Source organism: Squalius cephalus, assembly GCF_949319135.1.
Source record: "Squalius cephalus genome assembly, chromosome: 2".
Classification (NCBI taxonomy): domain Eukaryota; kingdom Metazoa; phylum Chordata; class Actinopteri; order Cypriniformes; family Leuciscidae; genus Squalius; species Squalius cephalus.
The window spans coordinates 23003210-23075298 of NC_137123.1; the positions used below are offsets into that span (position 1 = coordinate 23003210).

A 72089-nucleotide genomic window follows, 5' to 3' on the forward strand; every position below is an offset into this window, starting at 1 on the left:
ACCTGTATAAATCTGCTATGGGTAATTGATATGTGCTATTTGTGCAGCAGCAGCACACTGAGTCATACTCACAGCAGTGTTTTGGCATATGTATTGGTCGTAGAAAGTACCTGTGTACTTGCTCTGAAGCAACATTCCACCAACACCAAATACATAAACATTGTCATATCATCACCATGCTGAACATCTTCAGAGAGTTGTCATAATAGAAATGTCATTGTTGCTTTTATGAGTCATCCAAAGGCATATCAGGAATGTCTCATGATCAGGCTTTACAGAGCACGTATCACCTTCTCAAAATCACTAATAGAGAAAGAAATGGCTTTACTTTCTCCATTAATCGTATATGGAAGTGTTTATGCGAACACATTGGAAATGAAATTTGAATTAATTTTATTGGGGGAAAATGACTTCAGTCAAGGATGTTGAAGTACATATTTACACATGAATAATGTACAGTTTTACTAAGTGATGGCACAGAGTACTGTTGAGTGTTAAAAGATGTAAAAACTATTTTGCAGCCATAATTTTTCAATTTGCCATAATTGGTCAAAAACAGGCAATGCAACATGTAGGCAGGCTACTGTGATCATGTACCACGAAACAAAGCTATTCTTTTTTACAGTTGTTAATCAAGTTTGTCAGCAAAATCCCAACTGAACTCTCATTGGTCCATTCTTCAGAAGAAGAAAAAAACGGTCTCCCTTTAAATGCCCTCTCACCTGTCTGCTGTGTTCTGTTAGAGGTGACCATTTAACGGATGACAGGAACCTTCCTTGAAAAACTTGCTATACGGAATAACCTGGATTGATTTTTTTGACCCAATATTTAAAAAGTAAGTAGAAAACGTTTTCAGTTGTTCTCTGTATCCAGAGTGAAATAAAATATAAAATGGTATACAAAATGCAAACATTGTTATGTAATGTTGCATGAAGAAATGCTTGATTTTGAACTTCGGCTCATCATACTTCTATGCTTCATTTTTTAGGCGTATTGCTAAAAGAAGATCACAATGGAGTGGAGGATTATTGTAGCTGTTCTGTGTCTAATTGGTAAGGATCTAGTAGTGATACTTGTTCCAAATTATTCTGTATCATTGCACATGAATTACAAAATAATTTTCACAACAATCCAGCTGTAAAATATATTTACTCTCAAAATCCACTGCAGTCAAATAGGCTTGGTTGGTGATGATCATCATTAATGTAACTGTCTTGAAAGAGACAAGGAATTTAAAAAAAATTTTTTATTTATTTTTATATATATGGATTGCTATCTTACCAGTATACATTTGTCAGCCTAACTAACCCCATGCTAAACTATGATGTTAAATCTTCAGCAATCTTCTCTCAGCTTCTCTCATTTCCCCTAATTTCAACTAATTTCACCTTAAATAGGAATCCTACATGTGCCAGGAAATGCTGCTCAAATGAACAGCACCAACATCACCATTGCTTATCGATTCACTCTAAGCTTCAGCATCAACGGCACTTTCCTGGATGTCTACTTAAACAGCACCAATAATGTAACCGTAGACCTGAAAAACAACATCACCACTCAGGTAATATTTTTGGCCAGTGAGGAATGGTTAAAATTACACTGTATTTTTTTTCCAGCAGTGGGTTCAGCTAAAGGTGTACCAACCCGATCTCACAGCAATTCATACGTATTTTGCGAGGTGGCTAATTCATACAAATTCATACGACCTCACTCATATGAATTCGTATTTGCTAAATCTTACATATTTTACGAGTTGCCCAATTTGTATGAGTTCGTACGAATGACCTACAATACCCCTGACCCCACCCCTAAACCTACCCAAAACTGGGGTTTAGACTAATCGTACAAGTGAGGTCAGACGAATTTGTACGAATTAGCCACCTTTTACTCACTTGTACGAATTGGTCGTGAGAAAATAAAAAAAAATTGGTAGAGAATAAAACAGATATAATGTGTAATTATATCCACCTTATTTTTAACATAAGAGCGGGTGTGGCCGTATCTATGTGTATGTTCATGATTGAATTTGCTAAAATGCCTACTTTGCCTATTTTTCAAGTCTCGCAGACAAAGTTATTTGCAGCATTAGAAAACGATACAGGATTTGATCATTTGTCAAGTAGTATAATAAAAAGAAATTAAATAATTAAATATATGTAGAGCTGGAGAAATGTCTTAATCTGTTTGTTAATGTTTTGTAGGTTGAGCAACTTTACAAGAACAATTATACAAACTTTGAACGCTTCAAAATTTCGCAATTCAGGTAAAAGCATAAAACTGTAAAAATCAAGATAAATTATTTGAGCTTATTGTTTGAATGGTTGGTTAGTTACTTTGTAAGTCAACTGACCATTTGTTCACCCAGTTCATTCATTTAATATTTTCCTGTGTTCTCTCCCAGGAATGGCTCTATTGTGACAGAGGGAGAACTTCAGTTTAACAACAGTGGCTCTAAGCCGAATGTGTCAGACCTGATACAAATCTTGTATAGTGGACATTTCACCTTCACAATCATTCAGAATGCCACCAGGATTGATGAGGTCACACCACAGAACCAGTCGACCACTGGTCAGTGTGTGTTTACAGATTTAACTTAACTAAAGAACTTTGTTGTTAAATAAGGCTTCAAGGCCACATTAATTTTGTTTTTTGACACTTTTGTTGAACTTTGTCCCATTTTAATTTTACCCAAAGCAGCAACACCTGCAACAACTCCAGTGACGAATCAAACTGCAACTCCAGTGACGAATCAAACTGCAACTCCAGCTACAACAGTCTCTGCACCTGCTAAAGTTGCAAAGATTAATTTAGTCTTCAGTATTGTTCAAGAATTCAAGGAAATCTACTCCAATCTCAATGATGCTGAGACCAAAATTCTGTCAAATAACATCACCACTGAGGTAATATTTTCTCCTATGAGGCATGGATGTTGATTGAAATAGCAGTAGACTCTGGTAATGTTGTGTATTGGCAATATTAAAAATATATACCACTGATGATATATGCTTTAACATGCTGAATAGTTTGCTAAATACTTGTTTTTTGTCTGTTTTAAAACTACATTTCTTGTAGAGAAATTTGATCTGAAAAACAGAAATGCTTGTATGCAAGTAATATGATATTTATATGATTATTTATCTATGTGTTACAGTGTTCCCGAGTTTACAAGAGTCGTTTTTCAAAATTCTACCGCATGTTTATTCGGAAGTTCAGGTAACAGTACATTTATTTGTTATTCACCCTGTTATTAACATAGATGGATATATCCATGATTTGTTTGATCAGTGATTGCTTTCCCGACTGGTTTAGTTTATCAGTTTGTTAGTCAAGTGACCATTTGATTGTTCTATTTGGTCTTTCAGTTGTTTGTTAGTTAGTTATTTATCTGACTGTGTTTCAACATGGTTGATCTCCACAGCAAGGGCTCCATTGTGACTGATTCTGTCCTCGAGTTTGACACCACGAATGGCACTAGTCCTAATGTGACAGACGTGAAAGACACCCTTGTTAAGGCTATCAAGAATGGAAATTTCAGCTTCACAATTAATAGCTCATCCATCAGTGCTACTGATATCACAGAAACCAATGGTCAGTGTATTTACAGATTTATTTTTTTCCTGTTAGATACTTGTCTGTTACATTGTGAACCCTTTAAAGGAAGGACAAAGACATAATCATTCTTGTTTGATGATAAATACACACACACACACACACACACACACACACACACACACACACACACACACACACACACACACACACACACACACACACACACACACACACACACACACACACACACACACACACACACACACACACACACACACACACACACACACACACACACAATCTTGTAGGAGAAGCAAAATGCTGTCTTTTTGGTGGGGATTTATTGTATATTGGTAAGCCTATACAAAGTATTATTGAATTGTGACCCATTTTTCTTTAATTCTGCCCAAAAATGGAACAAAACTGACGACCACTGCTAATACTTTATTTATTCCTATGTTTTTGTGCAATGATTTATACACAATTTCTCTACAAATGTGACGGCTTTAGCAGCTCGAATAATATTCCTTGATAAATAATAAATAAATCATACAGAACATCAACCCTTAGAGAAATATTAGTAACATGAGAATGAAAGGAGAATGAATAGTGTGGGCTATTGTGTTTACAGTCAGCAAACGAAAACTGAATGAATGAATGAATGAATGAATGAATGGCACAATATGTAACTTTTTTGCTTTAAAAATAGCAAAAGTCACTATATCTATTTTTTTTTTTTTTAGTTGTGTACTTACATTATCCCGACTGTTTCCAACAACTTTCAAACCAGGAGAAATTTTAATTTAATTCGAAGACACGGCACGTTTCTTTATTTCCGTTTTGTCGCCGTCAATGGCGTCATATCCGCGTTCTCCCTGGTTTCCGCTCGTATTGCCATAGTAACCAGAGCCCTCTGATAGTAACCAAGGCGACAGACGTGGACCACTGTGTAGTTCGCAATATCTATTTGCTTTCGTTCAAACATTATGGACCATGGCAAGCAGACTTTGGATAAAAAAGAACTAAAACGAGAATCAATATCAGCGCAGTGTTTTCGAGATGCCGAGAGCTCCCATAGACAGTATATAAACGAGAGCTCCACGTCCGAGACTTCGACCGCTCCTACATGTTCTTTATTAAACAGGTGAGCACATTTACATAAAACTAATCAATGTTATATAGTTCAACAATGATAAAATGTTAGAATATGATCTGTATGTTATTCTAATGTTGATCTAGCTTACTGCTAGTCTCATACAGACAAACTAACACATAAATTTAAACACATTCAAATGCAGTTTAGTGTGATAGTGTAATGTTAGACCAAGTGAAACAGCGCTGCGTTACCTCTCAAGTTTAATTTGTCTAATAAACTGACCTGTGAGTTGTAATTCTGCACTCGCGTGTAGTTCGGTAGAATGAAATGTCCATATTCCTTTTATATCCGCAGGACTCGCGTCTCGTGTGGAGCTGATAGCTGTCTCTTAGCAATCCCGACCTGCTTCATATCACAGTCATGATAAAAACATCGATGTATTTACTCATCCATAAACATTATTAGATCGGTCGGCTTGACGTTGATGACAAGATCCATAATTCTTAGCAAATGTTGCGTCATCAAACCACGCCTTTGTTATTGTAAAGAGGTTAACGACCCCTAGCGGTGAAAAATTCCATACTGTACGTTGAATGAATGAATGAATGAATGAATGATGAAGGATTGGAAGTCCATAAAGGGATTTTAAGGTGTTTCCAAAGACTTTGTTTACTGGCCTAAATTAATCAATAATTAATGTGCATTTCCTTTATTTATTTTATTTTTTACAGCTAACAGGTCTCCAGTCCTGGCTAGTATGCTCACAGCTTTGTGGATGACCCTAGCGTCACTTCTTTTGTCAGCTGTGATGCACTAATCACAAAAATCATGCTATTAAAACATGACTGTGACTGACATCTCGGATATTTTTGGTCAAGTTATGATCTAGCTGTGACATTTACTGGTCTTTCTTGCCACATTATAGAGTCTGGTGATACAAAAGGTATGTGTGAGTTATAATTTTTTGTTCTGTGCTTTACAAAAAAGCACATTTTTTCTCTGTACACTGAGCTGGAGAAATAATGAGGATCGGTTTATTGAAGCCAAATCTGAACATTCCTCTATGCTGCAAAAATGGCACAGGTGCCAATGTATTAGTTAGATGCTGAAGATCTATATACATGTATATTTTGTAACCAGGGTACACATGTGCAATCTATATATTTAATCTTTGAGTAATATAAATGAAAAAAAATGTTCTGATAAATCTGAACATTCCTCTATGGCACAAGTGAAATGTATATTTAAAGGTAATAATGTGATTCGGAACTGACATTTTTTTTTTGACTTTTTATTGACTTTTTATTTTTCTTCTTTTCAATAAAATATATCTTCCAATGTATTAATTAGATGCTGAGTATCTTACAACAAAGGTACACATGAGCAATCTATATATTTAATCTTTGAGTAATAGAAATTAAAAAAAGGTCTGATAAATGATCTGTATCATGTTGTATGAAAGTATGTTTAATAAAATGAAGGGTGAATCCTGTTTTTAATTTCATTTCATTGCTTCAAGTATACTTTATGAACAAATTTAAGGTTATTCAACTTCAACTTTGACTTGTGACAACAAGATAAGCTGGGATCCAGGCTGTTCTCATATCATCGAAATTACTTTTATTAAACATCAGATCACCCACAATATTGTATAACAAATACATTAAAACAGGACATTTACTGTCCTGTAAATCTTGTATATTTATTTACAAAGATTTAAAACTCCTTAAATCTGAATACAAGGACTTAAATCTCCCCTAATTTTTACAAGCCCTACTGATCGGTTGTCACAGTATAAAAAATATATTTTGGATATTCGAGTGGAAAAATGTGTTACTATTAGGCTAATATGCTAGGCTGGAAATCCAGACCTAAATCTGAATGAGTAATGGTCTGGCATGGACTAATGAAAATCGTCCAGCTCGAGGGGCGGCACCAAGCATGCATTTGAAAATCTCACTGCACGCAATTGGATAACACTACGACCAATCACAACAAGCCCCATACCAGCAGAGCTAACTGATAGATTAGACTCTTGCTGTATCTGGTCAGCAAAACAGCAAAAACGCCCTTCTTGCAAATGAACGATTCAAGCGCCGTCTTCTGTTCCTCTTTTAGATAAAAAGCCAAGTCTAACTCGTTCATTGTAGTGGCCAAACTCTGGATTCCAGGGTACTAATATGCACTCCCCTCGTGCGAATAAAGAGACAATCATTCAAAAGCCAGTTGGAGTCATTTTGAACTCATAGAGGAACATGCCTCTTATGATGTTTATTTTACTATTAAAAAATCTCTATTTTAAGTAATTAAATTTTCTTACTGTACATAACATTTGAAATATCTTTCCAACATGGTTTGAGTAGGCTCGACAATTCCCACCAAGCTACATACAACAAGTGGTTTGGAGAATGGATGGATATGGTATGAAATGTTATGGTTTTTGACATTTTGCAGTCATGGTGATTGCCCTGTGACCTCTAATACGCTACCAGCCATTATTATTCTCAGTTCATTTGAATTGCAGTGTTTGCCAACTTAGGGAATTTGTCGCTAGATTAGCAACTTTTCAGATATAGGCAGTGCAAGTAGTTGGCGAACATAAATCTCCAAGGTGAGTTCAATGTAAGAAAGTTACATACATCCTGTAAACAAGCTGCTGCATCGATTTATTGTGCAGACTTTTTACACAGCATTTTAATTGGTGTCAATAAATCTACTCTTACGTTCACCCTTTACTCCACTACTGTATAGTTGCTGCTACTTGTTAAAATAATAAGAGATAAACATTTCAAACAGTAATACATTGTTGTCACATGATGTCAATATTTTGCATGTTTAATTCTCCCTTCACATGCTATTATAATTAGTGTAATTGTGATTAGCCGACTTGGAAATTGCACATGAACCACTTCTCAAAACATAATGAGGTAACACTTTAGGTTAGAGTCTCTAACCAATTCTCAACATTAACTAGTTGCTTATTAGCATGCATATTATTAGGATATTGGCTGTTATATTAGTACTTATAAAACACATATTAATGCCTTATTCTGCATGACCATATTCTACATCCCTTAATCCCACCCGATACCTAAACTTAACAACTAACTTACTAACTATTAATAAGCAGTAAGTAAGAGTTTATTGAGGCAACAAAGTTAGTTAATAGTGAGAATTAATCTGGCCCTAATCTAAAACGTGACCCATTATGATTGTGAACTTCTGTTTGGGAACCAAGTTACCAGGTTGGGGAGACCCATAACCTTTGTGGACAAGAGGACCGTTTCAGTAGTAAATGCAGGCAATATTATTATTTATTTATTATTTATGCACCCTCTTATTTTCAAATCTTTTATTTATTTATGCCCACACGCATTTTTTTCTTTTTGTTGATGCTTGATCAAAATGTTAATTGTTAGTTCTAATATTGTTATTACTTTTTAGTGTTGTTCTACAAACCTAAATTAATTTTGTGGAAAAGTTTTTTCTCAATTTAATTCAGTTCATTTAACAAATATATGTTGAGTGTTCTGCTGTGGCCTCATCTCGGAGACTGGTCAACTAAATTTCAAATAAGTTTGAAATTTATTGAGAGTGATGGTTACGGCAATGATCCCTGGTTCTTTGTCACTAGTTGTATTGATGTACAGCTGTATTATGTAAACAGAATTGTTCATTTATTATAATCATGAAAAATTTATTATAATCACGCAAATTTATATATTTTTTTGGTCATTTAATCTCTCCACAATGGGTGGGTCACCAGGTAGCCAATTATTTTTCACTTTTTTAATCTTGATAACTAATACATTATTTGACAGCTCTAAGATTTAAAATGTGAAGACGGTTTAATGATAGCAAAATGTAACAATAATATTTCCTTTATTTGTTTCAGAAATGTATTTTATTTCTTAGTACAGGTATTGACTAGTAGACTAGGTATTGTACAGGTAATAATGTTTAATCCTTAAACATTATTACATAAACATGTTTAATTATGTAAACTCTAGTACACTTCTGATGGGAAGAGTTCAGTAGGCAACTTGCGCACATTTAAAAAACATTGATTCTTATTCTTATGTTTATTTAGAAAGAATTATAATTCACGTCATTGATTTTTATACTGACAGTACTGACGCTGCTGTATGAGAACAGTTTTGCTTTGTAGATGAAATGAACTTTTTAATAATTGGTTATCTTTTCATTGGAAGTGAATCAGCACTGAACTGACTTCAGGTGAACAAAGCTGTTATCACTGTAAAGCTGCTTTGAAACAATTTGTATTGTATAAAGCATTATATAAATAAAGGTGACTTGACTTGACTTATCAACATAAAATCATAAACATGATAGCACACCTAAATCACTCAGACATCTATTTGATGTATGCGTTTTTAAGAAATGCAAACTGGGAACATTTTAGAGAAAGTTATAAATCAGAATGTGTCAATCTGCTATTTTCAAGATGTTTATCAGATGTTTGTATATAATGTAAATGAAATGCTTTTCAAATCATGCAACATCTGGGGAATCGGGTCAAAGACTTTTGAAACAAAGGTAAAGGGTAAATGTGTGGAATCTGAGGAATGAGGAGGGTGGAGGACACAAGCAAAGAGATGCAGGGTTGAGACTACAGAAAGGGTTGGAGTCAGATCGTTTGAGACTCGTACAGGGAAATGTTAAAGGTTTTCAGCGTGGAGATCGGGAAATATGAGAACATGTTTATGAAATTCATTCAGAGTTTTAAATCCATTGCTTTAGACTTGAAATGGAACATGCAAAAAAACGAATGACTTTGACCCCATTCAGTTTCCAAGACAAGGACAGTGTCATACATTTCTTTAAGAAAAATATTTTAAGTAAATACATTCTAGATCACTTTCTAAATAGTAGATTATTATGTATGACTTTAAAAAAACACCCAAATGTCTTCATTCAAAAGAAGCCACAATTATGCCTGTTCATTGTAGTTCATTTACTGGGTTTCTGTTCAGAAGGGAGGTGCGCACTAGCAGGTTAAACTGCCTTTCCGAAACAAGGTTAAATAAAGTGATACAGTGATATGCATCTCAATGGGACCATGCTTAACACATTAGCAACTGCCCTTTCTGTATAACTATCCCAGCCAGAGGCCACATCTGTTACAGAGGTCTGCTATCACAGTCAAGTGAAACCCTGGTGTCAAGAGACTTTTCCTTTTCTGGACAATCCTCATGTCTGACACCTCACATTTATCATTTGCTAAGAGTTGAACATTTTAGCAGTGATAAAATGAACACTACGATTTTCCAGTTTCAAATGTGATTAAAAAAAGAAGAAGAAAAAAAGCATTTACAATACTGTACAACAACTGTTTAATGTGACATTTTTAAAATAATTGATTAGGCGGAACCTAAAAAATTTCCGGTATAATTATAAGAGGCTTGTGACCGTTGACGTCAAGTTGACGTTAAAGTTTTGGCATGAGGAAAGCATTCTGCTGCCTGTTTACCAAAAGTCACAAGGAAAAACAAAGTAAAATTAAAGATGCAAAACTAACAACAGCCATACAACCAAATAAAGACTGTAATCCATATAAAAAATTGTTGTAGAATTTATAATGACAGCTTATAATGTGTGAAATTATAGGAGCATCAATAGATTATAAGAGCATACGAGATTTTAAGAGATGTTTGCGGTTAGAAAATGTTTGCTCTAGTTTGTTTTGGAACAAACAATATGAGTTATGAGAAGCTGCATTTCATGGGAAAGCCAGTTACATAGTTTCCCTATGTTTGTTCAAGAACTTGAAATACAACATGATTAGCAACAAAACACACCTTTTTTATCACACCCTTTGTTTCTAAAGATCCTCCCAGACTGAAAAATACACACACACACACACACACACACACACACACACACACACACACACACACACACACACACACACACACACACACACACACACACACACACACACACACACACACACACACACACCCATATGAAAAAAACCTGCATGCTTCATATACAGCAACCATATATCTTCCTTACTTAAATCGGCCAGAATTACCTTGTGTTTCATGTAAGGCCAATACATGTCCTATACAAAACCAGACCGATTATGGCCCATTTAAAAACTAAATAGCACACATACAACTTTTAGGGGATTTTTGCGTTATATATGAATACCGTAAAAAAAGTCTTATGAATTTTACATGACAAAAGTATGCAAATGTGTATGGTATTAGTAGAAAATAACTGATATTCATATATAAATAATTTAAAGTTCTTATATTGAATCATATGCTAGTCAAATTAAAGTCATATAGAATTTATACATATTTGTTTATGTGTTTCATACAGATTTCATGTTTTGATGACCAACATCTGATAAATTATTTTAGTGAAAAACTTCAAACTTAGATATAACTGTAAATTTCAGACAAAATTAATTGTTGGAGTTTTAGTCAATTATTCCAGTATGTTCAACTCAAACTATCAAGTAAATGATATTCAGAGATTTTATTAAGTTAATAAAGTTAAAGGTGGGGTATGTGATTCTCTTTTTTGTCCATTTTTTCAAAATCACTTGAAATCCTATTACAGCCACTGAGTAGAAGCACTGAAATGAAAATTAAGCAATTTAATCAACTGTGGAACGGGCAGGACTCGAAAAACTCCAGCCAATCATATCCAAGACCACCTAGAATCATTGGACAGTAAGTTCGTCAATCAAATGGTCGTACCATACCAGGCCACATTATTTTTTTGTGTGTTTGTAATTGACCGCCCTCGAACGGTCCTCGTCCAATCCTAGCTCAGCAACTGTAACTAAGGAGAAGGAAGGACCCCCGTCAAACATTGCGATTTCAGCAAGATGGTGATGCGCCTTTGGCACCTGCAAGTCTGACACCAGGTACCCCAAAAGTTTAGAGGGAGGGATCGTTTTTTTTTGCCTTTCCAAAGCCCAAGACCCAAGCGGAAAGATGCAGACAATGGGTTAAGCAGTGTGGGAGACCTCACTCACAGCTAAATGCCTCGAAGATTAATAAGCATACATATGTCTGCTCTAAGGTAAGTAAAGCTAGCGAGCTAACTTAGCATATCAATTATCAACAAGTAGTTTAAGTACTCTTACTCTTAAAACACTTTGCAGTTTTAATGATGTCCTGTATGAATAAAATGACGGAGTATGTTTTTATTTCCCTTTCAAGGGAACTCGCACTGCGTCAAACGCTGCGGGAACACCCCTGCGTGATTGCGTCATGAAGCACTCGTGAAATCAGTCCAATGGCGTGACGAGACGTCATAGGCGGGTGACGTCATTAACCAGGAAACTATAAAGCACCCCTGAACCAAACAATGTCAGCTTCTGTCTTCACAAGCGCTCTATGTGAAATCGTTCTGTCTATTTGATGTGTGTTTGTCTCTCAATATATATATATATAAAAATGAGCAAGCAGCAGTTTAAGCAGTGTGTTACTCCCTGCCCTCGTTTTCTCACGGGTGGGGATACACACAAGCTTTGTGTGATGTGTTTGGGACCGGAGCATGCTCAGGCAGCTCTCGAGGGGGCTGCCTGCGAGCATTGTGAGAAGCTGGCAATGAAAACTCTCCGGTCCCGCCGAGCACTCTTTGAGGAGGGTGCTTCGGCGAGCGTTCCTCAGGGCTCGGGTCCGAGGCACGCCGAGGCACGGCGGAGGCGTGCGTCCTGGGGTTCGCAGATGGATCTAACGGCGGGGCTAGAGACGGGAGATCCCCTATCTCTTCCTTTACCCGTTGGATCTGACACTTCAGTTCGCGAGTCGGAAGCACGCGCGGCGGTATGAATGTGAACATATGTTGTCTGTGAATTTTTTATATAATCTTTCGTGTGAAGAATGCTACAATTTAGCGGGTAGAAGTTTGATACGGTTAGACTTTGTGTGAGAGCACTTTGTGGACTACAACTCTTCGCTGCTTTCGACGCGTTTGAAACGTCACCACCATTCGCACACAGACACTAGCTCACGGATCCCGCTAAACATGACTGTGTCTTTGGTGCACTTCACCGCCTTCTTTCAGGGAGAGGACAAAATCGTTGAGGTTGGCGAAAACCACGGGTAAGTCAACTTTATGGGGTGACGTCACATAGGCGACATGTAGTCTTTCTTGTTATGTCTTTTCCACAACTGCTAGCCAAAGAATCATACCATATACTGTCAAACTCGTAACATGAAAGATTATATAAAAAATTCACAGACAACATATGTTCACATTCATGGCACAATTCAAACGGGACCAGAAAATAATTATTTTCTCCCATTCACTTGCATTGACTATTTTTCAACCTAGAGGTCCAGCGGGGTTTTACGGAAGGGGCGGGACTTACCAGCTCTATGCGGCGATGCCTCAGGTGGAAGAGACGCTTGCGAGCTATCTCTCCCCTGAGTCTGCATCGTCGCTGAAAGCCCCGCAGCTGCCCACTAAGCCAGTAAAAACAACATCGGTTTTAGTGGGTAGGGCATACTCGGCAGCAGGTCAGGCGGCCGCCAGTTTACATACTATGGCGGTCTTACAGGCATATCAGGCGGACCTGCTGAAAGACATAGATGATGAGTGTGAAGAAGTAGGGAGAGAAACGATAGCGGAGATCAGGAGGGCAGCTGATTTGTCTCTTCGGGCCACCAGGGAGGCGGCAAAATCTATCGGCCGCTCTATGGCAGCCCTGGTGGCCTTTTTGGCGACTCAGAAAACTCGGTCGTCGATAGGTTTCAAGAAGCAAAAAAGCAGGCAGCGGCTTTCCAAAAATTTCTCCCCCGAAAAATTTATGTCTCTGGGGCTGCTGGGCGGGAGCAGCCCCAGTCGAGTACGCCCTCCTCTCATAGAGCCGAGCAAAAAGTGAGCGTGGCTGTCCGTGCTCCCCCACAGAGAGACTGGGGGTCGGGACAGCGCACTCAGCCGAGGTCTTCCCGAGGTAGAGCAGATCTGAGGACTGTGATTATCTCCAGGAAGGCCTCGGCGAAGAAGTCCTGACGCCAAGGACCCCTTGGTGTCATCAGGGGGCCGTGTTGCCAACCCTGCCACCTCTGGTGCTTCAGGGCGCAGCGGCCCTCAGCGAGTTCAAATGTCCATGTCCGCCCGGAAACGTAGCGGCGTGGGGAAGCTCGCACCCTCCGAGGAGGGTTCGAAGTGGGTCAGTTTGGTTGCTTCCTGCCGGTGCGCCGTTTCAGGACACCAAGCTGGCCACTCAAATAACATCAGAGGCCAGCCTCGAGAGGCTGGTTCCCTTAGTAGATTATCTGGCAGCATGGAAACTTCTGCCAAATGTCTCAGATTGGGTCCTGCGTACAGTAAAAAAAGGGTACAGAATTCAGTTCGGGTCACGCCCGCCCAGGTTCAACGGGGTAGTACACACGGTAGTAAACTCCGAGCAGGCTCTGGTGATGGAAGGAGAAGTACAGACCCTTTTGCAAAAAGAGGCTATAGAGAGGGTTCCTCCCCACAGCAGGGAGTCAGGGTTTTACAGCCCGTACTTCATAGTTCCAAAGAAGGGTGGAGGGTTGCGGCCCATTTTAGATCTACGCCAGCTAAATCGAGCAGTCAAAAAATTAAAATTCAAAATGCTCACGTTAAAGCAGATCGTGTGTCAGATCAGGTCCGAGGACTGGTGTGTCACAATAGACCTAAAAGACGCATACTTTCACATCTCCATCCTTCCGCAACACAGGAAGTTCCTCAGGTTCGCTTTCGGGGGCGAAGCGTACCAGTATCGGGTTCTTCCGTTTGGCCTAGCACTGTCACCCCGCACGTTCACAAAGTGTGTGGATGCAGCTCTGGATCCCTTGAGACTCCAGGGCATCCGCGTGCTGAATTATATAGACGACTGGCTCATCCTGGCACAGTCAGAACATCAGGCGGCTCAGTATCGAGATGCTGTGCTAGCTCATATGAAGACGTTGGGGTTAAGGCTAAATGTAAAGAAAAGCGTGTTAGTTCCACAACAGAATACCACTTTTCTGGGCGTAGTATGGGACACAAAGACCATGAGAGCCCGTTTGGCGCCCGCCAGGGTAAAATCGATCCTGGAAGCCGTGCGCAGGATAAGACTAGGCCAGTCACTCACTGTAGTACAGTTTCAGAGACTTTTGGGTTTGATGGCAGCAGCGTCCAACGTGATTCCTTTTGGCCTGCTGTACATGAGACCCTTACAGTGGTGGCTCAAGACCAGGGGGTTCTCCCCGAGGGGAAATCCGTTTCGCATGATCAAGGTCACGCGGCGATGCCTACGTGCCTTAGTTATGTGGAAAGATCCTTGGTTCTTGTCCCAGGGTCCGGTGCTGGGAGCTCCTTGTCGTCGCTTAACGTTAACGACGGATGCTTCCCTCACTGGTTGGGGGGCGACCATGAGTGGCCGCTCAGCTCAGGGTCTGTGGAGCGGCCATCAGCTTGGCCGTATTTCTGGCACTCAGACACTTTTTCCCAGACCTCACGGGCCACCATGTGTTGGTTCGCACGGACAATACAGCGGTGGTCTCTTACATAAAACGCCAGGGGGGATTACGATCTCACCGACTTTGGAAGTTGGCACATCGAGTTCTGGTTTGGACCCAGGGGAAGTTGCTATCAGTTCGGGCACTTTATATTCCGGGGTATATGAACAAGACGGCAGACTCTCTGTCGAGACAGGGAGTGGTGCCGGGGGAATGGAGACTCCACCCCGAGGTGGTGGAGCTCCATTGGAGCCGATTCGGGCAAGCTCAGGTGGATCTGTTTGCGTCTCGAGAGACAACGCACTGTCCCCTGTATTATTCCCTAACGCACCCAGCCCCCCTGGGGTTGGATGCCATGGTACAGACATGGCCGAGGCTATGTCTGTATGCCTTTCCCCCTCTGGCAATACTACCAGGAGTTTTGGAGAGAGTACGCCGGGACGGGGTTCGGCTGTTATTGATAGCCCCATTCTGGCCGGGCCGAGTGTGGCTGTCAGACATTGTGTCCCTCCTCGAGGGTCCTCCGTGGGAAATTCCGGTCAGGAGGGACCTTCTCTCCCAGGCGTCAGGGTCGGTGTTGCACCCGCGTCCGGAGCTGTGGAAACTGTGGGCCTGGCCTCTGAGGGGGTTCAGCTCATAGATTCAGGTCTTTCTACTGAAGTAGTGGAGACCATGTTGCACTCCAGAGCGCCTTCTACGAGGAGGCTTTATGCCCTAAAATGGAGAGTTTTCGTTGCATGGTGTACAGGCCAGTCGGTGAATCCAGTTGACTGCCCAGTTGGTTCAGTGCTAGATTTTCTTCAAGAAAAGTTTTCTTCGGGGTTGTCCCCCTCCACCTTAAAAGTATATGTGTCAGCTATATCTGTCTATCACGTTCCTCTAGAGGGTGCATCAGTGGGGAGACACCCATGGGTAACTCGCTTCCTCCGTGGTACTTTGAGGTTAAGGCCTGTGGCACGCTCAAGGGTGCCGACTTGGGATTTGGCCATTGTATTAGAAGGCCTAGCCCTGGCCCCCTTTGAGCCTATTGGAGAGGTGCCAGAGAAATTTCTCACATTAAAAACTCTGCTCCTTCTATCTATCTCTTCTATTAAAAGAATCGGGGATTTACAAGCACTGTCGGTTGCTCCCTCGTATCTTGAGTTTGCGCCTGGTATGGTGAAAGCATTCTTGTTTCCAAGAGAAGGATACGTGCCTAAGGTCCCCACTAATGTGGTGGGTCCGATAATGTTGCAGGCCTTTTCTCCGCCTCCATTCCAAAACCAGGACCAGGAGAAATTAAACTTACTTTGCCCAGTTAGGGCTTTAAACGCATATGTCCACAGAGCTGCCCTGTGGCGCAAGTCTAGTCAACTGTTTGTATGCTTTGGGTCCCCGAATAAAGGGAAGCCCGCATCTAAGCAGACTTTGAGTAAGTGGATAGTCAAGGCTATATCACTTGCATATGAGTCGGCCGGTCATCCCTCACCACTAAAGATCCGAGCCCACTCGACTAGGAGTATGGCTGCTTCTATGGCCCTATTGTCAGGGGTTTCGCTTCAGGAGGTATGTGATGTGGCAGGGTGGTCCTCTCCGCACACTTTTGTAAAGTTTTATAACCTGGATGTGGGTTCTACTCCGGGTTCTCGGGTGCTTCTAGTATAATGTGCATGACGATTTCACATATACAGGCACTTGAAGACTATGGCGACGTGGGTATTCAGTTCCCGCAGCGCTTGACGCAGCGCGAGTTCCCTTGAAAGGGAACGTCTCAGGTTACGTATGTAACCATGGTTCCCTGAGAGGGAACGAGACGCTGCGTCGCTTTGCCATACTCTCGGCATGCCTGTGACCAACTTGTTCGACCTATCAGAAGCTGACATTTTTTGGTTCAGGGGTGCTTTATAGTTTCCTGGTCAATGACGTCACCCGCCTATGATGTCTCGTCACGCCATTGGACTGATTTCACGAGTGCTTCATGACGCAATCACGCAGGGGTGTTCCCGCAGCGCTTGACGCAGCGTCTCGTTCCCTCTCAGGGAACCATGGTTACATACGTAACCTGAGACGGTTTCCACTGTTCGATCGCGCCCGTGCCCCTCTCTCTCTCTCTCTCTCTCTCTCTCTCTCTCTCTCTCTCTCTCTCTCTCTCTCTGACACACACACACACACACACACACACACACACACACACACATTGCAATCTTGACATCGGAGCCTGTTCATTATGCTGCGTTCACACCAAACGCGAATAGAGCGTCAAATTCGCGTGTATCGCGTCTAGTTCGACGCTTGAACATTTTGAATCCATTCGCGCGTCCAAAGCGAATAGGACGCGAGCGAGCGAGTGCAGTATGAAATGTTTAAAGACACGTAGAACATATGCGATGATGAAAGGTTTAACTTGAGAGGTGGGGAAACTGCAGGTTCGTTACTTGTTTAGGCTGGTCGTCATCCTTAGCTTAGCTAACCTGTCATACATCTGATAGAACAGGTAGAAACTGAATCTTTGTAACCTAAACTAGATTGCAGCCCTTTCTGTCGTGCCCTGGAGGATATGTCTGCTGCATTACTCCAAAACCAACCACTTATACCAACCCAGCCATGGCTATGTCGAGAAGGGTCTGGCTACAGACCTGCACTTGCACTCTCAGACCTGCACGCTCAGACACCAGGGCTGCGTTCAGCCCCGACAAAACGTTGCACAACGTTTTTTAAACAGAAACGGTGATGCGTTGAACACACTGTTCTGATGACACAAGAGTTGCAACTATGGCAGCTGAGAAGGCCATTCTTTGTGTTCTTTGTGAAGAATTTTCGGAGCCTTATGAAGTCGGTATAAATATGTTTTTAATACTACAAAATATGCCCGATGTTACAGTTACTGCACTTGCCGCCCAGAACAAAAGAGAACATCCCAAAAGAGTGAAGGGATTGCTGAAACTGAAATGGAAGCACACATCTTACCTAATTCAGACTAAAACACATCTATTTAGCCTCACATACTGACTTTATTTGTAGTTCATACTGTTTTAATACCCTGTATTTTCTTTCTCATTTTTAGGAAAAGCACTTAATTACCATTGTTTATTTCTATACCAAATGTCATACACTTGCAATGAAGCTAAAAATATAAACAACCACATCATTATGTTGATATCCTATATTTTTACAATAAAACTTACACAAACATGTCTTCTAATATCCTCAGTTGTTGCATCGAACACATTTGTAAATTACTTTCCTTGAACCCATTGTGCGAGTTCACTTTAATACCGCGTGCTTTATATACATGTTGCTGCTGATTGGACTGCAGTTCTGTTTTAGTTTTAGTTTTAGTATAGATTATACAAAAATTTGTCAGATACTTGCGAACACAACAGAATTAAAAAGAAATTGACATATTTCTCACATCACAAAAATGTAAATATAAAAAAAATATATATATATAAATTATATATACATAACAACCCACATAAACATATACATACATATACAGTTCATAGAAAAAAAAAAAAAAAAAAAATACAGATAAAAATATTTAACCACAAAATACATAAATAGTAAATTCATCTTACACAAACAATATATAAAGGGTAAATTAATAGCCATAATATCAAGGAAGCTTACCAAATATATTTTTATACGATTCTATAAATCTATTACTTTTCTTATTATCTATCAGGGTAAGAGAATTGAAAAGTGATTTAAATTCCACTAAAAATAGAGAAAATGATGGTTGAGACCCTAAGAATTTCTGTTTATGGATGAAAAATTTCCCCAGTAAAATAAAAAAGTTAACCACAAGGATTAGAGACTGATCCTTACTATTATCATAGTAACATATTACATCCTTGAGAGAGAAGTTATAAATTATCATGGGGGGATGGAATATGAAAAACTTTAAATCAGACCAGAACTTCTTTGTAGAATCACAATGAAAGAAAAGATGAATAAAAGTTTCATCAGCGCGTCCACAGAAGGAACAGGAGCTATCAACATCCACATATTTGGATATTATAGAATTTACGGGATAAATTTTATGTAAGATTTTAAAATGAATTTCTTTTACCTTGTTGGAAATGCAAAATTTATGCGGTAAAAGCCATGCTTTTTTCCAATTTATATCATCCAGCTGTGAATTCCAGGAAAATTTTCCTCTTGGAACAATCTTGTTTTTACTTTGCAAAATGTGACGAATATATTTATTGTTACATTTTTTATCAAGTAATTTAATGCCGTTCAAAGACAATGTAGGTTGAGCATATGAGGTATTTACTTTATTAAAAAGAACATGACTTCTAATTAGAAGGATCAAACCAGAAGGGATGGCTTTAGTGACCGCGTTGTATTCCTTAAAAGGAATGGGAAAACTGTGCTTTATCATGAAGTTCTCATATGACAGTATGGAGCCATGTTCATCAAACAACGACAAGATATTTACGATATTTCTTTGGAACCACTTTGGATAGAAGAGAGAGGAATTTCTAATAGTTATATCAATATTATTCCATAAGAAAGTTCTGTGAGGAGAAAAATTGTGGACAAAACATAGTTTCCATGCAAGAAGTGACTGCTGATGAAACTTAGATAATGCAACAGGAAGTTTGTTTGGATAGTAATTACATATCAAGACAAAAGAGAGGCCACCAATTTTTTCAAAAATGTAGTTAGGGATAAAAAACCATACAGAATTAGGGTTTGCCAGGCATCTTTTAAGCCAGTTAATTTTAAAAGTATTAACAGTATCAATGAAATTTAAAACTTCAAGACCTCCTTCCGCTCTGCTATTAGATAGCACAGCTTTTTTAAGTTTGTGAGTTTTGTTTCTCCAAATAAAATCAAGGAATAACTTATTAATGTCATTGGCCATGGAATCATTAACAAAAAGAGAAAGTGAAGGGTAAACAAAACGAGACAGACCCTCGGCTTTTGATAAAAGCACTCTACCATATATCGTTAAGTCTCTTTGAAGCCAGAGGTTAAATATATTCTTAGTTTTTTTAATCCTCTCATTAAAGTTCAAATGTTGTCTGGCTGAAAGATTCCTGGATATATAAATACCTAAATATTTCACTACATTCTTTACAGGAACACTTCCTATCGAGGTATCTTCACAATCATGCACAGGCAATAATTCACATTTAGATTAAGCTTTAAACCTGAGGCTGCAGCAAACTGTTCGACTAGTTCAATAGCTTTTGGTAGCTGATCTTTATCTTTAAGGAAAAGTGTTGTGTCATCCGCCAGTAGTGAAATTTTAATTTCCCTATCAAATATGGAGATGCCTTTAAAATCAGAATTGCATACAATGTTCCTGGATAACAACTCAACAACTAAAATAAAAAGAATGGGCGAAATAGGGCAACCTTGTCTAACACCCCGCTTTATATCAAATCTAGGAGATGTGTTGAAATGTACTATTACAGAGCTATTAATTCCTTTATAAAACATATCAATCATCTCTACAAATGCCGTTCCAAAACCAAACAACTTGAGACATTTTATAAGAAAACCATGTTCAATGGTATCGAAGGCTTTATAAAAGTCTAAAAAAAGGATGAAAGCTTTAGAGTGTATTGAGTCTGCATAGTCCAATAGATCTAATACAAGTCTAACATTGTTACTAATATGCCGTCCCTTAATAAAACCTGACTGGGGTTCAGCAACAATATTATCAAGTCCGGTCTTTAATCTGCTTGCAAAAACTAAAGCCAAGATTTTATAATCAATAGTCAATAAAGTAATGGGCCTCCAATTATCTATTAGTAAAACATCTTTATCAGGTTTTGGTATTAAGGAGATAACCCCCTGTTTCATCGTTGTGCTCATTTCTCTCTGACTGATGCATTCTTTATACATGTAAAATAAATTATTTTGAATAAGGTCCCAAAAATGAATATAAAATTCAACTGAAAGGCCATCAATACCGGGTGCTTTCCCTTTTTTCATTGAAAAAAGTGCTGTTTTAATTTCATCCAAAGTAATCTCTGAGTCACAAAGTGTTTTAAAGTCATCCTTAATAGCAGGCACATCCTTCATTAATTTAGAAATGAAATTTTCACATTTGCAATCATCAAATTTGGAAGTGTAAAGGGCACTGTAAAATGAAGAGACAAATTTGGAAATCTCTGTTGTATCTGAACAGTGAGTTCCATTAATATCAAGAACATCCAGTGATTTCCTCCTTCCATTTCTTTTTTCCAGAGCAAAAAAGTAACTGGAGTTGGTTTCTCCCTCTTCCAGCCATTTAGCTCTAGATCTTATAAATGCGCCTTTAGCTAAATCTCTATACATTTGATCTATTTTTAGTTGCATCTCCTTTAACTCCATTTCTTCCTCAGAAGATAAAGTACTTTTAGTTAAAAGGATGTTAATTCTATTAAATAATTCTGATTCTTTTTGATTTCTAAGGAATTTAAGTTCTTTACTTCTCTTAATAGCAACACATCTAGCCATATATTTAAAGTATTCCCATTTTTGCTTGAATTTGCAATTTGTATTATCATTAAATATTTCTTCAATAATTTTTTTAATACTACCATTGAAGTTGACGTCCTGGAGAAGAGAGTTATTGAATTTCCAGTAACCTCTTAAGTTTGCAGTTTCCTGTGAATCACCCAATTTCAGAATAATTTGTTTATGATCTGATAAAGGGGCAGAAGAATGAGACACGTTTTTAAGAAGATGAAGAGCATTTGTTGAAATTAAAAAAAGATCAATTCTAGATTTACACGACAAACTTCTGTTAGACCAAGTAAAATTCAACATATCAGGATTTAAAAAGCGCCATGCATCAGTCAGAGACAAGTCACAACAAAAATTTAAAATCAGATTATTACTTTGTGAAGGTTGGCAAATTTTGGGAGGATACCTGTCTTTTGCATCATCAGCACATTCATTAAAGTCACCTCCTAAAATTAAAAGGGAATTTGAATACTTCTGCAAGAGTTCATTTAATTTTGAGACTATGTGGGAGAAAAGCCCTTTGTTCCGAGAGCGTGAGTTGTGACCATAAACATTGCACACAATAAGGATTGCATTATCCTGCCTAATAACAATAGTTAACCATCTGCCATCATCAGAAGATACCACCTCTAGAATATCTCCTCTAAATCTATGTAGAGAGACCCCCGCTGAGTGATTAGTGCCAAATTCCATTTCCCCATTGCCCTTTCCAAAACGTAATATCCGATTCACTGGAATGTGTTTCTTGAAGTAGAATCAAGTCAGCCTCACTTCTTTTACAAAAAAAAAACAGCTTTCCTTTTAACCGAGTCCCGTATACCCCTGACATTCAATGACATCACAGTAAGAGAATTTAACTTAACATCCATCAAATAAATTAGAAAAAGAAACAGAAAAAAAGACACAAACTAAAACAAACTCTCAACTAACAAGTAACAAGAAATGTAAGAAGTGTTTAAGTAACCGTAGAAGAAGGATTGAAACACAACCATTAACATTATGGTGAACAAATAGCGACTAAGTAAATGTAGGCTATATTAAGGCACCATATGTTTGATTTGGTATAATAAGAAACAAAATTATAAATTGCCTTTAACATAGCCATGTATATACTACTTATATCAACTTAGTTTAATTATACATATAAACTTAAGGTATTACTTTTAAATGTACTAACTCCTTTAGGAGAACATATTGTATAAGGTTCATTAGAGAATTTTAGAACCAAACATTAGGACCAAAAAATCACAAAAAAAAAAACAAAAAAAACAAAACATATTGGCCACTAGCCCATATTTGGGTGAGAACCTTTAATTCGTCTCAGGACAAAAACAAAATACTAATTTCCTTTCCTTATGTTATTTTCTATCCTTTTTTTTTTTTACATACCGACGTTAATGTTTCTTGAACCGAAGGAAGACCCATCATTAGTTCTACAGGTCTGCAGCTCCGATGACAGTATGACCGTTAGAATCACTCTGGGATCACAGGGGATGAGAAGTCATCATACAGATTTCCGTCCATCAAATGTCAGTTCAGAAAGTAGTTAATCAGTGTCTGCGTAGTTGATCTTTTTCCCATCAATTAGAGCGAGTGGGCCAAGGAAAGAAGCTTTTTTCCCCTCCTCTCTTGCTTTTTTAACCAGGGGCCAGAGCTTCTCTCTGGCAATTCTGTCCTCTGGAGACAAAGCCTCAGTAAGCCGCAGTTTTTTGTCACGTAGGAACCTGCTCCCTTTGGCGCTCTTCCAAACAGCATCACGGATGCGGCGGAGTGCAAACAGAATAATGACAGATCTATGGGAACCATCCTGTTTTTTAGGGCCAACACGATGGGCAATGTCGATCCCCTCCTCCAGGTATTCCTGTAGCCCAGGAGCAACCTTTCCAATTACAGTAATCACCACCCTTCTCACATCCTCGTTGGCCTCCTCTTTTAGCCCGTGCAGCTTTAGCGCCCATCTCCAGCTATAACGCTTGCAGTCGGTGACTCCTTCTCTCAGGATTCGGTTTTCTTTTTTCAGATTTTCAATCTCTTGCTTCGTGTTTTTCAGTATTTCTTTATGTTGCTCAACGTCCACCACAAGTTGTTGAACAGTACATGAGAGTTTCTCGATTTGCTTAGAGGTTTCAGTTGTTGTCAGTTTGATGACCGAAATTTTATGGAATGAGTTGTCAATTTTTTTCCCTAGTTCACCACAACTTTTTGCTAAATCTTGAATAGCAGCCAAAATGTCTGCATGGCCATTCTCTTCGCTGTCACCGTTACCATTACTGTGCTCGCGCTTCTTCTTCTTTGTGACAGGTTTCTTAGAGATATGAGGTGAGGTGGAAAGAATGTCACCTGGGTTAACGTCGAGTTTATTCGATACATCTTCTTTACCTGAGTCTTCCATAGAAACTTCTGTGGTACTGACGTTAGAGTTGTCTTCCATTGTTTTCACCCTCTGGCGTGCGTTCCTGTGTTGACAAAACTTTAGACTAGCTTACCGCCAGTTATGACTTTTCCCTTTTGCTGGTTCTTTTTTTTTTTTTTTTAATTATGTAGGCTATATGGTGAGCATATTTTCTCAACACTGCTGCCCCGTAGCACCAAAAATGGTTTCACCTTACTTTCAAGCCATCATTACACCAGTTTCAAGTCAAAGTAATTAGGTTGTGTTGTCAAAAACCTCCAGTTTTCTGACAGAAGAGTTCAAAACAGCCTCCTCAGACCAGCGCCATCTTGGCCCTCCGTGTACCGGTAAATTCTCTTGAACTTGAACGTGCCCCAGCGCTTCCTCTGCAAGTGACGTCACTTGCAATCAACGCATAGTGTGGTTCGTGTCGGATTGAGAACAGCTCCCAGTGTCGTTCAAAAATCGTTTCTGTAAGTATATACATATAAATAAATATATATCGTCGCCGGAAACCTCGTAGGCTATGTCCAAATTTTGTCAATTTATATTTTTTCACAAATCGATGCTATTGGTCAGTCCCCACGTGGTTCTGTTATTTTTACAAATTATTAACCAATCTAAAGTGTTGAAAATAGCTTGAGAGCAAATCTCTTAACTCCATTGGACACTTCAACTGTCTGAGAATCCTCGTAACTCCACCTCTTCTTCACTTCTTTAAGTCGCAACGATTGAGAAATCCTCGTCGAGCAACACGTAAAGCAAGCATTAACTCTAATTTTATCTGTGTTAAACTATGATATGAGTTATTGATGTATTTTAAATGTCTACTTATTACTAGGCTTATTATACGTGTGCATTGAAGTTTTAAAATGTATATAATACTTGAATTGAATTAATGTTTTGGATACCAGCATTAAATTATTGTTTTTATTATTATTTTACTGTGCATGTAAAATACCCCAAGTAGCAAGGTTTTAATTTATGGGAGAAAAAAGGGATAAGTTAATGGCGCCAAGTAAGCCTATCTTTGGATAACTCTGTATGTTTTTTAGACAATAACGAGTGAAAATAGTTAGGTTCGATACATTTGAGTAGGCATGTTTTGTTAAAAATCGATAACTGTAATGCTTCGGTGCAGAAGGAAGCCCGTGAGCCACGAAGGCAAGTTTGCATGTAGATTAGGCTAATTGCTGCCTATTAGACAGCCTAGACACCTCATCATTTTTTGTTGTGCTTCACTTATAGCTCTTAAACCTTTAAAATGGAGTTTAGGAATATGTATGTAACCACAGTCGTTAGCTTTGGTTAAAGGAGAACTCCGGTCAATTTTAACATTGAGCTCATTTTTTTGTACATTTGGAGTGCTGTCAATACAGAGAACAACGACAAAAATCGGTGTTGCCTACACCGAGTTATTATATTTTTAAAATTTGCATCCTGTTGACTTCAATGGGGCAAGTTTTAAACCTGCTTTTAGCCTCTTAACATCCTTGATGTGTCATTACAAGTGCACAGAAAATGTGAGTGATTCCTTCTGAGTGAACACGAGTGAGTCTGACTGCAGTAGATGTGAAAGATATGTATCAAAATGATGTTATTTAAGCCTGTGCAAATACCTGTGTTTACATCCTGTTTTCGGTTGAAGTCCAAAGTAGTCGATTGCCAAGTTCACGCGCATAGGTTTAGTTACCTATGATCACGCGCGTGAACTCGGCAATGGACTACTTTGGACTCCATGAGTTAAAACTTGAACTCTGAGTTGACTTACCCTGAGATGGGAAACTCTGAGTTTTCGGTTACAGAACAGCTGAAATGAGTTAGTTCAATCAACTCTGAGTTGACCTACTCTGAGTTTAGCGCGTGCACCACAACTATAAAAAGCCATTATCAATGGAGCGCAGATATTATGAGTCACCATGGCAACAGCGCCAGGCACAAAGAGGTCTTCATATTTCTCACCAGCAGAGAATATGGAGAGTACGAACATTATTATTATTTTTTAAATATCGGCTGCAGCAGCGAAGGACAGAGTTAGCTAGGGAGAAAATAGTTGCTCGAGTCAATGCGCAAGTTTACATTTTAATTACTGTTATACAGTGATGGGTGTAATTAATTACCAAGTAATCTAAATACTGTAATTGAATTAAAGGGATTACTCTTAATTCTTCTGTAATTTAAAGTTAAATCTGATGTAATTGCATTAGACTATAGAACAATTCTGTATATTTAACATACATTTTTAAAAGGTATATTTTTAATGTAACCTTCTCCCTCTACACACTTTGGTCAATTCAAGAATAATTCATGCAATTGTATATTGTTTATTTGAAAGCATTAAAAGTGCAGTTTCTTGTCTCTCCTTGTATTGTTCAAGTGGTTGAGGTTGATATGGGATTTAGTAATTAGCAATAATTAGACCAATACTTTATAAAGATAGTCATTATTACATTAATCTAATTACACTGTTGAAGATGTCATTTGTAGTTAGTAATACAAGTAACTTACCCAACTGTTATAATATCTGAGGTGAAACTGGAAGAACAGTGTGTTATTCAACCTAATTTTAATTTTCATGTAGGGGTAATCCTGCAGGTATTAGAAGAACATGGCAGCAGCTGAAAATTAAATATAAAAACATAATTCAATCAGGTAAGGCATGAGCATATCATGGGTGCAGGCTACCTTACTTTACAAACATTTGACATATTAAATAACTAAATAGCATCCAGTGTCTAGCAGTGCAGCAGCATTTACGGCTGAGGGAATTCCTGGAGGGACTTCAGAGCCAGTCACTCCTGAAGATCCAAGGGCCTTCATAAAATGTAAGAGGTTTATATATGTGTTATTTTTTATATAGGCTATTTTTGATATTTCCATTTATTTTACTTTGGGTTGAGTTTTTTGTTGGTCCCAATAGATTCTGATGAGGAGAGGCCTACAGAGGTAATGTTAATATTATGTGTCTACACATCAAACAATCTACACATTCAGATTATTTCACATTTTATGTGGAGTAGCCTATAGAATCTAAGTTTAAATCTAAGTATAAACAGGTATTCTTATCTCTCCCTCCGCCCCCAGAGTGTGGAAGAACAGCAGGAGGACGGTCCATCAACTTCTGTTGCACAGATGAACACAGTTCAGTGATTTTCAGTAAATGCCACAGTTTAATTCTGTAGAATTTGTTTAGAACTACATTATGTAACTCTAATCTACTACTGTATTTTCAGTTGCCAGTTAAGGAGTTATATAGACTTCGTCTTATTAATTAAAAAACAAACAAAAAAAAAAAAACAGTAAAAATAGCAATCTTTTATTTATTAATAAAAGATTAATTTTATTAATAAAAATGTACTGAAAGAATGAATGAGGTGTTTAAACACCACTTCCTCTTTAAAAAAGGGGAGGAGACTGAAAGAAACTCTAGGTTTACCGAAGAAAACCTGCTCCCGACCAGGTTAGGTTCACAGAGTAAGTTACCATGGTAACTGACTCTGAGTATAAGTTACCTCTCTTTCAGAAACGGGCTTGACTTACTCTGCTTTCTCAGGTTTAACATACCTCCCATTCTGAAACAGAAAACTCAGAGTTTCCCTCATTTCAGGGTTAACATACTCAGAGTTTTCACTTAACCTCCTTTCTGAAACAGGCCCCTGGTCTCTGAGCGTGCAGGTCTGTAGTAACAATAACTAGGGGGCGTGGCTTTTGCGAACGGTCAAATTGAAAAGGTTTAACTTTTTAAAAAGGCAATAGATGATCGCCGGAGGCATATTTCAGCAATTGTTGAGCCGGCCGATGGTCTTATGATACAATTTAAATACCCAGATGGGAGAATCCTGAAGAGGAGATTCAATGTCTCGCTCTCACGCATCTGAGTTTTCGCTCGTGCATGATTGCGCGTCTATGTTCTTCGAATGGGTGGAGTCAGGGCCAGCGTTGGAAGAAAGAAGGTAGGACCAGAGAATGTCTAATAAGGGGAGAAGTTTCACTCTCAGTAAACTTCCGGCTTCTGAACTGGTTGCAGTTCCACTCTGGCTCCATATGAGGGCGCTCACAGGACGAGTGCAGAATGAATGGAGGTCTATGGCGCTATACACATCAAAATCCACTTTTCTCAGGATATAATTTTTTGTCTAGTAATTTGAATGTTGTATTTGAAAGGAGATGCAAAGAAATTACACATTGCTGGGTGTTAGATTTTTTAGAGTCACTTATTTGCACTTATTACACATCGTACGACCAGAGATACTGCTTTACGGCAATCCTTCACTCGCTCTGGTGCGTTCGCGCTCTGCACTTTCTTTTCACTCGAGGCATCAACAACACAGCTGACACAGGTAAATACACGTGCTAGAAGAGTTTTTGTTTTGTTTGTTTCTGGTCCCGCTTCGGATGCCACAATGCCATCAAGCGGCATCTCTGGTCATAATCAGTCCTTCACTGACCAATCAGCGTTCATTAGCAGAATGCTAGCGTGTTATGGGCAACAACAACTCAACTTGTAAGAAATCGAAAGGACATAAGTACTCGTTCATTCAACTTTCGACCTATAACCCATGTTGAACTTGCAAAACCTACAATCAAATCTGAGATTTCTTAACGGCAATCGGATGAAAGAGACAAATTAGCCGTCTAGCCCCATAGACTCCCATTCATATTGCACTCATGGGCGATCGCCCCCAGTGGAACTCTGGTGGAACTACAACCAAAATTCAGTACAATAGGACTTAATAGGGAGTGGGAAGGCTCTCCGTAGACGGGCTCTGGTAGGACCATTTGAGTTGTGCATTTTCATAATCTGCCGGCCGTTTTGAAAATCCCATACCCTACCTTTAATTATTACTGTGATATTTACTAAGCCACTGAATTATTTTTTACAGTGATAAGCATAAGAATCACTTCGACATTTAGGAAAGTTTTATGTTTGTAGGTTAAGGATAGAACTGTTATACCATAGTAGTACTGTGATAAAGTTTAGAGAAATTGTCACAAATGAAAATGAAATCGGGTGATGCAGGATTTAAAATGAAAACTAGTGATATGTGAAATATGCAACTGTATCTTGTAGAATACACTCTAATAAATAATTTTGTAATTAAAATGTGTGTGTGTAGTTTAAATGTTGTGTTTCATCTAAGGCTGTGATTATACAGTATATAACCATGATTGACTACATGCATAGGGCTCGACTTAGGACAAGATAAGAACAAGCATGAGTGAAGTGCCTTATACTGATTGGTAAAGTGCACTGTGTTTTATACACGTCCATGCTGGACATTCATATTAAATTAGCATTATTTTCCTATGTTTTTACATCATGAAAATCTATATGGCTTTAGTTGTATGTAGGACATCACATATATGACATAATATGATTAAAAATACATTAATATTATGCAATTTATATATGTGGTTTTTGCAGCAAATATGTCCCTTACAATATTCTGTTGGAACATATAAGAATGTAGAATTGATAATAATCCAAGATATTTTAAATGAACAAAGATATTTGTTTGACTGTCTTTCTACCCTCTTTTCCTACCACAATGACCATTTGGCGTTCCTAAAGGCACAGAGGTTTCTGATAGTGATCTAGCAAAATGTTAGTACTTTGGGGGTTGATGAATTGTCACACCTTTAGTACAGTGGTTGAAGTGTAATTATCTGATTGGTCAGTTTGAATGTCTCACAGTTGGGTTTTAGTCACATGGTCAAAGAAAGGATAAAAGAAGATTGAAACTGTTGCTCTGGCTCTTTGATGCTCTGGCTCTCTTCTTCTCTGGGTCCCTTTCTTGGGGGCTCTCTTCTTATTCTTGGGGCTCTCTCCTTTTGCCTCCTCTTCTCTCTCTCTCTCTCTCTCTCAGGTATCATTTTACATGCTGGATTAATGGTATAAGTTATCATCATCTTATACATCTATTTTGTAACTATTTTAAGTGTAACTATAACCATATTTTGTCATTAAACATTTTCAATTACAACTAATGTGCTAACTAGTTTTGATTTGGTATTGACTTTGAAGTGCTACATATTGCAATACAATATCGTCACTCTCTATAGCAACGCTCTCCCACAAATATTAAGCTATTGTAACTGCGCTTATTAAAGAGTGGCAGTGGGTGGTATAGACAAGAAATGTGCAGTTTTCTACCATCTTGCTAATAATGTTTCTTTAGTCATTCGGCAGTTCTTGCAGCTTGCACCACTGCAGGAATTCCACCCTTATAAGAATCACAGGTGTTTTTAGCAAACCTTTTCCATATGGGCACACACATAGATGGTGCAGGTTGATGGGTCCTTAACGCAAGCTGATGATATTTACAGCATTAACATACTTGGCATAAGCTGGTTCATGTCGCATCTGCAGCCAATGAGCTTGCTGCTCAACATTTAAATGGCTAGTTAATATTCACTAGCAGTTTGCAGCATGCTTTCAGAGTTTGTCTAAAACCCTCCAACTTCCCCAGCTCCACCTGTATAAATCTGCTATGGGTAATTGATATGTGCTATTTGTGCAGCGGCAGTGTCTTACATAGTCACAGCAGTGTTTTGGCATATGTATTGGTCGTAGAAAGTACCTGTGTACTTGCTCTGAAGCAACATTCCACCAACACCAAATACATAAACATTGTCATATCCATCACCATGCTGAAAATCTTCAGAGAGTTGTCATAATAGAAATGTCATTGTTGCTTTTATGAGTCATCCAAAGGCATATCAGGAATGTCTCATACATATCTTGTTGGGAGAGTAAGAATTACAATTAGAGAGCTCTCTAATTGAATCTTTACTAGTAAAAATATGAATTAAAGATATGTATAATTGCAGAGCTCTGTAATTGAATTAAAGAGCTCTGCAATTGCATTCTTACTAGTAACAACTGAATTAGAGAGCTCTCCAATTGGAATTGTTACTAGTAATAATTGGATTAGAGAGCTCTCTATTTAAATTGTTACTAGTAAGAATTGAATTAAAGAGCTCTGCAATTGCATTCTTACTAGTAACAATTCAATTGTAGAGCTCTCTAATTGTAATTCTTACTAGTAACAATTCAGTTATACTATGGCAAGCCGTTTTAGCTTAAATTGTACCCAGCGTTACTCGTCGTAATTGCATTTTTACTAGTAAGAATTCAATTAGAGAGCTCTCTAATTCAACTAGTAAGAATTACAATTACAGAGCTCTCTAATTCAATTATTACTAGTAAGAATTACAATTACAGAGCTCTCTAATTCAGTTCTTACTAGTAACAATTCAAATTAGAGAGCTCTACAAATGATTTTTTACTAGTCATAATGTCTCCATTGACTTCCATTCATTTTTAATTATGGAGCTGTACAATTGAACTGTTACTAGTAAGAATTACAATTAGAGAGCTCTACAATTGAATTGTTACTAGTAAGAATGCAATTGCAGAGCTCTTTAATTCAATTCTTACTAGTAACAATTTAAATAGAGAGCTCTCTAATCCTATTATTACTAGTAACAATTCCAATTGGAGAGCTCTCTAATTCAGTTGTTACTTGTAAGAATGCAATTGCAGAGCTCTTTAATTCAGTTACAGAGCTCTGCAATTATACATATCTTTAATTCGTATTTTTACTAGTAAAAATTCAATTAGAGAGCTTTGTAATTGCATTCTTACTAGTAATAATTTAATTAGAGAGCTCTCTAATTGTAATTGTTACTAGTAATAATTGAATTAGAGAGCTCTCTAATTGTAATTCTTACTAGTAACAATTCAAATGTAGAGCTCTCTAATTGTAATTCTTACTAGTAACAATTCAGTTGTAGAGCTCTCTAACTGTAATTCTTACTAGTAACAATTCAATTGTAGAGCTCTGTAATTAAAAATGAATGGAACTCAATGGAGACATATGACTAGTAAAAATTCATTTGTAGAGCTCTCTAATTGGAATTGTTACTAGTAAGAATTGAATTAGAGAGCTCTGTAATTGTAATTCTTACTAGTAATAATTGAATTAGAGAGCTCTGTAATTGTAATTCTTACTAGTAATAATTGAATTAGAGAGCTCTCTAATTGTAATTGCTACTAGTAAGAATTGAATTGTAGAGCTCTCTAATTGAATTCTTACTAGTAAAAATGCATTTACGACGAGTAACGCTGGGTACAATTTAAGCTAAAACGGCTTGCCATATTTATCTACCGTGAGACACAAAAGCCGTTTTCTCCTATAGACCCATAATACACTAAAACACAACATAAATTCTCAAAAGACATCAATTTTATTAGCTTGATGTAATCCAAATCTTTAGAATCCATACGTTTGCAAGAAACAGATCCAAATTCAGCCCTTTATCCAGTGATCTTCATCTTCATTTCTCAGCAGAGACCGTAAACGTCAAATCCCGCGCTCGTGGTGAATTCAAATTCAAAAATTGCGCCCGAAGCGTTACGACATGTTTTACGGCAGTGATATCAAACGCTTATTGGCTCTCGCATGCTTCGTCACAGATTGCGACATGCCGTGTTTAAGTTGGTGGTGTAGGCTACTACATTTGAAATGGAGAAGCGCGCGCGCCTTCACAGAGAGAACAGCGAACCGAAATCGGATTAACATTTTCATGGATTAATAACTTAAATTCTGCTCTGTAACGTTACCTCATACAAAACTATTATATACTGCCAGAGAGGACTGCGACACATCGTCATGTGAACGACTTTTGGTACCGGTTTTGACATTTTCTCAATAAATACATTATTGTGATTAACTTATACGTGTCTGTCTGTTGTCTTTCTTTATAACTTAATTGTAGCCTAATGTAGTTTTAAGAAATTGTTAGGTTTAGGGGTAGGGGTAGGATTGGTGGCTCAAACTATCTTTTAATGCTATATTGTTAATAAAACTGTCATTTCCCTATACATATATGTCCATTAACAGTTACGTTTTATCCTTTTAATATAGGGTATGTTTAGGTGTGGGAGTAACGTTAGGGTTAAGGGATCTTACATTTCTAATCTATAAAATGGTAAAAGGGAAATTATACAGATATCTTTATGATATGAAATATTCGTAAATAGTTTACGTTTTTTAGCTGAAAAAACATAATAATGTTACGTTTAAAGTAAACGTTGCAGATACGTCCATATTATACGTTTCAGCATGTATCCAAAAGTACGTTTTCTATCTTTGAATATTACGTATTAATAACTACGTATTAACAATGAGACCAGGCTGCAGGCTCAGCTTCCTCCTACTTTCACTCACTCCTACGAGAAGCCTACGAGCAGTCAATGAGCAGTTCCATTCTCATACACAGTTCCATGCTGGTGGAATGCTCTCACCACCCTCATCTGGAATGCAGAATGCCTGACAACATTCAAAAGACTACTGAAAACCCATCTCTTCCGTGAGCACTTAACCTCACAATTAAAAAAAAAAAAAAACAATTCTTTCCTTTTCCTTTAATCCTCCCTTATCAGGCTTATGCTACTCTGAACAATGCATGAACTTCGTATTTTGAGCACTTCTTGCGTTGTTTTTGCCTCTTCACGATGACTTGCTTAATTTAGTCCTAAATTGTAAGTCGCTTTGGACAAAAGCGTCTGCTTAATGACTAAATGTAAATGTAGAGTATTGACCAATGTGCTGTACAATAACAAAATTCACCATATAAAAAACAGCAAAAGGCACAGACAAAAACACCAAGAAACAAACAATACAGCAATGAACAACTCAGACTAGAAAAGAAGATGCGCCTTCAAACGTCATTTAAACATATTTAAAGTTGGGCCCAGTCTGTGAAGCGGTAGATTATTCCAACACTTCAGTGCAACTACTGTGAATGCCTGATCAAGCTTTACAGAGCACGTATCACCTTCTCAAAATCACTAAAAGAGAAAGAAATGGCTTTACTTTCTCCATTAATCGTATATGGAAGTGTTTTTTGCGAACACATTGGATATGAATTTTGAATGAATTTTATGGGGGAAAATGTTACTTCAGAAAGATTAACTTCAGTCAAGGATGTTGAAGTACATATTTCCACATGAATAATGTACAGTTTTACTAAGTGATGATGGCACAGAGTAATTAAATAATGCCATAATTGGTCGAAAACAGACCATGCAAGATGTAGGCAGGCTAGTGTCATCATGTACCGTCACATACCACGAAACAAAGCTATTATTTTGATACAGCTGTTCATCAAGTTTGTCAACCAACTCCCAACTGAACTCTCATTGGTCCATTCTTCAGAAGAAGAAAAAACGGTCTCCCTTTAAATGCCCTCTCACCTGTCTGCTGTGCTCTGTTAGAGGTGACCATTTAACGGATGACAGGAACCTTCCTTGAAAAGCTTGCTATACGGAATAACCTGGATTGCCCATTTCACCCAATCTTTAAAAAGTAAGTAGAATTTTTTTTTTTTCAAATACAAACATTATTATGTAAGTGTGCACTTATGTAAATCTTAACGCACCCTTGAAAGGAGTGGGTAGAATATATTATGTTTTATATATATATAAAAAAAACTTGGTAAATATAACTGCATTTGTTTGTTGCTTATTCAGCTCTTGATACTTTTTGAAATTGTTATATCAAGATCACCTGCCCTGTGGATTTTTTCTCTCTATTCAAGGTTGCATGAAGAAATGCTTGATTTTGAACTTCGGCTCATACTTCTATGCTTCATTTTTTAGGCGTATTGCTAAAAGAAGATCACAATGGAGTGGAGGATTATTGTAGCTGTTTTGTGTCTAATTGGTAAGGATCTAGTAGTGATATTACTGTACATTCCAAATAATTCTGTATCATTGCACTTGAATTACAAAAGACAGGGCTTATCAGAAACCAAAATGTTAAATAAAATCATTATAACCACAAGAAAGGTTAGTGAAAAAGAAAGTAACATGCTGTATATCATAATTCAAGTCAAGTCACCTTCATTTATATAGCGCTTTTAACAATATAGATTGTTTCAAAGCAGCTTTACTGATAATAGGACATTAAAGTAAAAGAGATTGTTTTGGCTTTACAGCAGCTCTAGAATAATGTTATTGTCCAGCTAAAGTTAGTTTATTATTATTCAGTTCCGTTGCAAAGATCATTAGTTATTAACTTACACGACACCGTACAGAAAACCCTAAAGCCTTGGTTATACTTTCGCCTGGCTCCGCAGCGCGAGTCTCCGCAGACTGCGCGCGCACCTCCGCAAACGGACGAGGCGTTTATACTTGACGCGCTCGCCGTTGTACTATTCTTTGAAACGACAGGGGGCGACTCGAGTAATTGTCCTCTAAACCATCAGGAATCTACGGTGGCCCAGTAGTGCACAACACAACGAAATTTAAAAAGCAAACATAAGTTCACTTCACAACACAACGAAATGAATCCACAACACAACGGAAACAAGCCACAACACAACGGAAAATCTACAACACAACGAAATAAAGCCACAACACAACGGAAATAAGCCACAACACAACGGAAAATCTACAACACAACGAAATAAAGCCACAACACAACGGAAATAAGCCACAACACAACGGAAAATCTACAACACAACGAAATAAAGCCACAACACAACGGAAATTCTCCCGACCACTAGAGGGCTCTCGGAGCGCGATAAAGTTAGTTTTCCTTGCCATTGTTCTATAGAGTCAGCAGTCTTAATCAGTGGCGTGCACAGGGGGGGGGGGGGGCTCAAGCCCCTGCCCCTTTTGTCTCAAAATGTATTGTGCCCCTCTCTGATAAATGTAAATAATTATTATTATTAAAATAAATATTATAATAAATAACAATACACTTATACACCATTGCCACGAACAATAATAATACAAACAAATATTAAATATTATTTTTTTGGCGGAAGCATTTGGCGGAGGTGAAGTGGCAGTAGGCGGAGTTCTTTTTTTCAGCGCTATGTACGCAGCAGTTCGCCGCGAGTCTTCAAACTGCACGGGCAGCAGGTAATATTAAGCTAATACGGAAAAGTTACATTTATCCTACCATGCTACTGTAAAAGTTGCGGCAGCATGTGAGTTATGCTTAACAATCATAAAAGTATTACTCAATTTCAGCCGCATTCTGAGTCTGACAATGTCATTCGTTTTTGTCCAGGCCATAGCAAGTGTTCTTAGCTTGGGGAAATACATCTAGTGAAAGGAAATTTCATGACCAAGGAAAAGTCCATGTCCAGCTCTAAATTGTAAGGAATTTATATCTTTGATTTCATAGTAGGCCTACACTTTACAATGAGGTTTATTTGTTTATTATTCATATTAACTAACATTAACTAATCATGCAAAACAACTAAAAACATTACAGATCATGTACAAAGTAAAAAATCATCAATTGCCAGAAAGTATCCAAGGGTTGTTCACAGAAAGAGAATGCCAACATAAAGGGAACTTGTACAATTCAAAAAGAACATAGGACCAATGCAAAATACCATTGTATTTCAGTTAAAGGTGTAAATCTATGGAATAGCTGTCATGAGGAACTTAAAAAAAAATATGTGGGGCACTTAATAAGTTAAAGAAACTATTTAAAAAATAATGCACTGAAACTATATGAAACCATTTAAAGAATGTTAAATGAACAAGCTGCTTTTGTTGTATTTGGATTGTGCAATGGTATTGCACAGGAAATACTAATGTTTTTGTATTCTGTTTATATTTGTTTGTCAACATTATAATGATGTAAGACAATAATTATTTTTATTTTTTATTAAAATATGAGATGTTTTAAAAAGGTAGGCATTATAAGCAAGAGCTTCAGCCTACACCTCAGACTGTGCTGTTGTTTGTTAGCTCAACTGTGTCTGAAACTAAACTAAACATTTGTTAGGCTACTGTATAGGCCTATTTGTTAATCTTAGTTAATAATAATACAACTTTTAATTGTTTGTTCATGTTATGTCACAGTCAGTGCATTAACTAATGTTAACAAATACAACTTTTGATTTTAATAATGTTTTAGTAAAGGCTGAAATTAATATTAATTAAGATTAATAAATTGTGTAGAAGTGTAGTTCATTATTAGTTCATGTTAACAAATTTAACTAATGAAACCTTATTGTAAAGTGTTACTGATTTCATGATAGCTAACACTTTATTGAATACATAGGCCTACAATTTATAACATCAACATAACTAAACATGAATTCCTCATAATTACCGACTTGATTCTCTGTTTTGTTTGGTAAAGTAAATAATATTTAGTTATATTATCATCATTTCCGAGAGAGGCTCTCTGACCGACTGCTGCTCTCCATCGAGTGAGATATTCCAAATAATTGTGAGGAAGTCATTAAAATATATACAACACAACAGACAGACGGGTGCTGCTTTAAATACAGGTGATTTATTTTAAAAATAAATGTTTTTTTTTTAAAAGTGCCCTTTTTGGTCCTTCCGCCCCTGCCCCTGAGGAGGTCTGTGCACGCCACTGGTCTTAATATATCAATACCACGATTAGTTTTAACAGTGTATATCGACATAAAATATTACTTCAAAATAACCTACATGAATTATAGTTGTGTATTTATACTCGAGAATGCTTGGACGCGCTACCACAGCGCATGATCCATAAGGGAACGTCTGGCAATTCCACCAAGTGGTTAAAATGTATAATTTATTATAATATAATTTGATAAATAAAAATAAAAACCATTTGGTGAAATAGGGAGGTATTGGCACAATTCCACCTGTAATAAGTCAGCCTGGTCACTAGGAACCACAAGCTTTGTGACATGAAAAAAAAAACTTGATTTAGGCCTAATGTTTGTATAAAAAACAAATCTTGTACTGTGCATACAGGGAGCTATTGGCACAATTTCACCTGTTGTAAGTCAGTCAATAGGAACTACAACCTTTGAAACATGATAAAAGAAAAAAAAAGATTGTTTACTGTAAATACATGAAGGGTGTTGGAAAAAAGTGACCTGTATTAAGTCAGTCTACTATCAAAAACAATCAAGCTTTGGATTTTGAACATGTCTGTTTTTGAATGTTAAAAGTAATTTTAATTAATACAAATTATACGTTTTAACAACTTGGAGGAATTGGCAGACGTTCCCTCAGGGATCATGCGCTGTGGTAGCGCGTCAAAGCATTCTAGAGTATAAATATGCAGCTATAATGCACGTAGGTGATTTTGAATGAATAAATGTCGATATACAATGGTTAGCTACATACTGTTAAAACTAATCGGGGTGTTGATATATTTTTATAGACTGCTGACTCTCTAATGAACAATGGCAAGGAAAACTAACTTTTTCGCGCTCCGAGAGCCCTCTAGTGGTCGGGAGCTTTTCCGTTGTGCTGCGGCTTTATTTCGTTGTGTTGTAGATTTTCCGTTGTGTTGTAGCTTATTTCCGTTGTGTTGCGGCTTTATTTCGTTGTGTTGTAGATTTTCCGTTGTGTTGTGGCTTATTTCCGTTGTGTTGCGGCTTTATTTCGTTGTGTTGTAGATTTTCCGTTGTGTTGTGGCTTGTTTCCGTTGTGTTGTGGATTCATTTAGTTGTGTTGTGAACTTATGTTTGCTTTTTAAATTTCGTTGTGTTGTGCACTACTGGGCCACCGTAGGAATCAGCGATGAGAAGAAGAAAGCTATACACACGTGACAAAATTTTAGTACACCACCACCAATACCACACTACAAAAAGAATCATGTAAAACCCAGTAAACCCTGAGATTATTACTCGTGACAATAAAACAAAATATATGGATATGAGAATGTATACAACATAACTAAATTAACGATCTCTTACATATTTTCTAATTTCTCTAAAAGTTTCATTAAGTTTTTATTAAACATGGACCTTTATGTTCATTAAAAATACTTCTTATGCTATTTGTATGCTCATTTTTTAAATGGAAGCAACTCATTTAGATTTCGAGCTCGGCCAGATTCGGCTCGAAGTCGTTCATCTTCGGATGCGGCGCCGCGCGCGTTGTTACAAAAAATGTCGCGCACACCGCCAGGCGAAATTATGCCTTGTTTACGCCGGTTTCACACTGCACGCATTAGCAGAGCGTGAGCAGCGCAGGAGCAGTGCATATGGTGAGCGGGAGCAGGACACGAGCGTTTTGCTTTCACACTAGCAGCGTTTGTCAAGCGCGGCTGAACCGCGGCGTGTGTATAGACAGAGTAGCCTACTCTACAATCAGGGTAAGTTGGCATTGCTTTATTTCGTTTTCAAATACATTTAAGAGAAAAGACTTGTCAAGAAGCTTATTTTATTAATCATTTAATTTATATAACTTTTGGTTCGTCTTTGTTTTTATTGTTCGGGCAATAAGTTTGTTTTTGGACATTTGTTTTCTTTTTAAATTGCTGTTGGTAATTTGATTGACTGTTTAAAACACAATAGATATCATCAATGCGCTTTTTGGGTAAAACTGCGGTGTATTTTGGCCATGATCAATGCATTGTCACTTTAATTCAGCTAAAGCGGCGCAGCAAAAATAGACCAGGCGCCGAAACGATCGCTGCACTGCTGCTCCTGCTCTGCTCCTGCTACGCGCTGCCGCGCCGCCTCTGCGCGCAGTGTGAATGCACTCATTGAATAACATGGACGCCGAAAAAAATACCGCTGACGCTTGCGGTGTGAAACCGGCGTTACTCGACGCGTCCGCACGAGCGCGAAGGTGCGCGCGGCAAAAATTACGTCATTGCGGAGGGGGCGGTCGTGCGCGTTGGGTTCGCAAGACCCAATTTCGCCTGGCGGTGTGCGTGACATTTTTTGTAACAACGCGCGCAGCGCCGCATCCGAAGATGAACGACTTCGAGCCGAATCTGGCCGAGCTCGAACTTCTCACCACACCGGCACCCAGTTTGCACGTCTAAATGAGTTGCTTACATTTAAAAAATGAGCATACAATAGCATAAAAAGTATTTTTAATGAACATAAAGGTCCATGTTTAAAAAATGTTCACGAAACTTAATAAAATGTTTAGTGAAATTAGAAAATATGTAAGAGATTGTTTATTTAGTTGTTTTATACACATTCTCATATCCATATATTTTGTTTTATTGTCACGAGTAATAATCTCAGGGTTTAGCCTACTGGGTTTTACACGATTCTTGTGTGGTATTGGTGGTGGTGTACTAAAATAAACATTGTCACGTGTGTATAGCTTTCTTCTTCTCACTGCTGATTCCTGATGGTTCAAGGACAATTACTCGAGTCGCCCCCTGTCGTTTCAAAGAATAGTACAACGGCGAGCGCGTCAAGTATAAACGCCTCGTCCATTTGCGGAGGTGCGCGCGCAGTCTCCGGAGACTCGCGCTGCGGAGCCAGGCGAAAGTATAAACAAGTAGGCTTGTTTGAGATGCGCCTAGCCTTGCCTGAAATGTATGCGAGAGTAGGCGGCTGCAGTGAGAGGAGGAGTGAAAAAAGCGCAGGCAAGCCGGACAGTTACTCTCTTCTCGCAGTGGATCTGACACTTGTGAGATCAAAGATGGATATCGCGGGATTCACGGGAGTCACACTCTTGCACAGCGTTGCTAATAAACTGGATGGAATTTAAGTTCTGTTGCTTTTATATGAAAATAAATATAATGAACAAGACACCCAAAGTAGCCTACTTATTTAATTCCATTCCAAGTATGTTTATCATTTTTTTTTCTTTAATACAGACATATGTGGTTTTTTTAATTAATTTTTTTTATTTTTTTTAATAAAAATTACATTGCATAATCCATAGAGATCGCACTGTCAGATAGTTTGGGAATATTCACACATAACGTATACACAAAAAACATGATATCAGAGTTTTAAAATCAAACATTTAAAAAGAGAACAATACATCACGGTTGTTTAAACCAATGAACATTAAGCTGTGTCGTCAGTAAGTCGCTTCCCATCATGCTTTTGATCAGCGCAGTCGGTGGAGAGCAACTGCGCTCGACTGCAGAATCCGACACGTGCGCCTTACGGTCGCGAGAGTTTTTTGACATACGTCAGCATGACATCAGAGCAAGGCGGACCGCAATCGGACACATTTCTAACCGGCATGCATCTCGCGCTGATCACCGTTGATCGATTCTGCGCAGATTTTGCTCATCTCAAGCCTATTGGGTCTTGCGAACCCAACGCGCACGACCGCCCACACCGCAATGACGTCATTTTTGCCGCGCGCACCTTCGCGCTCGTGCGGACGTGTCGAGTATAAACCAGGCTAACCCCCAATTTCCACCGGCTGCGTTACGGCTGCATTACGGCTCCGGCACGGCGGCGGAGTCAATAGGTTTCCATTAAAGTCAATGAGTGTATTTCCACTGAATGCGGTACAGCTGCGTTCCGACTCCGGCGATCCGCAGCCCTCCGGAGCAGATACGCAGAGCTTCTATTTTTGCCGGATGCCGGAGAGCTACGCAGCACTACAGGGCAGAATGCGCAGGACAGGAAGTCGAGCAAAAAAACAGAACAAACCAAAACAAAATAAAAGATCCGGTTAATTTTCTAAATAAAATACACCGTGATCATGGCGGATCATATTTCCCTACACTACACCTTGAAAACGTCATAATATGCCATTCCTCATAACGTTCTGTTTATAGAAACTATATATCGCGCGATCATACGTGAATTTGCGAGATCTCGTGGGTCCTCGTGACTTCAGCTGTCAGTCATGGACGCAGCCGTTCCGCAACAAATCCGGACCTGGTGGTATTGACGGACGACGGAACACGGAGCTGTCACGCAGCGGAGCCGTTCCGCATCTGGTGGAAATTGAGGGTAACCCCCAATTTCCACCAACTGCGGAACGGCTGCGGATCCGCTCCGGAACGGCGGTGGAGTCAATAGGTTTCCATTAAAGTCAATGTGTGTATTTTCACTGACTGCGGAACGGCTGCGTTCCGACTCCGGCAATCCGCAGCCCTCCGGCGCAGATACGCAGAGCTTCTATTTTTGCCGGATGCCGGAGAGCTCCGCAGCAATTCAGCACTTATATCGCGCGATCATAAGTGAATTCGCGAGATCTCGTGGGTCCTTGTGACTTCAGCTGTCAGTCATGGTCGCAGCCGTTCCGCAACAAATCCGGACCTAGTGGGTATTGAAGGACGGCGGAACACGGAGCCGACACGCAGCGGAGCCGATCTGCAGCCGTTCCGCAGTTGGTGGAAATCCGGGGTAAACCAGGCTTAACCCTCAGGGGTTGACAAACGCGCAGGCAGGGATGGCCAGTATTTCAGATACATATATTTAAAATACGATGATATAAAGTCTGAATTGATGGAACTTTGTCTAAATCGTTTACATAGATGGGCCTATTTGTGGGGTACGCAAATTTATCCATGCAGCTTTTAGTGGGCAGAAATTATTGGAACGTTGGAGTGGAAAAAAAAGCACTAATGAATGATACACCACAAAAATCTTCAGCTTTTAGTTTTATTGTACATAAAAAATAATAATCAAAAATGGGTAAATAGTGTCAAATGAATCAAAATTAATTCTAATTTAAAATTTTAGATACACTTTCTAATTTTAATAAACTTTACTCATAAAATGAGTAAAAATCGACTGAAATAGGCCTATGTTGAAATAAAATGTCTTCGTAGGCTGTAAGCAATTTTAAACTACAAATTAACATTTATATGCCCTATATATCATAAAAACGATATGTTACAGACAAAATATGAATGTTTAGAGAAGATTTCGTTGACTAGTTTTGGATAGATTATATAATTTTTACTGTAAAATAAACTACTGCTACATCAAATAAGCTTTTGTTTACCAATTTCTGTTCATATGTTAAATATATAACATCGGATGATTTGTCAAAAATAAAGTAGGTATAGTGAATTTTCAACTAAGATGTTATTTTAGTGTTTGTTCCAATGTATATTCAAACTAATGAATCCTTAACTTTGGATTTAGTTAAATCCTTAACAGGATTTATGGGAAGTGTACCCGGTTCCGGCTGATCTATGCAGCCTAACATTGAGGAAGACTGTTCCAAAGTTTTGGTGCTAAATAGGAAAAGAATTATAAGAAAAGGACATAATTACAAGTATATTTACTCTTATTTAATCTAGCAGTTTAGCATTAATGTCCAAAATCAAAGTAATAAAGTAACTTTTTTTTCACTAAAGAGAGAGAGAATTTTAAAAATATATTTATATTTTATATTTGGATTGATCTCTTACTCTGCATTTGTCAGCCGAACTAACCGCATGCTGAACTATGATGGTAAATCTTCAGCATTAATTATGAGACACTTTTGTTGAACTTTGTCCCATTTTAATTTTACCCAAAGCAGCAACACTTGCAACAACATCTGCAACGAACCATACTGAAGCTCCAGTTTTGAACCAAACTGCAACTCCAGTGACGAATCAAACTACAACTCCAGTTACAAACCAAACTGCAGCTCCAGTTACGAATCAAACTACAACTCCAGTTTTGAACCAAACTGCAACTCCAGTGACGAACCAAACTACAACTCCAGTTACAAACCAAACTGCAGCTCCAGTTACGAATCAAACTGCAACTCCAGTTACGAATCAAACTGCAACTCCAGTTACGAACCAAACTGCAACTCCAGTGACGAATCAAACTACAACTCCAGTTACGAACCAAACTGCAACTTCAGTTTTGAACCAAACTACAACTCCAGTTACAAACCAAACTGCAGCTCCAGTTACGAATCAAACTGCAACTCCAGTTACGAACCAAACTGCAACTCCAGTTACAACAGTCTCTGCACCTGCTAAAGTTGCACAGATTAATTTAGGCTTCAGTATTGCTCAAGAATTCAAGGACATCTACTCCGATCTCAGTAATCCTGAGACCAAAGAACTGTCAAATAGCATCACCACTGAGGTAATATTTTCTCCTATGAGGCATGGATGTTGATTGCAATAGCAGTAGACTCTGGTAATGCTGTGTATTGGCAATATTAAAAATAGATACCACTGGTGATTACACGCTGAATAGTTTGCTAAATACTTGCTTTTTATCCGATTTAAAACTACATATCCTGCAGAGAAATTTTATCTGAAAAACAGAAATGCTTATTAGCAAGTAAAATGATATTTATATGATTATTTATCTATGTGTTCCAGTTTTCTCAAGTTTACAGGAAGCGTTTTCCAAAATTCTTCCGCATGTTTATTCGGAAGTTCAGGTAACAGTACATTTATTTGTAGTCATTACCAAACACCTTGTTATTAACATAGATGGATATATACATGATTTGTTTAATCAGTGATTGCTTTCCCGACTGGTTTAGTTTATCAGTTTGTTAGTCAAGTGACCATTTGATTGTTCCATTTGGTCTTTCAGTTGTTTGTTAGTTAATTATCTGACTGTATTTCAACATGGTTGATCTCCACAGCAAGGGCTCCACTGTGACTGATTCTGTCCTCGAGTTTGACACCACGAATGGCACTAGTCCTAATGTGACAGACTTGAAAGACACCCTTGTTAAGGCTATCGAGAATGGAAATTTCAGCTTCACAATTAATAGCTCATCCATCAATGCTACTGATATCACAGACACCAATGGTCAGTGTATTTACAGATTTATTTTTTTCCTGTTAGATACTTGTCTGTTACATTGTGAACCCTTTAAAGGAAGGACATAGACATAATCATTCTTGTTTGATGATAAACACACACAAACACACACACACACACACATTTTATGAGATACTTTTGTTGAACTTTGTCCATTTTAATTTTACCCAAAGCAGCAACAACTCCAAATACGAATCAAACTGCAACTCCAGTGACAAGTCAAACTTCAACTCCAGTTACAACAGTCTCTGCACCTGCTAAAGTTGCACAGATTAATTTAGGCTTCAGTATTGCTCAAGAATTCAAGGACATCTACTCCGATCTCAATAATGCTGAGACCAAAGAACTGTCAAATAGCATCACCACTGCGGTAATATTTTTCTCCTATAAGGCATGGATGTTGATTGCAATAGCAGTAGACTCTGGTAATGTTGTGTATTGGCAATATTAAAAATAGATACCGCTGGTGATTACATGCTGAATAGTTTGCTAAATACTTGCTTTTTATCCGATTTAAAACTACATATCCTGCAGAGAAATTTTATCTGAAAAACAGAAATGCTTATTAGCAAGTAATATGATATTTATATGATTATTTATCTATGTGTTCCAGTTTTCTCAAGTTTACAGGAAGCGTTTTCCAAAATTCTTCCGCATGTTTATTCGGAAGTTCAGGTAACAGTACATTCATTTGTTATTCACCCTGTTATTAACATAGATGGATATATCCATGATTTGTTTAATCAGTGATTGCTTTCCCGACTGGTTTAGTTTATCAGTTTGTTAGTCAAGTGACCATTTGATTGTTCTATTTGGTCTTTCAGTTGTTTGTTAGTTAATTATCTGACTGTGTTTCAACATGGTTGATCTCCACAGCAAGGGCTCCATTGTGACTGATTCTGTCCTCGAGTTTGACTCCACGAATGGCACTAGTCCTAATGTGACAGACGTGAAAGACACCCTTGTTAAGGCTATCGAGAATGGAAATTTCAGCTTCACAATTAATAGCTCATCCATCAGTGCTACTGATATCACAGACACCAATGGTCAGTGTATTTACAGATTTATTTTTTTCCTGTTAGATACTGGTCTGTTACATTGTGAACCCTTTAAAGGAAGGACATAGACATAATCATTCTTGTTTGATGATAAACACACACACACACACACACACACACACACACACACACACACACACACATATTTTATGAGATACTTTTGTTGAACTTTGTCCATTTTAATTTTACCCAAAGCAGCAACAACTCCAAATACGAATCAAACTGCAACTCCAGTTACAACAGTCGCTGCACCTGCTAAAGTTGCACAGATTAATTTAGTCTTCAGTATTGCTCAAGACTTCAAGGACATCTACTCCGATCTCAATAATGCTGAGACCAAAGAACTGTCAAATAACATCACCACTGCGGTAATATTTTTCTCCTATGAGGCATGGATGTTGATTGCAATAGCAGTAGACTCTGGTAATGTTGTGTATTGGCAATATTAAAAATAGATACCACTGGTGATTACACGCTGAATAGTTTGCTAAATACTTGCTTTTTATCCGATTTAAAACTACATATCCTGCAGAGAAATTTTATCTGAAAAACAGAAATGCTTATTAGCAAGTAATATGATATTTATATGATTATTTATCTATGTGTTACAGTTTTCTCAAGTTTACAGGAAGCGTTTTCCAAAATTCTTCCGCATGTTTATTCGGAAGTTCAGGTAACAGTGCATTTATTTGTAGTCATTACCAAACACCTTGTTATTAAAGTGTAAGTTGCAGGTTCAATTTTTCACGAAGATAATGCAATGTGTTTATTAAACATAAAGATAAGAACCGCCCACCATTGTTTTTTATACCAAAATGCTGATATAATATGAAAAGTTGGCACTTTTAACAGTGGTTTTAACCGCTCCCGCTCCCCTCCACTAGATGGGGCGTGACGTCATAAGAGGAACTCACTAGTAGAGTTACCGTACGCTAGCAGCTATAGATGCCTTACATAACTGCAGAAAAGTTGGTTGTATGTTTTATTTGATAAAAAAAATTATGGATAAAATAACTCCATTGTAAACATACTCGTGTGTGCTGACTTCAAGGGGACCGTGATCCTGCCTGAAATGAGAATAAGCTATTCGCAAAACAAACGGGTTCAGGCACGTCAGATCAGCCGGTCGCAGCTCGAGCTGTTCCACTAAACTCCAGAACGCGTTCACTTCACGGCAGCACACACTCTCCACTGCTGATAGCCCACACAAACACAGTGATGGGGACATCGATCTCTCTTTTTCTTTTCTGACAATAAACATCGCTAATTAAATCGTGAGAAATTGATAACGCGTGGATTGAGGAATGACGTTTGAGGCGTCGATGAGACTAGCGATTGATGCCTGTGCAGTGTGTGCATCTCTAACGTTGCAGCTCTGATTTGGACTGACTTACTGTAAGTAAATAATGTCTTCAGTTCAGTCGTTGTCCCTCCTTGCTATTCTACATGACGGCAATATTTTGAAAAGACTTGCTTGTTCCGTTATATTATCCGGGTTAAGTTTGCACCAGGCTAGACTACAACGTAGCTAACGTTACTCACCAGGACACTTGGCCAACCCTCCACTAATTCTCCTCACACCAAGCATTAATAACTCTTTGAGTGCCATGGCTGCCCTTTCTCACACCTGACCAGTTAAAAATTGTAGGGCTGTGGTCCATAAAGAATTTGATGGTTTCCCACATCCTCAGTCGTTCTCCAAATATCCATAATACAGTAGGAATCTAGCGGAGTATGGGTTGCGAGTTCCTCTTGTGACGTCATCACCCAGTAACTGAAAAAACACGCTACCGTTGAAGAAACCCCAATAAATGTTATTTTAACGCATTTTAAGACAGAAATAATTAAATATATACATATAGAGCACTTTAATTTACACATTAATTGGCTGTGGTGGTTAACCTGCAACTTACACTTTAACATAGATGGATATATCCATGATTTGTTTAATCAGTGATTGCTTTCCCGACTGGTTTAGTTTATCAGTTTGTTAGTCAAGTGACCATTTGATTGTTCTATTTGGTCTTTCAGTTGTTTGTTAGTTAATTATCTGACTGTGTTTCAACATGGTTGATCTCCACAGCAAGGGCTCCACTGTGACTGATTCTGTCCTCGAGTTTGACTCCACGAATGGCACTAGTCCTAATGTGACAGAAGTGAAAGACACCCTTGTTACGGCTATCGCGAGTGGAAATTTCAGCTTCAGAATTAATAGCTCATCCATCAGTGCTACTGATATCACAGAAACCAATGGTCAGTGTATTTACAGATTTATATTTTTCCTGTTAGATACTTGTCTGTTACATTGTGAACCCTTTAAAGGAAGGACATAGACATAATCATTCTTGTTTGATGATAAATACACACACACACACACAAACACACACACACACACACACATGTACACACACACACACACACACACACACACACACACACACACACACACACACACACACACACACACACACAATCTTGTAGGAGAAGCAAAATGCTGTCTTCATGGTTGAGATTTATTGTATATTGGTAAGCCTATACAAAGTATTATTGAATTGTGACCCATTTTCCTTTAATTCTGCCCAAAAAATGGAACAAAAGGGACGACCACTGCTAATACTTCAACTCCGACTCAAGCTACAACAGTCTCAGCAGCTTCTAATCTTACAGACTACAATATAACCTTCAAACTGAACGGCATTTTTACAAATGACCTTTCAAATAATGAATCTGTTGGAGCCACAAAGCTGGCAAAAAATATCACCTCTGAGGTAATTGTTTTGTCCTTTAAATAATAGTTAAAATATTTCAGTTGAAAAACAATTTGAACATTTCTCTAGTTTTTCATTATAAAATTAAATCTCTCCTGAACTGTTTATTCATTTATTATAGCTTGATGGATTTTACAAAGGTTTTAAGAACTTCAAGCGCTCGTTGGTTTGGAGGTTCAGGTAAGATGTTATAAAATTCTAAAAACAGTCAATGCTCTGTAAACTTGCATCATCACAGCTTGTTTAAAAAAAAATTGTTTTACATGTGTTTATTTATTGGTTGATTGAGTAGTTAAATGTATAGTTGCGTATAAGTCATTAGTACATTTGTTGCGTTACAGTTTTTCCAGTTATTAATTTATGAACATTGTCTCCTCTCAGGTCTGGCTCTATTGTGGTAGATGGTCTACTTGGATTTAACAATAGTCTTGCCAATAATCCTACTGCGTCAGAGCTGGCTAAGGGTCTTGCTGAAGCTGTTAGAAATGGAACAGTCAAATTACCAATTGATCCAACAACTATCGTAGTTACAGATTCCTCAGGAGTCGCTGGTCAGTATGCATTTATTTTTTTGTTTTTGTGCAATGATTTATACACAATTTCTCTACAAGTGTGACAGCACTAAATAATAAATAAATCATACAGAAAATAAATGTCAACCCTTAGAGAAATATGAGTAATATGAGAATGAAAGAGTATGAGTAGTGTGGGCTATTGTGTTTACAGTCAGCAAACGCAAACTGAATGAATGAATGAATGAATGAATGAATGATGAAGGATTGGAAGTCCATAAAGGGATTTTAAGGTGTTTCCAAAGACTTTGTTTACTGGCCTGAATTAATCAATAATTAATGTGCATTTCATTTAATTTTTTACAGCTAACAGGTCTCCAGTCCTGGCTAGTATGCTCACAGCTTTGTGGATGACCCTAGCGTCACTTCTTTTGTCAGCTGTGATGCACTAATCACAAAAATCATGCTACTAAAACATGACTGTGACTGACATCTCGGATATTTTTGGTCAAATTACAAAGCAAAAGAGTCAAGTTATAATCTAGCTGTAACATTTATGGTCTTTCTTGCCACATATAGAGTCTGGTGATACAAAAGGTATGTGTGAGTTATCATTTTTTTTGTTCTGTGCTTTACAAAAAGCAAATTTTTTCTCTGTACACTGCGCTGGAGAAATAATGAGGATCGGTTTATTGAAGCCAAATCTGAACATTCCTCTATGCTGCAAAAATGGCACAGGTGCCAATGTATTAGTTAGATGCTGAAGATCTATATACATGTATATTTTGTAACCAGGGTACACATGTGCAATCTATATATTTATTCTTTGAATAATAGAAATGAAAAAAATGTTCTTATAAATCTGAACATTCCTCTATGGAACAAGTGAAATGTATATTTTAAGGTAATAATGTGATTCAGAACTGACATTTTTTCTGACTTTTTTTCTTCTTTTCAGTAAAATATATCTTCCAATGTATTAATTAGATGCTGCGTATCTTACAACAAAGGTACACATGAGCAATCTATGTATTTAATCTTTGAGTAATAGAAATGAAAAAAGAAAATTCTGATAAATGATCTGTATCATGTTGTATGAAAGTATGTTTAATAAAATGAAGGGTGAATCCTGTTTCTAATTTCATTTCTTTGCTTCAAGTATACTTTATGAACAAATTTAAGGTTATTCAACTCCAACTTTGACTTGTGACAAGATAAGCTGGGATCCAGGCTGTTCTCATATCATTGAAATTACTTTTAGAAAACATCAGGTCACTCACAATATTGTATAACAAATGCATTAAAACAGGACATTTACTGTCCAGTAAATCTTGTATATTTATTTACAAATATTTAAAACTCCTTAAATCTGAATACAAGGACTTAAATCTCCCTTAATTTTTACAAGCCCTACTGATCGGTTGTCCCAGTATAAAAATAAATTTCGGATTTTCGAGTGGAAAAATGTTTTGCTATGTTAATGCTAGGCTGGAAATCCAGACCTAAATCTGAAAGATTAATGGTCTGGCATGGACTAATGAAAATCGTCCAGCTCGAGGGGCGGCACCAAGCATGCATTTGAAAATCTCACTGCATGCAATTGGATAACACTATGACCAATCACAACAAGCCCCATACCAGCGGTGCTAACTGGTAGATTAGACTCTTGCCGTATCCGGTCGGCAAAACAGCAAAAACATCCTTCTTGCAAAGGAACTATTCGAGCGGCGTCTTCTGTTCCTCTTTTAGATAAAAAGCCAAGTCTAACTCGTTCATTGTAGCAGCCAAAGCCGTTTCAAACAACTGGTATTCATCCATAGCCATCTTGCAATGTTTACTAATGACTTCGACGTCACAGCGCTGTCGTCACCTGTTTAGCTCGCCTCTGGCCCGCCTATATCAGATAACCCGATGTGATTGGTGCAGCTCGGATACAAGAGCATATTTAATGAGCATCATTACTCGACGCCAGAGTAACTCGCTGAGCATATTCAACTTGTGATCTCGCGAGATCTCTGGATTTCCAGGGTACTAATATGCACTCCCCTCGTGCAAATAAAGAGACAATCATTCAAAAGCCAGTTGAAGTCATTTTGAACTCACAGTATAAGAGGAACATGCCTCTTATAATGTTAATTTTACAATTAAAAAATCTCTATTTTAAGTAATTTCATTTTCTTACTGTATATAACATTTGAAATATCTTTCCAACATGGTTTGAGTAGGCTCGAACAATTCCCACCAAGCTACATACAACAAGTGGTTTGGAGAATGGATGGATATGGTATGAAATGTTATGGTTTTTGACATTTTGCAGTCATGGTGATTGCCCTGTGACCTCTAATACGCTACCAGCCATTATTATTCTCAGTTCATTTGAATTGCAGTGTTTGCCAACTTAAGGAATTTGTCGCTAGATTAGCAACTTTTCAGATATAGGCAGTGCAAGTAGCTGGCCAACATAAATCTCCAAGGTGAGTTCAATATAAGAAAGTTACATACATCCTGTAAACAAGCTGTTGTTAAAATAATAAGAGATAAACATTTCAAACAGTAATACATTGTTGTCACATGACATCATTATTTTGCATGTTTAATTCTCCCTTCACATGCTATTATAATTAGTGTAATTGTGAGGAGCCGACTTGGAAATTGCACATGAACCACTTCTCAAAACATAATGAGGTAACACTTTAGGTTAGAGTCCAATTCTCAGCATTACGTGAGCTTAGAATTATAAGGTTCTATCTCCGTTTAGGGTAGTTCCGAGATATTGAGCATCAAAGTTTTTACATCCCAGCTGGCAAAACTGAGATGGAACCTTTTTATTTTATTAATAACTACTAACAAAATATTTTTTTACAAAAATAACACCACACAGGCATTAATAAACACCTAATGGATCAGATTATGTCAAAAACTCAATTTCGACCAAAAGTGGAGATAGAACCTTATAATTCTAAGCTCACGAGAGTTGCTTATTAGCATGCATATTATTAGGATATTAGTTGTTTATTAGTACTTATAAAGCTTAATGCCTTATTCTGCATGACCATATTTTACATCCCTAAATCCCACCCAATACCTAAAATTAACAACTACCTTACTAACTATTAATAAGCAGTAAGTAAGAGTTTATTGAGGCAACAATCATAGTTAATAGTTAGTTAATAGTGAGAATTCATCTGGCCCTAATCTAAAATGTGATCCATTATGATTGTGAACTTCTGTTTGGGAACCAGTTACCAGGTTGGGGAGACCCATAACCTTTGTGGACAAGAGGACCGTTTCAGTAGTAAATGGTAGGCAATATTATTATTTATTTATTATTTATGCACCCTCTTTTTTTATTTATTTATGCCCACACACATTTTTTTCTTTTTGTTGATGCTTGATCAAAATGTTAATTATTAGTTATAATATTGGTATTGCTTGTTTTAGTGTTGTTCTACAAACCTAAATTAATTTTGTGGAAAAGTTTTTCTCAATTTAATTCAGTTCATTTAACAAATATACTTTGAGTGCTCTGCTGTGGCCTCATCTCGGAGACTGGTCAACTAAATTTCAAACAAGTTTGAAATTTATTGAGAGTGATGGTTACGGCAATGATCCCTGGTTCCCTTTCGTCAGCAGGGAACTCCGACGCCTCGTCGGGGGAGTTCCCCTGACGAATTGGGATCACGCTAGGGAGACCAATTGCCTTCGAGTGAATTAAAACGAGCCAATGAACATTGGCATGCAAGATTTGCATTCCGCGGCCCGCCTACCAGTGCGGGTATAAAGGCGGAACCAAGCGCATACACAAACGCTTTTAGCTTCGGAGCCGACCGATTGTGTCCTCTCTGAGTGAATGAGCTTTAAGATTGTATTTATCTTACGCTCTACGAGTCTGCTGTTTCGGGAAGGGACCTCTCTGTGTTGGTGAGACAGCGTTTCAGCGACCGCGCGTTTTCCTGTCTGCCGGCTGCGTCTACACGCTGTTAATTCAAAAGCTGTTTTTACAGCTGGTAAACGGTTGAGTGCGCACAGCGGGCTTGCAGTTTCCCCGCTGTGTCGCCGCGTTGGGTCCCTGTGTGCTTCAGCACAATAAAGAGAGTCATTTCTTCCTGAAAGAGCAACACGAGTGAAGATCGCGTCCTTTTCAGGATGACGTTTCACTCGTGTGTTTCTGGATGTGATTGTTTCCTGTCCTCATTTGACGGCCACGTTCGTTATTTCACATGCCTAATCAGTGTGTGAGACTACGTTCGTGGGTGGTTCATGTTCTCTCAGGAGTGCATGACCACGTCGGCACGTTGTTCGTCTCCCCTTTTTAAAAAAGGCTCGAGCCGCTCAGCGTGCCGTGTGCCGTCGAGCGCCGGCTGACAGCGCGGGTTGTCACGGCAACCCAGCGCGCGTCATTCGGCGCACTAGATGCGCCATCGAGACTCGTGTACGTGTACCTCTACGAGGTTGAGTCCCTTTGCTTATTCCCCATCTAGTTCCTTTTCAAAAAAAGAGGACTACTTTGGCTAATAGCATTGGTGATCTGGGGGTTACAGTGGTGATCTGGGGGTTACAGTGCGGAACGTCTCGCCAGATGAAAGACCATCACGAGCTTCCCACTCCTCTAGCGCATCGCAAACATGCTGAGACTGTGTTCGTGGGTGGTTTATGCTTTCTTATGACAGCATGACCACGTCGGCGCGTTGTTCGCCTTGCCTGAAGGCTTGAGCGCCAGCGTGCCGTGTGTCATCGAGACGATGGCCACGTTCACTGTCTTGCATGCCTGGTTGACGGCCACGATCACTGTTTCACATGCCTAATCAGTGTGTTGAGACTGCGTTCGTGGGTGGTTCATGTTCTCTCATGAGTGCATGACCACGTCGGCACGTTGTTCGTCTCCCCTTTCTCGTAAAGGCTTGAGCCGCTCAGCGTGCCGTGTGCCGTTGAGGCTTTCGGATGGGATTCTGGTCTTTCTCATGAGGGACCAAGCATTTCATTCGGGGCCCCAGGGGAGGGCAGATGTCGATCGCTACATCGGAGAGAGGGCTGTTATACTCTGAAAATGATGCTGAGTTCCTACTATAATGGTGTGTTCTCATGCTGAAGATTCAGACTTGACAGCCACAATTTCCTGGGCTGTTCTAAAGTGCCTGGATGGGTGTGAAAAATTTTGGCAGTATGGAAGCATTTTGGTGCCAATATGGCAAGCCAAACATGCTTAAATCTGCAGAAGTTTTTCCTCTCTCACTACCCCTGCACATTCAGTGCACGTGGGTAGTTTTGACTCGGAGTAGAGCTGCGCTTTATGACTGACCGTGATTAGTCACAGCGCTGGCCTTTGGTCAGACGATGTCCACACTGGTGGTCCAGAAGCGCCTTAAAACCAGCCCGCTCGGAGTTCGTTTCCCCCCAGCAAAAGGAAGGGAAACGACCCTGAGAGGAGCGATTATGTGACGTCTGCTCTTCAGGAGTGTGTGTCATCACCACTCCTTCCCCCGGAGGAGGGCCGGGTGGAGAATCCTTTGTTGAATTTTCTTGTTTCTGTTCCGCCGCCGACCAGCCAGTCGGTGGTACCCAAAACCTCATTAAAAGAGCAGTTTCTTCCTCCTCTGGGTCATTCACGGTTGGGACTGCCAAACGTGCAGTCTCTCCCGCTCGAGAGTGGGACGTCAGTGTGCGCCACCCTCGGGTCTCGCCACTCTCAGTCCCCTCTTCCCAGCTCTCAGATAGCAGTGGCGCCACCTCGGTCACGTCACTCCTGTCTGCCGCTGGGCGGGAAGGCACGGAGACCAGCAGCCGCCCTTGGGCCTCGCTCCTCGTCTCCTCCCCTTCCCTCGCCAGGCGACAGCCCGCAGCAGAACACTCTCGGGTCTTCTCTGCCGTCTGTCCCCCGGTGGAAGCAGGTAGATGTTGTCCAAGAACACACCCTGACCCCGCTCTCGGCCGCTACAATGCCACCGGAGCCGTGTCCCTGCCTTCCACCTCGCTGCCCCTCCGCGGGTACGCCGGTGGTGCGGGTGGGCTCGTTGCGGCGGTTTCTCGGAGCCTGGTTTGGGCTCCTGAGGCCGTCGCGCTGGTTCATCCGCACCATCCGGCTCGGCTATGCAATTCAGTTTGCACGCCGGCCTCCCAAGTTCAGGGGCATCCACTTCACCCGTGTGCGTCCGGTGGATGCTCCTGTCTTGCGGAAAGAGATCGACGCCCTGCTGGCGAAGGACGCGATCAAGCCGGCCCCTCCAGCCGATATGAGGTCAGGGTTCTACAGCCCTTACTTCATTGTACCCAACAAAGGTGGTGGGTTACGGCCAATCCTGGATCTGCGAGTATTGAATCGGGCCCTGCACAAGCTCCCGTTCAAGATGCTCACGCAGAAACGCATTTTCGAATGCATCCGTCCCCGGGATTGGTTTGCAGCGATCGACCTGAAGGATGTGTACTTTCATGTCTCGATTCTTCCCCGACACAGACCATTTCTTCGGTTTGCTTTCGAGGGTCGAGCATATCAGTACAAGGTCCTACCCTTCGGGCTGGCCCTGTCGCCCTGTGTCTTCACGAAAGTTGCGGAGGCGGCCATTGTTCCCATGAGAGAACAAGGCGTTCGCATTCTCAACTATCTCGACGACTGGCTCATTCTGGCACACTCGCGAGATGTGTTGTGCGATCACAGGGACATGGTGCTCCGGCACCTCAGTCAGTTGGGACTTCAGGTCAACTGGGACAAGAGCAAACTCTGCCCCGTGCAGAGGTTCTCTTGTCTCGGTATGGTACTGGACTCGGTCGCCCAGACTGCGCGCCTCACGGAGGAACGCGTCCAGTCAGTGCTCAACTGCCTCAAGTTTTTTCGAGGCAAATCAGCAGTCCCACTGAAACAGTTTCAGAGGCTCCTGGTTTGTGTCGCCTCAAGGGGTTTCTCAGACACAAACACGTACTGGTCCGTACGGACAGCACTGCGACCGTTGCGTACATCAACAGACAAGGTGGTCTACGCTCCCGTCGTATGTCGCGACTCGCCTCCCACCTCCTCCTGTGGAGTCAGAAGCATCTGAGGTCGCTTCGTGCCGTTCATGTCCCCGGGGAGCTCAATCGTGTGGCCGACGAGCTTTCACGTCGGTCCCCCCTTCCGGGAGAATGGCGACTCCATCCCCAGGTGGTCCAGCTGATTTGGCGAATCTTCGGAGCCGCACAGGTAGACCTGTTTGCCTCTCCGGACACGACCCATTGCCAGTGGTATTACTCCCTGACCGAGGGAACTCTCGGCACGGATGCCCTGGCACACAGCTGGCCCCGGGACCTACGCAAATATGCGTTTCCCCCAGTGAGCCTTCTTGCACAGACTCTGTGCAAGGTCAGGGAGGACGAGGAGCAGGTCCTTTTGGTGGCCCCGTATTGGCCAACCCGGACTTGGTTCCCAGAACTCATGCTCCTCGCGACAGCCTCTCCTTGGCCGATTCCTCCGAGGAGGGACCTACTTTCTCAGAGATATGGCACCCTAGTGCACCCGCGTCCAGACCTTTGGAAACTCCATGTCTGGTCCCTGGACGGGACGCGGAGGTTCTAGATGGCCTGCCACAGGCAGTGGTAGATACCATCTCTTCAGCTAGAGCCCCCTCTACGAGGCGCCTCTATGCTCTGAAGTGGAACCTGTTCGTCGACTGGTGTTCTTCCTACGGGGAGAACCCACGAACTTGCCCGATCTGAGTTGTGCTCTCCTTCCTACAAGAGGGCTTGGAGCGAAGGCTGTCTCCCTCCACCCTCAAAGTGTATGTTGCTGCAATATCCGCACATCACGATGTAGTTGATGATAAGTCCGTGGGGAAGCACGACCTGGTCATCAGATTCCTCAAGGGTGCTAGGAGGTTAAATCCACCTCGCGATTTGCACCCTGTACTCTCTTGGGACTTAACTTTAGTGCTTAGAGCGCTTCAAAGTCCTCCTTTTGAGCCTTTGCTGACAGTCGAGCTTAATATCCTGTCCATTAAGACAGCGCTCCTGTTAGCATTGGCTTCCTTCAAGAGGGTGGGGGATCTGCAGGCATTTTCGGTCGACGAATCGTGCCTAGAGTTCGGGCCTGGCCTTTCTCATGTTATATTGAGACCCCGGCTCGGATATGTGCCCAAGGTTCCTACCACTCCCTTCGCGGACCAGGTAGTGAACCTGCAAGCGCTGCCCCAGGAGGAGGCAGACCCAGCCCTAGCTTTTCTCTGTCCCGTCCGGGCCCTCCGGGTTTATATAGACAGAACGCAAAGCTTCAGGACCTCAGATCAGCTCTTTGTTGTTACGGAGGCCAGCAGAAGGGGAAGGCTGTCTCCAAGCAGAGGTTAGCTCACTGGCTAGTGGATGCTATCACCAGGGCTTATGAGTCCCAGGGTGAGCCCTGCCCACCCAGGTTGCGGGCTCACTCCACTAGGAGTGTTGCCGCTTCCTGGGCTCTGGCATAAGGCGCCTCGCTAACAGACATTTTTAGAGCTGCGGGCTGGGCGACACCGAACACGTTCGCTAGGTTTTATAGCCTACGTGTGGAACCTTTTTCCTCCCGAGTACTTGCTACGGCCAGTAATTAGAGGGAATAGGTGTGTCGGCTTGCGACGCCATTCCGTGAACAGATACGTCTCGTCTTCTTGCTTCTTGCTGTTACCCAACAAACGGCTAACCTCGTGAGTTCCTCCATCACCCCCTCCGGTGCCAGGCGTTGCGGACCGCCCGGCACCAGGTCTGCTACCTTCAGTAAGGAGTTGCTAGTAGACTGGGTGCTTTTTCCAGTGGTCCCTGCGGCGACCCGTGATTGCCACGTGCAGTTCAGCCGTGTCTTCCCCTTGACAGACTCATTCTGCCATTCCTGTTGAGTACGCTCCTCACTCCTCCGGACTGGGACTACCTTCATGGACTGCCATATGTTTCACTACCCTACGTGGTTAGTACATGTGTGTATTTGAGGGCCTTCCTCTAGGCTGCCTCAGCTTCCGCAGCGTCCCCCCCCCCCCTATTATTTCCTTGGGGTCAGGCACGCTTTCCCAGTGTTATCCAATATCCACTGATTGGGTCTTGCGGAACAGCAGTGTGATTCCCTAGCTAGCTCCCGCAAAATTTCTGGAAACTGCTGCAGGGCTATAGCTTAGCTGGGCGCTGGAAGGGGCCAGCACCATGGCGTTTTGGTAGGGATCCCAATTCGTCAGGGGAACTCCCCCGACGAGGCGTCGGAGTTCCCTGCTGACGAAAGGGAACGTCTCGGTTACGTATGGTAACCCTCGTTCCCTGAGTCCAGGGAACGGAGACGACTTGTCCCGTCGCCATGCTGCTGTACCTTCGTGGAGGACTGGACACCGATCGGCTACTCAGCGAAAAGCGTTTGTGTATGCGCTTGCTTCCGCCTTTATACCCGCACTGGTAGGCGGGCCGCGGAATGCAAATCTTGCATGCCAATGTTCATTGGCTCGTTTTAATTCACTCGAAGGCAGTTGGTCTCCCTAGCGTGATCCCAATTCGTCAGGGGAACTCCCCCGACGAGGCGTCTCCGTTCCCTGGACTCAGGGAACGAGGGTTACCATACGTAACTGAGACGTTCTTTGCCACTAGTTGTATTGATGTACAGCTGTATTATGTAAACAGAATTGTTCATTTATTATAATCATGGAGTATTAGATCACTGAAATAGGGAATGGGTGGTTTTAAGGAAAGTAAGGAACATGCGCAAATTTATATATATTTTTTGGTCAATTAATCTCTCCACAATGGGTGGGTCACCAGGTAGCCAATTATTTTTCACATTTTTAATCTTGATAACTAATACATTATTTGACAGCTCTAAGATTTAAAATGTGAAAACGGTTTAATGATCGCAAAGTTTTAACAATAATATTTCCTTTATTTGTTTCAGAAATGCATTTTATTTGTTTGTACAGGTATTGACTACTTAGTGTGGGGAATTGTGTTATTTTAGGAACGGTTCATATAGATTTTTGCAACTGGTGTTTTTTTACTTGCTAGGACCCCACTGAATACAAAACAACCTGTTTCCAATTTTTTTCTTCATTTTTAGTGCCAAAATTCAAGATGGCAGACAATATATGCAGAAAAATCACAGAAAATAAAATATATAATCTTTTCACTTCTACGAAGGCTTTAAAATGGTAAACATTTTGATGAATGTATTCCTAATAAGGCAGACAAGTGAGACCCAGACTATTTTAAAAATATTTACTGGATCATTTGCCAAAAAAAAAAAAAAAGGAAAAAAATCTGAAAAAAAAAAAAAAAAATCTGAAAAAAAATAAAAAAAATAAAATCTGCATTTTGTTTCATTATTGAAGAGATCAACAAAACAGTCAGTCATTGTCACTAAAGTATTTATCCTCATCACTCTCACTGTCACTGTCACTGTCTGACTTTTCAATATTGGTGCATGTCTTCTCAGTATGGCAAGCCGTTTTAACTTTTATTCATTTCCAGGATATGAATTCTTGATATCAACAATTCAATTTTCACTAGTTAAAACGGTAGTTATTGATATCAGAAATTAGATTTCTACTAGTAACAATGGCAATTTTTGATATCAGGAATTACATTTCCACTAGTAAAAATGCTAATTCTTGATATCAACATTTACATTTTCACTAGTTAATAACCCCTCTGGGCTTCTTCGGTCAAAAACGTATGAAAACTTTTACATTTTGAATTTTTTTATTTTTAAAAAAAAACTTTTGTTGTATTAGCTATGTGAAAAAAAAATCATGGACATGATTCGGATATGTTAAAGGGTCGTAAAAAAAATAGTCACACTTAGCTTCCTCCCGGTCAAAAATGACCGACATAGGAAATGAATGGGAAATACGAAAAAATACGAAAACTCAGAGAAACTTTTGGTGGTACAAACTACAAATCAGCCACTGTGCAGAAAAAAAGTGCACAGCAATAAAGGGGTGACACTCTAAAACATCAAGAGTGCAAATATGACACCCCAACCACACACACACACACACCCACACCCACAAACACACAACAAATTATGCTCCAAACTATATAAAAACTATATAATCATAACTCCAAAACTGTAGCAAGGAGAGTCAAAAGGTAGGTATCATTTGAAATAACTCTTTTTACATTTTTTGAAAATATAAATTAGATTACATTTGGACATTGTCCTGCCGAGAAACGAATATATATATATAATTTTTATTATGATTTTGCATATCTTTCTTATTTGTCATGGAATAATTTAGGAAGGAAATAAGGTAGGAGGAAAATTATTTTTTAGTGAAGTCCCCCTACATGTTAGCTGCATCTGGATAAAAAATAAATAATTTTTGGATAAAGGAATCAAAAGTTACAGCATTTGGAAAAGAGAGCCTTTTTGTAGGCTTTTTATCTTTGACACCCCCTCATGGGCAATTTTTTCTCCATGAAGAATATCTTGTCATAAAAGCAATAGATTATGTTAATTTTGGACTCATTTTAATTGTAATAATATGCTGTAAAAAATGAAGTGCCATTTTCAATGATCTGTGAATGTTTCATGAGCTGTATGATGCTTTTGACACATTGCAGTACATTTTTTTTATAGATTATGAAAAAAAAGAAATTCTATTTATCAGCAAATAACTCAGCAATACTTAAGAGTTTTTCAAAGTGTATACATTCACTGTAAAGTTCAGACTCTAAGCTTTCAAATGACATCAACTTTGTGTTAATCAAGGCAAGATTTTAGAAAAATATGGTAATGAATATTGTCGCAGCTAGGTGGCGCCTGCTGGCGGTACACTCGGTTTTAGAGGGATTACTCAGCACTTGTTAGGAGTTAATAAATGTAATTAGAAGCATTAAAAAGCTGAGATCCTAAGATGAATATAATAGAAATATAATTTTTAATATCAATAATTACATTGTTACTAGTAAAAATGTCAATTACTGATATCAATAATTAAATTGTCACTAGTTGAAATGTCTATTCTTGATATCAACAATTGAATTGCTACTAGTAAAAATGTTCATTTTTGATATCTGAAAATATATTTCTGATATCAATATAATTTCAGATATCTAAAATGGCTTTCTTACTAGTAACAATCACATTCATGATATCAGAAATTAACATTGTCACTAATGAAAATGGAATTATTGATATAAAAAATGAACATTGTTACTAGTAGCAATTCAAATGTTGATATCAAGAATAGACATTTCAACTAGTGACAATTGAATTCTTGATATGAAAAATAAAGGTTTTTACTAGTAAGAATTGTATTTCTGATATGTGAAACTGGAATTTCAACAAGTAAGAAATCAATTCTTGATATAAACAATTGATTTTGAATGGCAGCCTATATGGTGACATTTCACTAGTGAAAATACAATTACAGATATCAAGAATTATAGTTTTTACTAGTTGAAATTCAATTGTTGATATCAAGAATTATCATTTTAACTAGTGAAAATGTAAATGCTGATATCAAGAATTAGCATTGTTACTAGTGGAAATGTAATTCCTGATATCAAAAATTGCCATTGTTACTAGTAGAAATCTAATTCCTGATATCAATAACTATCAATTTAACTAGTGAAAATGTAGTTGTTGATATCAAGAATTCATATCCTGCAAATGATTAAAAGTCAAAATGGCTTGCCTATTGCCATTCCCAGGATATAAATTGTTAATATCAAGAATTATAGTTTTTACTAGTTAAAATTCAATTGTTGATATCAAGAATGAAAATTTTTAATAGTTGAAATGTAATTCCTGATATCAAAAATTGCCATTGTTACTAGTAGAAACATTATTCCTGATATCAAGAATTATAATTTTAACTAGTGAAAATTGAATCATTGAAACATGGATAAAAACGCGTCTCATTAAAGTTCTAGTAAATTTCTGTAATCGTCAACAATGCAGATGTGGAAATAATGCGTAACTGGGTAATGGGCTCCTACACTCATAGCCAAAGTGTTTTGAAAGTAGTTCTGCTTACCGCGGACTCTAGTCTACACTTTCTCATCTCTCTCCTGATCCTCCTCATCAGCCACTGGAGCTGATGAAGGTCCTGCTGCTGCAGAAAACATATATATTTTGACACATTGTACAGCGTCTGCTTGAAGGGCCTGTATCTATTTTTCACGCTATTTCTCTGTACATTCCTTGCGTTTCTTCTCCATCTCTCAGACTATTTTGACAGATACACACTTGACACTGCACGCTCACTCAAAGCCCAAAGGGGGAGGTGTTTAAAGATGTGATTGGGCCAGCCCACTGTCAATCAAGAAAACAACCAATGGGCTGCTGATCTACGGGTTTTCACGGGTTTCAAAAAAACTAACGCTTACTTTTTTTGACCAATGCATTACACCGGCACTAACCCAGCGCCGTCAATTAAACAAAACAAAACGAATGGGCCGCCGATGTACAAGTTTTATAGGCCGTTAAAAAAAAAAAGTATGAGATGTATCGGCCCAAAAAGCACGTTGGCCGGTATGCCAGATTACCAGTCCAGCCCTGGATATCAAGGATTCATATCCTGGAAATTAATAAAAGTTAAAACAGCTTGCCATACCTCAGAGCCCTCACACCTGCAAAGTTGCGTGCATGGTAAGTTGTTGCTCTTGCAAGAACACCTTCTACTGCATTGGCTGGCAAGACAAGAGCACTTCACAAGCTCCACAACAGCCTCTGGTGCTGGTGGAAGTTTTGACAGGACAGGAGCCCATTGCCCATCATCAACTTGCCTCCATCCCAGTGATAGTACGTCAAGAATCTTTGGAGCAGGCACTGCATCTTGTGCCCAAACATTTGCTTGCCAGTGTGCTCTCAGAATGTGCTCTGTAACTGCTCCTGAAATGTGGGACATAGTTTTCCCACTCCCTGGTTGGGTTTTAGAGTGTTAAACATGTTCCACCGAAGGGCTTTAGCTGTTTCATAACCAGGTTTGAAGAGCTGACACATGAATTTCTGACATCCAGCTAACACGTCTGGAGATGGATGAGGACCTACACCAAGCCTACAAAGTGCATTAATGACATCATCATCTGTCTCCATGAATGACTTGAAACAAGAAACCTTTCCTTTCCCACGGAGATTCTTGACGCACTATCACTGGGATGGAGGCAAATTGATGATGGGCAATGGGCTCCTGTCCTGTCAAAACTTCCACCAGCACCAGAGGCTGTTGTGGAGCTTGTGAAGTGCTCTTGTCTTGCCAGCCAATGCAGTAGAAGGTGTTCTCGCAAGAGCAACAACTTACCATGCACGCAACTTTGCAGGTGTGAGGGCTCTGAGGAGACATGCACCAATATTGAAAAGTCAGACAGTGACAGTGAGAGTGATGAGGATAAATACTTGAGTGACAATGGCTGACTGTTTTGTTGAACTCTTCAATAATGAAACAAAATGCAGATTTTTTTTCTCCATTTTTTCCAATTTTTCTATTTTTTTCACCCAATTTTTTTGGCAAATGATCCAATAAATATTTTGAAAATAGTCTGTCTCACTTGTCTGCCTTATTAGGAATACATTCATCAAAAGTTTCCCATTTTAAAGCCTTTATAGAAGGGAAAAGATTATATATTTTATTTTATGTGATTTGTCTGCATATTGTCTGCCATCTTGAATTTTGGCACTAAAAATGAAGAAAAAAATTGGAAACAGGTTGTTTTGTATTCAGTGGGGTCCTAGCAAGTAAAAAAACACCAGTTGCCCAGGCTGGAAAAATAATTTCCCTCTTCCTGCAAAAGCTCAAAAGTTTCATTCTGTTTATCGTTTCCTAGTAACAAAGGCTGGCTATCTTTCCCATTGGCTTCATGTAATCCATTCTCCCCAATAATTTTCCATGTCATCTGATTGTTAACAGAATTATTGTGGTGAGCGCAGAACATTATTTTAATTAAAATGATTATTAGGTTATATGAAGGAAACTTTTAATCAGTCAATGCATTTTTCTGGGTATGCCAATAAATAGCATAATGGTGGTTACACCCATCATTGGTTGATAATCATGATAATTCATGTTACCCATGGTCATATTTATTACCCAAGTCAATCAGTTAATTAGAAAATGTATGTATATAATGATATACCTAACATATATCCATTTGAAGTGTTTAAAAAGGCGATTATTTGCAATTTTTGGTGATATATCCGCCATCTTGGATTTTGGGCCTGTGCAGCCCGGGAAAAAATCGGAAACAGGTAGTTTTGCAAACTATAGGGTCTGAAGAAGTCAAAAAATATCATTTGCAAAAATCTATATGAAATGTTCCAAACACTTTATTTTGCTACATATGGCCCTGCACTAACTAGTATTGTGTAATAATGTTTAATCCTTAAACATTATTACAAAAACATGTTTAATTATGTAAACTCTAGTAGGCCTATACTTCTGATGGGAAGAGTTCAGTAGGCAACTTGCTCACATTTAAAAAAAAACATTGATTCTTATTCTTATGTTGGTAACACTTTAGAATACTGTATCTTACTTACTGCATAACTAATAAGGAATTATTGAGGAACTAATAGATAATTATTTATTAACACTTAAGTCACTACTGTTAACTAAGGAAGATGTGTTAACTAATTAGTATAATAGAATTGTATGATTGTGTTAAGTTTCAGTTAGTTAATCAATAACTAATGAATTATGTCATAACTCTTGAAGAACTATTATTAATTGTCTATTAATTAATGTGCAAGAAAAATAACTAAGAAGTAACTACTAATGAACAGTCATACACAGTGGTTACTACAATAAACTGTTTTATTTTAGCAGTGGAGTGGTGGATGAAGTACACAAATCAAGTACTTGAGTAAAAGTACAGATAACCCAATAAAATATTACTCCAGTAAAATTATAAACTATTGGCCTATTCATTTTCAAAATTACCTTAGTAAAAGTACAAAGGTAATTACTTGAAAAGTAAAAAGCACTGATCAATGTTTTTTATTTTATTTTCTAGCCAGTTTTAGTCATTCTTCAGCACTAATAAGAAAGATAAGTGCAGACATTTACTAGGCTATATATTGATCTGCAAATAAGCAAACTTTTTATTTAATTAGCAAAATGTATCATAATGTATGATAACTTATCTATTTTACAAAGGTTTAGATAATACCGTTAATAATGTGTTTTTTTACAGTAAGTTTGATTTGAGTCAGAAGTATGTGGTAATTCTGTATTATCTTATAAGATACAGTATTCTAAAGTGTTACCCTTATGTTTATTTAGAAAGAATTATAATTCATGTCTTTGATTTTGATACTGACTGTACTGATGCTGCTGTATGAGAACAGTTCTGCTTTAGATGAAATTAACTTTTTAATAATTGATCATCTTTTCAATGGAACTGAATCACACTGAACTGATAGGGGAGAGCCGGGACGATTGAAACGCGGGACGGATGAAACACTGAGATTTCCTTGAAAACCACTCATGTCATGTACGTCAAATTTCGTAAGCATGTAGGCTACAGCATGCCTTGCCTACCATACCCGTGTAAACATTTCTTCTTTACGTCGTGCCATTTTGGAGTTAAAGCCGCAAAGCTGTTCTCTTACGAGAGGTTCTCTCGTATTGCGTAGTTACTACGCTACGGGAAAGCCTTTCTTTCTCGAGATACTGAAGCCAAAAATTATCCTTAATTTTTATAATCTTGTCAACGCAGTGCGGCAGCCTGCAGACCTAGGGCAGGCTTACTAGCGTGCCCATTGGCTGCCCTGCGGCAACTGCAGCAGCCTACCGCTGAGCCCTTGGCGTGACGTCACGACCAATGAGCGCGCTTGGCGCGCTTAATGCGTCACAGCCCGCGAAAAGGGGTGTGGCTTAGCGTATAAAAGCGGGGCTCGGAGGCTGCTTCTCTGATTTCTGTCTTTTCAGCGAAGCTCTACGCATCGCTGCTCTCTGAGGAAGCCGCCGTCGAATCAAGCGACCAGCACGCCGAGGATCTCAGCCTGAGGCCGGCATGGCCGCCTTCGCCGCCTTCAGCTTTCCCTGCCTGCTTCGCTATCCGGCGAATATATCCTTTTACTGCTCTGTGTTGTATGTGTTTGTGTGTTCGCCCCGCGACACACTTTGCATCTAAAAGAGCGCGAGGCGTTGTTGCAAATGCCTCGCTCATCCTCCACGCAGCCCGCGCCCTTCACGGGCGGCTGCGAACAGTGTGAGGACTTGCCGATGTCGACCCTGCGGGCTCGACTCGCCATGTTTCACGATCCTCCACCTTCTCCGGCTGCCTCTTCCGGGCCGCGTAAGAAAACGCCGCTCTCAAAGGCCTTCCGAGCCGGTGGTTATAGCTGAGCGCTCGCCGGAGCCCCTCCCGCGAGCCTCGCTCTCTCCTTCTCCCCCGCCCTTCACCGACGCGCAGCGGCCGGCCTCTGCCCGCACTGCCGTCGCCTCGGGGGATGAAGCAGACCAGCTGGTTACTCCCCTCTGTCAAGCCGCGCAAACGGCGCCGCTCACAAGGGATGTCAGAACGGACGGTCACGGGCTATAGCTTCCTTTACGTTACAAGGAAGCTACCCCCCCCCCCCCCCCCCCCGGATGACGCACGCCCTCTCCCCCTCTGTTCGAGCCGCGCAAGGCGCCGCTCACAAGGGATGTCAGAAGTAGACGGTCACGGGCTGGCTTCCTTTACGTTATAAGAAAGCTACCCCGCGTCTCGGTCGTGCGCGTCACTCTCCGGCCACCTCCGTTTCTCACACATTTCTCAGTCCCCTCCTAGCTCAGGCGACTAGAAATATCTATATTGCAGTAAACGAGCCTGTTGTTATACACGCACGCCTGCAAACAAACGATGTCACAGCACATAATGACATCTTCCCGCTCTCTCTCCCTTTGTTCGAGCCGCGCAACTGCGCCGTTCTCAAGGGATATCAGAGCGGACGTCACGAGCACCGGCGAAAGGAGGAAGAGAGAGTGTTTTCGTCCCGCTTAGGCCGGACTTCCTCCAATCCTCGCATATTTCTCAGTCTCCTCTAAGTTCAGGCGGCTGGAAATACTAATACTGCAGTAAACGAGCCTGTTTTAATACACGCGCGCCTGCAAACAAACGCTCGGTCATATGCTCGCACTGACTGGAAGCTCATGTGTGCCCCTGTGGCTCAGTGGCAGAACATTAGGCTTCCGCACCAGAGACCCGTGTTCGAATCCGGCTCTGCCAGCAGAAAAACTTTTTTCTACTTGCTTCTCCGAGCTCGCGGCCAGCTTTCTTACATACAGAAAGCAAACCCGCATCTCACGGGATACATATTTCTCAGTCCCCTCTAAGTTCAGGCGGCTGGAAATACTAATACTGCAGTAAACGGGCCTGTTTTAATACACGCGCGCCTGCAAACAAACGCCGAAACGAAACACGACGCTCGGTCATATGCTCGCACTGACCGGAAGCTCATGTGTGCCCCTGTGGCTCAGTGGCAGAATATTACGCTTCTGCACTGGAGACCCGTGTTCAAATCCGGCTCTGGCGGCAGAAAAATATTTTTTCTGCTGGCTTCTCCGAGCTCGCGGCCAGCTTTCTTACATACAGAAAGCGAACCCGCATCTCACAGGATGGTGCTTGAGTATTTATGAGCGTCTAAACATATGAGCCATCAAAGCATTTGCTCTATAACGCCGATGGTGTTACAAGTGTAGAAAATGTGCCCACTCCCATGTGCTCACTGCTACACACAAAACACGGTCTCCCCGGTAACGCTCACAGAGCGCACTCTCATAAAGCGGACACATGCCGCTTGAGTACTAAGTGTAGTAAATGTGCCCACAACTCTGTGCTCACACCTAGCTGCTGCCCGCTCTATCACACAGTTACCCCGGGTTGCAGATCCTCTAAAGCTCACAAACATTCCGGCTCTGGCCGAAGGTGTCATAAGTGTAGAAAATGTGCCCACTCCCATGTGCTCACTGCTTCACACAAACATGGTCCCCATGGTAACGCGCATAGAGCGCTCTCTCATAAAGCGGACACAAGCCGCTCGAGTACTAGTGTAGTAAATGTGCCCACAACTTTGTGCTCACACCTACCCGCTGCTCGCTCTGCCATTCAGTTACCTCGGGTCGCACACCCTCTAAGCTCCCAAACACTGGCCGTGTTATAAGTGTAAACTCTGCGCCCGCTCACGTGCACGCGCACTCACTTTTAGACATTACAATCCCCACGCCGCTTTCGCGCCAGGGGTGTTTGTCAGCAAATCGCGCTCCATCCTCTGGGACCGAGCTACCGAACGCTGTACAGCCGGCCAATACTGTTTACCAGCCCCCGTGTTCGAGCACCAGCGGCGCGCACGCCGCTCCATCCTCTCTGATACAGGTTCCCCAATCCCGCGCAGCGCGGCGATCTGAACCCAGAGACCATTCGACCCCTAGCTATGCATGCGGAAGCATGGGAAGCTATTCAGGGCGCGTCAGAATGGGTGCTGAGTACTATAAAACACGGCTATTCGCTTCAATTCGCTCGTCGCCCTCCGCGCTTTCTAGCACAGACGGAGACGAAAGTGAGTTCAGAAGCTGCGCACCTGCTTCAAGCCGAAATAGCGAAGCTGCTGCGCAAAAGGGCTATAGAACAGGTTCATCCTTCTCTGAGCGAGTCGAGCTTTTACAGCCGCTACTTCCTCGTACCCAAGAAGGACGGAGCGTTAAGACCTATTTTAGATCTGAGACATCTGAACAAAGCCGTTCAAAATGATCACAACCAGAAAAATCCTCGCGCAGATTCGCCCAGGAGACTGGTTTATCTCTCTCGATCTAAAAGACGCATATTTTCAGATCCAGATAACTCCCCGTCACAGGCCATTCTTGAGATTCGCCTTCAACGGTCGAGTATATCAGTACACAATCCTGCCCTTCGGCCTGTATTACGAAATGCATGGACACGGCTCTCGCTCCCCTGAGAAAACAGGGAATGCGAATACTGAATTATCTGGACGATTGGCTTATTCTAGCGCTGTCAGAGACGGAACTTGTGTCTCACAGAACAGCGCTTCTCAGCCATCTGGAGGATCTGGGTCTCTCGGTCACTGGACCAAGAGCTCGCTATCGCCCCCGTCAGTCAATTTCCTTCTTGGAATAGAACTGGACTCGGTGGCTATGACGGCCAGACTGTCGGAGCAGCGCGCGCGCCGCATCCGCCTCCTCGCCGCATCCCTCCAAATAGGCAGCCGGGTTCCGCTGAGGACATTCCAGCGTATCCTGGGGCATATTGCCTCAGCTGCAGCAGCGCTCCAGCTGGGCTTACTGCACATGCGCCCGCTTCAACGCTGGCTGAAAGCGCGCGTGCCCCACCGAGCCTGGGCGGCCGGCGGCTTGCGAGTCAGAGTGAATCAGAGCTGCATTTCAGCCCTGCAGCCCTGGCTGGCAGCCGAATGGTATCACACAGGAGTGACTATGGGAGTGATTTCACACCGGAAAGTTGTCTCGACAGACGCTTCCAACCTAGGTTGGGGAGCGCTCTTCGAAGGCAGACCAGTCTATGGCCGCTGGTCAGACCAGGAGAATCTCCTACACATAAACTGTCTAGAGATGCTCGCGGTCGAGAAAGCGCTCAAACACTTCCTCCCATTCCTCCACGGTCACCATGTTCTAGTCCGCACGGACAATACATCGGTAGTGGCCTATGTGAATCGCCAGGGCGGTGTCAGATCAAAGACGCTCTGCACCCTGGCGGAACGCCTCCTCGTGTGGGCTCAGCACTCTCTGCGCTCGCTGAGAGCCGCGCATGTGCCTGGCCACCTGAACGAGGGCCCCGACAGACTGTCCAGGGACAACGTTCCCCCTGGGGAGTGGTCTCTACACCCCCAAACAGTCCAGTCACTGTGGCGCCGTTTCGGCAAAGCGAAAGTCGACCTTTTTGCGTCAAAAGACAACGCTCATTGCCCAGAGTTCTTCTCGAAGAACGAGGACGCGCTGGCCCAGACCTGGCCCAGCGGCCCGCTGTATGCTTTTCCCCCGGTCTCTCTGCTGCCTCAGGTCATCAAGAGAATCAGGGAAGCGCGCCACACAGTGCTCCTCTTAGCCCCATACTGGGAGAACCAAGCTTGGTTCCCGGATCTAATACAGCTGGCAGACTCAGCCCCCTGGCCGATACCGGTGAAGAGAGACCTTCTCTCTCAAGCCCGCGGCTCGATATGGCATCCCCATCCAGAGCGCTGTCTCTGCATGCGTGGAGCCTCAACGATTACACGCTGATCTGCCAGACGGGGTCATGAACACGATCATACAATCTAGAGCCCCCTCTACGAGGCGGCTCTACATGTCGAAATGGTCAGTGTTTAACAGATGGTGCACTGCTAAGGGGCTCGATCCACAGACATGTGGGGTATCGCGAGTACTGTGTTTCCTTCAAGAGTTACTGGACGCGGGCAGGTCCCCCTCCACGCTCAAAGTCTATGTCACGGCCATTTCAGCGCTCTCTGTTTCAGAGCTGGGCCGCGCATTAGGAAGGAACGAGTTCGTCATCCGCTTCCTTAGAGGAGCCAGGAGGATGAACCCCCCGCGACCCCCCTCGGTTCCTATGTGGGATCTTTCACTGGTCTTGGAGGCCCTGAAAGCGCATCCCTTCGAACCCTTGGAGACTGTGGATATGAAATACCTCACGCTCAAAACCGTTTTTCTGATAGCACTGTCTTCAGTCAAACGAGTGGTGGAACAGCTCTTTGTTTCGTTTGGCGGGCGCACCAAGGGTCTCGCCGCCTCGAAACACAGCCTGTCCAGATGGATAGTGGACGCTATTGCTGCTGCTTATGCGTCTAAAGACCTGCAGTGCCCATTGGGCATTCAAGCTCACTCCACCAGAGGCATGGCCTCGTCGTGGGCGTGGTCCAGCGGGATTCCCATTCATGACATTTGTGCAGCGGCAGGCTGGGCCTCCCCCTCCACATTTGTTAGGTTTTACAACCTGGATGTTCCCGCCTTGCAGGCGAAAGTGTTATCAGTCTAAGTCTCGCGTATGCCAGCCCACTATCTGTGCGCGGGCTACGTTGTGTGATTTAGCTCTACTGGTTGAGCTGCACTATACAGGGAATTGTCAGTTCGGACCGGCCGTGCCGCTCCTAACCCCCTAGTGTGTGCTTATGTACGGCGCTAGCCCTCTGTGGGCCGCCCGGCTCTCTGCTATCACGTTCCCCGGGCTCTCCCTGGGACTCATTCAGTGGATGCTGGGCGCGCACGGCGTTGACAAGGGTGTTCCCGTAGCGTAGTAACTACGCAATACGAGAGAACCTCTCGTAAGAGAACGTTTCGGTTACTAACGTAACCTCTGTTCTCTCTAGAAGAGGGAACGAGTATTGCGTAGCCCGCCGTGCTCGCGCCACGAGCTCATTCGCTTCATGCGACAGAAACCAGAGAAGCAGCCTCCGAGCCCCGCTTTTATACGCTAAGCCACACCCCTTTTCGCGGGCTGTGACGCATTAAGCGCGCCAAGCGCGCTCATTGGTCGTGACGTCACGCCAAGGGCTCAGCGGTAGGCTGCTGCAGTTGCCGCAGGGCAGCCAATGGGCACGCTAGTAAGCCTGCCCTAGGTCTGCAGGCTGCCGCACTGCGTTGACAAGATTATAAAAATTAAGGATAATTTTTGGCTTCAGTATCTCGAGAAAGAAAGGCTTTCCCGTAGCGTAGTAACTACGCAATACTCGTTCCCTCTTCTAGAGAGAACAGAGGTTACGTTAGTAACCGAAACGTTTTTGAGTGCAGTAAGTGAATTCTTTCGGATACGGTAGCCTACTTTTTTTTGACTGATAAGTTGGATTTATTGTTTCATGTGCAATTGTATGATAATACGTAGATAATACGGCAGGTTTATTAGTACTGCAACACACAAGTGTGCATTATCAGAGTTTTTTAGTTTAAGGGCAAAATAGAAATAGGTTTAACTGACAGGAGGCGCTGTCGGGACAGGAAACAAGTGTTTCAACCGTCTTATACTATGGTTAAACCTAGTCATAGGCTATACTGTTCATAGATTCATATACTGTTCCTAGACTTGTGTTTATTTTAATTAATTTTCATCTACACAACACATGCTATCTCTGTAATAATCATCAATTCTCCAATCTTCAATCTTCATTCAATAAATTTAATTAATCGTCTTCTGATTGACCTTGTTTTCTTCATAATATCAGGCTATTCAACTAGCAAACACTCAATACGACTCAAGGAAGAAATGTAAGAAAATTAATTGTAAACGGATTTGTCTATATTCGTCAAAATAGCCTAGAAAGATTACAAAACGAGCATAGCCTTATCGCCTATTGTTTATTGGGCGACATAACAAAAAAATGGTTAATATGAACCTTTAAATTAAAAATATATTACAAAATATGTTTGTATGTACACAAGTTGCTTGTCAGGTATTGTTCACAAAA

The 72089-nt window shown here is 40.3% G+C and overlaps 1 protein-coding gene across 4 annotated transcripts; it reads left to right on the forward strand.

The window, feature by feature from the left end:
• The first annotated feature begins 733 nt into the window (after positions 1-733).
• Positions 734-49921, forward strand: LOC307154645 (uncharacterized protein). Of its 4 annotated transcripts, XM_079864684.1 has the most exons (21): positions 734-835; positions 989-1052; positions 1398-1561; positions 2202-2263; positions 2402-2568; positions 2695-2900; positions 3152-3213; positions 3419-3588; positions 43563-43744; positions 43987-44048; positions 44259-44428; positions 44614-44810; positions 45054-45115; positions 45317-45486; positions 45694-45866; positions 46110-46171; positions 47582-47751; positions 48097-48266; positions 48388-48446; positions 48648-48817; positions 49145-49921. In XM_079864684.1, exons 2-21 carry the CDS (start codon positions 1013-1015, stop codon positions 49228-49230), a joined length of 2604 nt encoding a protein of 867 aa, XP_079720810.1. In that variant the 5' UTR covers positions 734-835; positions 989-1012; the 3' UTR covers positions 49231-49921. The 4 variants fall into 4 exon arrangements, with proteins under 4 accessions (XP_079720810.1, XP_079720813.1, XP_079720812.1 ...); XM_079864687.1 differs by lacking the exons at positions 734-835; positions 989-1052; positions 1398-1561; ... (3 more) ...; positions 3152-3213; positions 3419-3588 and adding exons at positions 34219-34317; positions 34550-34674 and having other exon boundaries at positions 43179-43744; positions 45697-45866; XM_079864686.1 differs by lacking the exons at positions 734-835; positions 989-1052; positions 1398-1561; ... (3 more) ...; positions 3152-3213; positions 3419-3588 and adding exons at positions 34219-34317; positions 34611-34674 and having other exon boundaries at positions 43179-43744; positions 45697-45866.
• The last annotated feature ends 22168 nt before the right edge of the window (positions 49922-72089 follow it).

Bases quoted from the DNA above. Each gene is read 5' to 3' on its own strand.
- LOC307154645 (XM_079864684.1), top strand. From the start codon at position 1,013: ATGGAGTGGAGGATTATTGTAGCTGTTCTGTGTCTAATTG. The intron at 2,264-2,401 runs GTAAAAGCATAA...GTTCTCTCCCAG, and splicing joins TTCAAAATTTCGCAATTCAG to GAATGGCTCTATTGTGACAG. The intron at 48,447-48,647 runs GTAAGATGTTAT...GTCTCCTCTCAG, and splicing joins TCGTTGGTTTGGAGGTTCAG to GTCTGGCTCTATTGTGGTAG.